Below are 72089 nucleotides of genomic sequence, written 5' to 3'. Positions count from 1 at the left end.
TTTAAAAAAAATCCATAATGGAAAGTCATCACATTATTTTACTATGAGAAGATTAATCATTAGTATCTTGCAATTGATTTGCAAGCTACATTTATTTATGATGTGTTTGTACAGCACCATGCACACCCTTATCTATTATCCAGATCTCAAGGAGTTACTTAGTGCAAATAAATCAATACAATTTATCGATTAAATTATATAAATACTCTTGGAATTTGGACAAGTGAAAGATTCCATAGCCATTCTCAGGTCTCTCATTTATGGGCTGGGAGCTGGCAAATTATAGTCTAAAGCAAGCCAAGGAGGCTGGTGAGCTCAGCATGGGTTCTGTAGCTGGGCTCCTGTGGCTGCCTGTGCTTTCCTGCCTAATCCAGTCCTTGATTGTGTTACTGGTGCTTGCTGCAGTCCAGGTAGAGAAGGAGAGGGGTGAATTTCTGCTCTTTGGACCAGGCTGCAGGGTGTTTCTACAGCCACCAGAAAGGAGATCCCTTCTCCCAGGCAACAAGTTAACAGGACAAGAGAAAATGGCCTCAAGTTGCACCAGGAGAGGTTTAGATTGGATATCAGGAATGCTTTCTTCATGGGAAGAGTTGTCATGCGTTGAAAAAGGATGCCCAGGGAAATGGTGAGATCACCATCTCTGGAAGTACTCCAAAAAAACATGTGGATGTGGCGCTTGAAGTCCTGGTTTACTGGAGAACACAGGGGTGTCAGCTTGAGGGTTGGACTTGATGATCTTGGAGGTCTTTTCCAACCTTAATGATTCTGTGATTCTGTGATACATGCACAGGGTGCTGGACTCCTGCAGTGCTGGATGTGATGCCCAGTGACAGGCTGCAATCTGAGCTGCAGCCTGAACAGTCAGAGAGCAAACAGAAGGGGAGAAAAGTGCCCACAAAGTCACTGCACTGCCTTCCTTCAGCTCCTTGCTTTAAAATTCCCCTTGTGAGCCTGACCAAGAAGACATTGCATTTATCCTGCCATCCTCACCAGAGCAGCTGTGGCTGCCCCATCCCTGGCAGGTCCAGGGCCAGGTTGGATGGGGCTTGGAGCACCCTGGGATAGTGGGAGATGTCCCTGCTCAGGGCAGGAGCCCTGGGACTTGATCTTTAAAGCCCCTTCCAAGCCAAACCATTCTCGGATTCTGTGATTTCCTACACTTCCATCTGGCTGCTGTTTCTGGTCTCATGCGCTGGGAAGTGCTTTGGGCCACCTCTGTGGCCAGGCAGCCGCTACGCACTGCAGTCCTGCCCTGACAGTGCCCATGGCATCACCAAAGCCAGCAAATAAATCCCACGTGCACAGGGATTATCAGCTCTTGAGCATCTGAAGTTGAACATCCCAAATTAATTGACATTCTTGACTGAATCTTTCTGTGCCTCTGTTCCTTATCTATAAAGTGATAATGTTTCTTCCCTGCCTTACTGGGCTTCACAAAGACAAATTAATTCATAGTTTGTGTGCAGAATAAACAAACATGACTGGAGTAATGAGTGTCATGGGAAAAAACCAAAAACCAAGTGGAAAGAGTATTTCATCTTTACAGCAAGGATGAGCAGAATACAGTAAACAAGGGCTGGGGCCACACACTCAAGGACGTGAAGAAAACAGATTTTTGAATTGCTGCCCACTGATTTGCATCAGGCAGGCTGCTCCACCACGGAGACATGGCCCCCATGGGAAAAAGAGCATTTGATCCTATAACGAGCCACCCCTGTAAACCCAGGAATGGTGCTACATTTCAGGATAAGACTTCCTACTCCTTGCATGCTTGGCTGTGGAGTTTGAACACTGTCATATAAGCTTGTCTGTTAGCTTATATAATTTACTAGAAATCTAATAAAGTTTATGGAGTTTATCTGTATTATCACAGTTGTGTGCAGGACCAGGTCCTTTGGAAGTGCATTTGTTAAACGTGCAGTAGTTCAAATTATCCTGACAAATGCAAAACAAAGATCTTACATTATTCACTGCATCTGGCAAAGAGAAAATTTTACACGTATCAAAAGAATTATGTAAAGCTCATCCGTAATTTAAAATGTCACTGGAATTACTCCATAATTAGGGCAAGGTCTTTACAAGGCTCCTCATGGAAGCTGGAACCTCTGTGCCAGAGACTCAGCTGAATGCATACAGGTGAAATACGAGTGTGGGGAACTGGGCTGGCGTTGTGGCAGCGCTGGGCGCTCCCGTGGCCTCGGCACAGCCTCTGTGCTCAGCAGCTGGACGTGGCCCCCACACTCTGCAGAGATGCTCCTGCTCAACACCTGGGCGTGCCCCACAGATTGTGGCTGCTTTGATAGGCAGAGGGTTGTCAAGTTTGAATTTTGTGCACTGAAACTGCAGCTTAAAGAGAAGCTTTGGGTACCACGACTTCCCAGGGACATCAGGGCCCTTCCAGCCTGTGTCCCGTGCCAGGCCACTGTAGTGGGTCACACTGGCAGCCAGGGAGAGACCACGTGCCGCAAAAATTGGTGGGACCTGGCAATGTCTTATCCTTCCTTAACTTGTGTGTTCAGCAGAGTTTTGCAGGAATTGAAGAGAAGAAAAGTGGATGGCAGGGAACAACTTTGTGACATCTACCATCAAAGAGAGGAGAGATAAGAGTTATTATTTAGACTTGTCAAGTCTCCACTGTTCCCAAAGGGAGACAGCAGGCATGACCTACTTGAAGAATTAAGAATTCACCAGGACATGGGATTTAGGATTCAGGAGACAGTCCATCCTCTAAATCCAAACCTCTACTGTGAGAACCCAGCACTGGCTTGTGACTAGGCTTGAAATGCTTCTCCATTATTTGAGTTAAAAACACTCTCCTCCTGCCCTGACTTCTGGCATCTCTCTGGTTCTTGGTGTGTTGCAGATGATGCTGAGCTACAGCAAAAGGCCCTTGCTCAAGCAGGGGCTCTGGCCCCAGAACAGCAGCTCACAAGTGGCTCAGTGCACCTTTCCAGGAAACTGGAGGGGAAAACTGCTCTCCAAAGCACAGTGAGCAGGAGTATGTTGTTGTAAACACACTAAAAAATGGGGCTAAGATATGGGTCTTTGGAAGGAAGGAGTCAGGGATGGGACTGTGAAGCTAGGGGGTTGTTGGAGCTGCCAGGAACTGCAGGGATGTGCCTGCCCCATGCTCCCCCACAGCTTCCTGAACAGGACTTGGCAAGGATCAGCAAAGAGACAGAAGCCCTCAACTTGCAGGTGCAAAAATCCAATTTAATCTTGCAGGTGAAAAATTTAGACCTGCAGAGTAAAATTTTTTGCTCTGCTTATGTGGGTGGATTTCTGTTTTCCCCAGAGGGATTCTCCTTCCACATCAAACCTGTGAAATGCAACATCCCTGTAGGACCTCATTGCAGCCTCCCAGTGCTTAAAGGGGGCTTATAAAAAAGGGGAGAGCAACTTTTTACCACAGGCAGATAATGACAGGACAAGGGGAAATGGTTTTAAGCTAGAAAAAGAGAGATTTAGATTATATGTAAGGAATAAATTCTTTGCTGTGAGGGTGGGCAGGCCCTGGCACAGGGTGCCCAGAGCAGCTGTAGCTGCTCCTGGATCCCTGGAAGTGTCAAAGGCCAGGCTGGATGGGGCTTGGAGCAGCCTGGGACAGTGGAAGGTGTCCCTGCCACGGCAGGGGAGTTGAAACGAGGATCTCCGAAGTCCCTTCTAACACAAGCTATTCTAGGGTTCTGTGGTCATCCCATGACCACCCCAGCTTCCAGGCAGCAGCTCTGCAGTGGGTGTGGAGAAGCATGAGTTACACACAGGGACAGCCAGTGGTGAGCCTTTGAGGGATTTCTCTGAGCATAGCTCCAACGCTGGGCTGATACCACAACTCCCTTTCATTATATTCTTTCCCCTGTGTGCAAAGGAACAAGGGAATATTTGTCTGACTACAAAGAGTGCCAGACCCTGGGCGCTCCTATGGGGTGGACAAAAGATGAAGAGCTCAGCCCACAGCCCTGCTTTCTCCCTCTCCTCTTGGGAAAGCACAGATTCACAGGAACAGGCCCTCTCTGGGCTGGAGAACAAAGCGAGGCAGCGACCCTGACAGCATCAAACCCAGAGGAATTCCTGCAGAAACAGCGAGCTTGGAGGAGGAGAAGGGAACAAAAGGGTAATGTTTCACTGCAGAGGGGCACTGGGACTAACCATGGCCCATGCAGAGATGTCTGGAGAGAAAAGACTGCTCTGGTGATGCTGAGGGAGTGGCATTTCAGGTACTAAAAAGGGTTTGGAAAGATTTCTCAGGTGTGGTGTGTGGGGCAGAGAGGGAAGGATTTTTAACTGATCCATCTGGCCACACGTATTTGGGCTTTGGTAACTAAAGAGACACCAAGTTTGGGGACTTTTCCAAATCAGAATTTTTTTGTTTCAGATGATAGGTTACCAATCTGAAGAAGTGTGTGGTACCTCGGTGTTGGGAAGGAAAAGGAGGGGATAAGCTGCTACGGTTTGTATTTGAAAAACCTGGACGTGTACAGCTGGTAGTGTCTGTCTCAAACCTCAGCAACTGCAACATCAGGGCTCTGCTCTCAGATGCAGATGTTAGAAACATTTGTGCATCACAGGCTGCCCACAAACCTGAGCAGGGAAGATTTCCAGACAGTTTCCCAAAGCTTGCCAAGATCAGGAGCCAAACCAGCCTAATGGCACCCTGCTACGCTTGATTTCTGGCTGCTGCCAGTCCTGCTGTGTTCAGTGCTCTCCTGCAGTCTCATCACATTTCCTGCATCCCCCCTTCCCAAAACTGTGGCACTGGATAAAAAAAAAAAAGCATGAAAACCAGAAGCACCAAAGTAGCTGCTGAAATTCTAGTTCTCCAAACAGAGGAGAAAAACTGAACAAAACTGTAGTAAATGCTTTACTATACCCAAGTAGATCCTAATTTTCCTATTTTTCAGCTTCTGATCTTTTAGTGTATTTGTCGGACCTTATGGTTTGGGATTTATAAACTCAGGTGTATTAGTGCCTGGATTTGTGCTAACAGAACACTACATTTGGCCATGGAAAACCATCTTCTAACTACAGGCACCATGGACATAACAAAAAATAAACATATGCTCATTGCAGTTCCAGAGCTCACAACTGGACAGAACTGATCTCCGCTCCAAAAGATGCAAACAGGGGGATGAGGGAGCAGGGTAAGAGGACTCATTAGTCCCTGTGAATGTTTATGGACAAGTAGGAAGTTGGTAAGCCCAAATGACAGTGGTAGGGGTTTTCTCCATCAGCCTCAGCAAACTTTGTAGCTTTGGGATTCCCTGTGGATTCACCCTCCTGCTGCTCTGCTGGGCTTGGGCTTCTGCTGCTCCGGGCAGCACTGCCTCCCTCTTCCCCGGGCACTGAAAGCCTGTCCCACGCCTCTTCCCAGCCTCTGGAGAGCACTTAGAGCCAGCTGTCACCAGCCGTGTCCTGGAGGCAGCGGAGAGGCCCTGGGGTGTGTTTGGGGCTGGGCTCTGCGCTTCCTTTGGGGCTGCGGTGCGCTCCGCGCTGGGTGAGTCAGCTCCGAGCGCCGCGCTGCGGTTTCCCCAGCAACGGGAGACGGGAGAAGAGGGAGAAAACACCCTTCGGAAGTGCTTCTTCCCTGTAAACATGTTTTCACTCTTGCTCTGCTCAGCAGCCCGAGTGCAAATCTGCAGACATACACCTGCCCTACGAAAGAAAGGTTTGGTTTGCATATCTGTTTGTTGCTTTGCTTCAGTTTTGAAGACGAAATGAAAAGCAGGAGTTGGTATGATCAAACCTGAGCGATCTGAGACCTCCACATATGTGTTTTAAGCAGGGAAAGTGAGAGATGTTACAATTATTTTAAAATCAAAGGGTAGCTATTAGCAATCCCTTATAAACATATCCACTGTGCCACAAAGATTAATTTAACTGCAGGTCCTGGCTCTGGGCTGTAGCAGAGTGGTGAGTTACACAAAAGCCAACAAGGAGAATCACCAGCTATCTGTGAATTTTGTATTTGGGGAACATCCCTCTCTAGCCTCGGGGGCCTAGCGACCTATCTCTGTCTGCACCAGAAGGTTGAGAAATGCTGCTGGAGATTGCCTTGTTTTCCTCCTTCTGCTCTTCTCTTCTGCCCCTGGAGAAAAACTGCATCTGAAACTGCTTTCCGTCTGCATTAGAATCGACATCCCTCGGTTATCCTCACTGCATCTAAAAATAGCACGGGGAAATCCGCCTGAGATCAAAGCGATTCATTTACAAAGCGCTGGGTGAGGACAGAGCTCTGCGATTCGCATTCCCGTCACATCCGCGCCAGGCGGATGGCAGGGATCGCACCAGTGATTTGAAAACGCAGAGATGTTTCCCTCCTCTCCCCCGCCTCGCCCTGCAGGCTCCGAGGGAAAACAAGTGGGAGGGAAATGATTTGGTTGGTGCCTGGGGGCTGGTGGGGACAAGGAGAAGTGGGGTTTCTCTGCACTCTGAAGTGATGCTCCCCTTCACTCGGGGCTCCAGCAGCCCTGGGCAAGGTGGAATATGAGTGCAAAAAGCAGAGAAAGAGGCACAGCCTCAGCACCCAGACAAAGGAGCATCCCAACACCTCAAAACATGCCAAAGGAGCCCAGATCACTGAGTGCATGGAATCAGAAATAAGGGATGAGCCCCCTCCTCCTCTGGCAGCCAGTCTGCCCTGGGAACCAACCCCACTGCAGGAGGAGGCTGCAGAGCTTTCCCTGGAGGCCTTCATGAAAACCCCCACTCTGAAAGCTTAATTATGGTTGCTGGTTAATTGAGCTACACAAGCATCAGAGTTACAGTATTATGCATTTGGGATACCTAAACAAGTGCTTTTTAATGCAAACCTTAGGATAATTTGGCAATTTACACAATAGAACCTGATACTGGGATATGCCCCAAGAATATTCTTGCTTTTTCTTTCTTTTACATAAAAATATTTATTATTAATTAAGTTCTGCAGAAGAAAATAATTAATTGTAGTACGACGAAGTAGAACAGCTGCCTTTCCTTCTCACATTAAAAAGTAAAGGCATCATTTTTAGCCAGTTCCATGATTTCTGAACACTCAGGGGCAGCATTACCTGAAGGTCTGGTCTGTAATTCCCACAAAGTGAATTTCAGGGCTTTCATCCATGCAGGGCTTCTTCTTCTGAGGAGCAGCAGAGCTGGCTTCACGCAGCTGTGGCTCAGGGCACGGGGACAGCGGCACCACTGCCCTCCCTGCCTCCTGCTGCTGCCTGGGCTCGCAGGCGTGCGCAGCATCCCTGTCCTCTGGCAGCATTTCCTCTTGGCTGGTGGCAGGCAAGGCCTGGTGCTTCAGCCACAGCATCTTGCCAAAATCAAAACAGTCCCAAACAGCTGGATTTCAGGCAGCTGGACTGGACACGCATTAATTAGAGACAGACAATCTTTGTCATTAGTGACTTACACGGGTCTCTCTCAATTTTTGACTGTCAAATACAATTACTGGGATAGTTCATAATAAAGCTGAAACAAGAATTACCTGACATTTTCCAGTTTTGCCAGCAACATAAAATATAGAATAACCTAAACTGGAAGGGACCCACAAGGATCATTGAATCCAGTATCTTTCAGCTGGGCAAAATATTCAGTGAACTCCTTGCTTATCAAATATAGCCCCTTTATTTATTTAATTTTTTTTGCCTGTGATTTACATCCTGAAATTCCACTATCCATAAATACGAGAAATCACTTCCCAGTTCACATTAAAATAGTGCAGTGAAGAAGTATCCTTGCAAATCCTTCAGATATTGACCCTGGTGTTTGCTGAGCCCAATAAGCTCCGTGTGGCCCTCCAGCCTTCAGCTCCTTGGCTGGACAGCCCCAGCCCCAGCAAGGAGTTCAAGACAATCAAGGAAGCACTTCTCAGACACATCCACTGATCCATGTGGCTCCGCATGTTCTCCCCTGCCTAATATCCCCAAGAAATGCATTTTACTTGCATTGTTTCAATGTTTCCCTTTCACAAGGGGTGGAAAGACAAATATTCATGAGTGGTTTTGCAGTATTCGCTCAAATGCCTGCAAATCACTGCTCCTAACACACACAAAACCCCCATCTTCAAAAGTATATGTTTCTGCATTAAAAAAAACCCATCATCATCCCAATTTTCATTTTTTTGTCAGACACTTGAGGGGCATAATGTTTTGTTGAGAAAGCTGCTACTCATTGGAAGAATATTTCAGTGTAATGGCAAGAGCATTGCAATGCCCAGCACCCCAGGACATTAACCCACAATATTATTTACACGCCATCATAGAGAAAGAAATGACAGCAGATTGACCGGGACACAGGTCTGAGCTGCTGATTGCAAATGCCAGTCCTTCCCTGCGAACAGCAAAGCTGCAGCCATAGTGAGGGGATTTGGGGAAGAAATGCCTGGACACAGGAGAAGGGGCTGAGCTGGTTGAAGGCTCTGCCGCAGCTCAGCCCTTGCAGCTCCTGCCCGCACGGGAACCCCTCAGCCTCCTGGAGCTGCACAGGCTGGGCAGAGGCCTCGCTTCCTGCACTCCCTTTCCGCTTCAAAACACGAGAGGAGGGGATCTGCTGCCTGCCCACCACCCTGGGGCTGGCTCTGGTCACAGGCTGAATGCAAACACTGTCATAGCCACTGTCTTGTTTTACGGGAGCTTTGCCAAGGGCAGGCTGGCCAAGAAAAGGGAGAGCCACTGCCTAAGGGCTGGATGTGCACAGGCTGTGTCACCAGTGAGGCAGGGCTCCGAGCTCCAGAGCTTCACACAGCTCTCCCGGCCCCAAACTCCCTCTCACATTGTCCTTTATAGTTTAACATATTTCTGTGTAGATTTATTACCTACCTGTTAGGGATAGCTGAGAGATCATACTTAGGAAAACTCTGTAAGTAAATATTTTCTGCTATATAATTTTCATGGCAATGAGGCAGACAGTCCAACTAATTAAATGGAAATGTGAAGTTTATTTTTAGACAGCCTAAGCTGGTATTGGTCTGCAATTAGAACAACAGTGAAGAACTGTGGGAAGGGCTGGTGACTGAGTCACTGCTTAAAAGAGATGAAGAAAGTTAGAAAGTTTAGACTTTTTTTTTTTTTTTTTTTTTTTTTTTTTTGATCCTTCTCTATTAGCACTGCAAATGCCACATGCTTTCATAGCTTTGGCAGAGAGATTTTGGCATGCCTCAGAGCAGACCTTAGGTGCACTGGCTGCAAACTGCATTTCAATTGCAAAGAGTGTGTGCAAACAAACTGTAATTGAGAATGTCAGAGACTCCCAGCTGGCTTAAATATAAACATCGTCTGACTGGAAACTTAGCACATCCCTCATCTGCCATAAAAACTGCCAGTGTGGCACAGGATCCTGCACAAACTGCAATCACAAGGTCAGGCATATGCCAGGAATTGGGAGGAGCAGGGGGCATGGAGGGGATGCTCTGCCTGGCTGCTGGCAGCCTGGCTGGAGAGGGATTTGTGTCTGCTCCTGCAGATGTGGTTATTCCACATACCAGGTGATTTCTGACTTCTCTTGACCTGCACAGGGGTGGAGAGGGAGGCACAGGAAGTTTGCCCTGTGACTGCAGAGGAAATGTGAGCCATTGCTGAGCCCAATAAGCTCCGTGTGGCCCTCCAGCCTTCAGCTCCTTGGCTGGACAGCCCCAGCCCCAGCAAGGAGTTCAAGACAATCAAGGAAGCACTTCTCAGACACATCCACTGATCCATGTGGCTCCGCATGTTCTCCCCTGCCTAATATCCCCAAGAAATGCATTTTACTTGCATTGTTTCAATGTTTCACAAGGAGTGGAAAGGCATATATTCATGAGTGGGCCCTTCCAGACATGCAGTAGGAGTTCTACACTGTCATAAAAGTGAGTGGAAGAATGGTCTGTTTTGTTGTTCCAATATTCTTGTTTATTGCTAAAATTCACTATGCTGCCTTTCATAAATCAGATGCTAAAGATTTGGGGAAAATCGATGCTAATAAGAACTAAACTATGTGAACATTCAACTGCAGCAAAGAGGTATTTTTGCCTTTGATTAAGTCATTACCAACTCCCCTGCAGTATCAAATATTTCTCTTTTAAATTGCTCATAAACAGTAGTGTGCCTTGAAATGCATGGACAAAAAACATTCTTCCCTCAAAAAAGAAAAACAATCCATAATCCACCTTTGTGATTGCACTTTTGTTTGCTTTGGCATTTTTGTATGTAATCAGAACAGGATTGTTCCTTTGCTAAATTGTGCCTGGGACAGAGCAGCAAAACACAGCAAAGCAGGGAATCGATAGCAGGCTTGGGATTTAGGATCAGTCAAGAGAAAAGCCCCTTGATGAGTGTCCTCTTGAGAGTTTAGAATCAAATGCATCTAAACCATTCCTGAATTTTCTAATCTGCATTAAAATTTAAAAAAAACCCCAAAACTAAACAAAAATAAAATGTGAAGAAAATCAAATTTTGCAACCTGAGCCTGGCAGTTCCAACTGTGCTGTCCCTATGTGACCCTGAGTTGCTGGAGACAAATCATGGGCCCTTTTACTGTGCACCCACAGGGCACGGACAGAGACGAGCTCCTGCCTCACATTGTTGCTGGAAGACTAAAGGAGTTCGGGTCTGTTTCTGTTTCTGTCAGGACTATGCCTTCTTTTGCTTTCAAGAATTAATGTATCAATAAATAAAGGAATTGGGTCTTGGCCCTGGCAGCACTCTGTGGTGCCAAAGAGAACCTTTATGCTGGCATAGCTTTCATCCAGCATTTGAACCAAAGCTCTGCTGCCCCTCCTCTGCCTGGGCACGAACCACTTGGACTGTCAGCAGAGTGGCCACACTTCAGACCTGTCAGAAATACAAGGAAAAAACTGCCCCATTCTGCATTCTTAAAGCAGCTCTCTCCAGTATTAAATGAAGATGAGCCAGGCATGCCATATTAAAAACTCATTTCCTCCAAACCTACTACAAATGCCAGAGCTACACTGCCACTCACCTTTCCAGATGGAACAGGCACACCCAGAATCTGAGGGGAAAGCCTGCCCACGCTGCAGCCATGCTGCTGTCCTGCCATGGCACCACAACCCCTAACCCACCATTTGCCACTTGCAGCCAGCCAGCTCCTTGCACTTTCCCATGTGACTATTTGGAATGAGAGAGGGAAATTGCCCATGGAAAATTGGGATCTTCTTCAAAGCCTCAGACCACAGAGTCTGTTAGAGCCAGAGGGTCCCCCAGGCAGCCTCTGTTCCAAGCTTAAAACTTCACCTGTGCACGGTGGAAAAGGGCTGCAAAGATCTGGGTCCAGAGACATCACAGCAGGGAACTCCCCTGGAAATTTCGGTCTGGGATGTTTCACAGTTGCTTCTTGTCCCTGTGCAAGCGGCACAAGAAGAGAGGACTCAGCTGCTGCCACCTCTCCCCCCACAGTGGCATCCCCTCTGCTGGCTCCTGCTGCTCCCAGCCACCCTCCACACAAACAGAGGGATGAGAGAGGACCCAGTGCACGCTGTGCAAAATCCCCAGGGGTCTGGCAGCCCCTCCAGGGCTTTGGAGCAGCATTTTGACAAGTTCTGTTCCTTTATAGCCTTTAATGTGAAGCACAAATTCAAGCTTCTGTGCACCCCTTGTCCTTCCTCTCCGTCCACCCACACATTCCCATGACAGATCCATTACACGCTCCTGCTCACACCTGTGTTTTGCAGAGCTCCCTGAAAAAGCAGCAGCTTTCAGCAGGACTGTTTGCTGTCACTACTGTTATATACCAAGAGGATAAACACCACATGTAGAAGTTCTGTGGGTAAACTGCAGAACAAGATTATCAGTATTATCTTCACATAATTGTGATTCCTGAATGTACTGATCTCCAGTTTAAAAATAAACCACAGGATCAAAATAGAATTTGGCAACAAGTTTTAGCTAAAAAAATGATATTTTGAAATGGGAAAAAAGAAGCTGTGAAAACTTTTTTTTCTTTACTAAGAAAAGAACTCAAATTACAGGAGATGTGGCTTGAACACCAGTGGGCTGCAGAGAACAGTGAACAGCACATTAACACTCCAGTGATGACGCTGTGCCTGCCGAGACAGGACACTCTGCTGCCTGTGTTTTCCAGGATGAATTGTAATCAAATGAAGTGACTGAAAGGACCTCCACTGACACCACTCCACTGGTCACCTCATCCTAACAGCAGTCAGACCTCAATTATGAGCACCAATATGTCTATAAAAATAAAAAATAATATATAAATGTATATAATATATAAATAATATAAAATGATACATGTTATTTTAATACGGAAAAAAATCTTCCTTAACTCTCAACACAAAACGTGTGCAGTCTAAGCAGGATCTAACCTAAGCAGTATCTTTATTAACCATTTCTATCCCTGGTCACTCAGTGATCCCCAATGGGGCTGTTGGGCTGGCAGCCAAGGGAACGCTCCCAGTCCTAAGTGCTCTGTCCCACTTACAATTGCCTGGTGGCAACGCCAGCGAGTCCCTGTAGGTGTCAAACCGCAGGTCCAATTAGAACTCCCCAGAATCACGGCGAGGAGCTGGCAGATGGCTCTCAAATGCTTAAAGCATCATTTCTCCAGTAAAACACCATTTGTTTGCCCTGTCGAATTAAATATTTTCCTGTTTGATTTTCGCGTGTAAGAGCGAATCAGGAGAACCTGCGGGTGCTGCAGGAGCGCTCTGCGGTGCCTGGCAGGGTCCCAATGCAGCCGGGTGCCGCTGCCCGGGTGGCCCCTTGGCCAGCCCGCGGGGCAGGGCTGCTGCTGGGCAGCCACGGGCACTGCTGGGCACCCACGGGCACTGCTGGGCAGCCACGGGCACTGCGGGGCAGCCACGGGCACTGCTGGGGCACCCACGGGCACTGCTGGGCACCCACGGGCACTGCTGGGCAGCCACGGGCACTGCGGGGCAGCCACGGGCACTGCTGGGGCAGCCACGGGCACTGCTGGGCACCCTCGGGCACTGCTGGGGCAGCCACGGGCACTGCTGGGCACCCACGGGCACTGCTGGGGCACCCACGGGCACTGCTGGGCAGCCACGGGCACTGCGGGGCAGCCACGGGCACTGCTGGGCAGCCACGGGCACTGCTGGGCACCCTCGGGCACTGCTGGGGCACCCACGGGCACTGCTGGGGCAGCCACGGGCACTGCTGGGCAGCCACGGGCACTGCTGGGCACCCACGGGCACTGCTGGGCAGCCACGGGCACTGCGGGGCACCCACGGGCACTGCTGGGGCACCCACGGGCACTGCTGGGCAGCCACGGGCACTGCGGGGCAGCCACGGGCACTGCCCGCGCCTCCTGCGGGACACCTCCGGCTGACCGAGCTGCGCCAGGGGCGCTTCTCCTCTCCAGTCTCCTCACGTGGGCTCAGTCTGCCACCTCCACAAAGGGGGCTTAAAATAAAACCGCCGTAGATATTCCTTTATGATTAAACTGTGAGCGCAGATTGAAGCGGGCTTGCCTGGGAATTCAGAACCGTTCTTCCTTCCTCTCAATCCCTTGACAGCAAAAACCTCATAATTAGACATAGAGGGGAGGAAAAAATTCAAAATCTGAAATATTTCTGCGGGGCCTGAACACAGCTGGAATAAGTAGCTGTGGCCAAATCCTGGCCAAGAAGTATCTTGTTTATGATTCCTAAATCCACTGCCCCAACAACTCTGTGTATTCAGTGGATAATGCAGTTACAACACTGAGCACCGTGTGCTTGTTGCTCTCCAGAAGCTCTGGCTGGAGCCTCCCTGCTGGTGGGGAATGAGAGGCTGAGGTCTGTGTAGCTCCAAGAGAAGGAGAATTGGAGGAGGCAAAGCTCATCCCTCCCAGCTGGAGCCAATGGAAGCAGCTGCACTGTTCAACCAATGCGTTAAATACTGCAATGATGGTACTCCCAGTCCTCTGTTTTAAACACCTACATAGAATACTGCAATTACAATGAGCCACGGAAAAATCTGTGATGTCAAAAAAAAAAAAAAAATCTATGTCCCGTCTCTTAGGAATGCAGTACATGATTAGAAGAAGTTATGCCTACAAAGTTGATCAAATAAGTAAACATATATTGGAAAATTTTTTTAAAGTTTCTAGGTAGAGAGATTTATTTATAAGAAACAACTTAATCACTTTACCTTTCACACATCTGCTAAATTGGCAATGTAGTCCAAACAGAAATCACTTTGCTGTAGTTCAGAGTTACTTGGTTTTAATGAGTTTCTGGAGGAATAGGGACGGATTTTGCTGCCAACCACCGTTCAGCCTAATACCGCAGTGGAAACATCAAACTGAGGGACTCAGCGTGTCCCTGCTGTCAGACTGCTCTGTGGAAAAGTTAGCACTCACAAAAGGGAACAAGAGGCATCCAGGATAGACAGGGAAGGAAATCCAGCACTGAGATCCAGACCTACTTTCTCAGCTGAGTTAACGGAATACTTTTGTTGCTTATTTGAGAACACGAACATGCAGTAATGTGCTCTGCTGACGATTAAAGGAAATAACACACTCTGTTCAGACTAGAATAAAAGCCAAAGATTCTTTTCAACCCATATTATTCTTTGATCCTAAGAAATTAAAGAATTAAATTGTAAGTAACTACTGTTACTTAGGGGGAAGAAGACCCAACTGGACTGCAATTTTTTAGGACAAAATACCCAGCTCTTAACAGACAAAATCTGGTGCACACACAGTGGGTGGCTGCCCCAGTAACACTGTACCATGAGAGCCATCATGGGCACAATAGCAATGACCCTCTCTGTGAAAAATAAAATGTCTTAAAACTATTTTGGGAACCTTAAAAAGCCACAGGAAAGATTTCTCCTCATCTATTGGAAAGACAAGATACGGCAGCAAAAGCTCTGCAATGGTGGCTGGTCCATGACTGAAGGCAGTAGTAGGCAGGGCTGCGAGATGCTGGCAGCCTCATAAAACCACAACGTGGGCTCTTCATGTCCTCACATATTAATGGTCTCTTTATAATCAGCTGAACAGTTGATAAGTGTTAAAAAAAGATCCAGAGCAGCTAAGTGTGGGATATGATCAGTCTTATCAGTGTAACTCCACTTGAACAAGAACTCATCCTTGTGAGGATGAGATGCAGAGACAATCTCAAAACCTAATCAAGAGAAACAAAATTGCTTAATCAGTGGTGAATTTTCAATCAAAAATCAGGGTTCCCCTTAGTCAGTGATATTTTTGCATTCAAACCACAACCACACTTTAATGGAGATTTTTTACGTCCCTCTTTCAAAAGCTCATATTTAAGCACAAGCTTATCCTTGAAAAATGGGAAGAGAAATCAACAAGATGCAGTAATTATGAGAGAATTGCAGGCTTGCATTTCAAACATCTAACAGGAAATAGAAGAGTAAAGACAAAATTAACAGAATCATTTCCCAAGCTCAATAGTCATTAGATAATTATATCTAATAGAGAGGGTTATCCACGGATTTTTGTGCAACATCAATAAACTGGAAAGTCATTAGAGAGACCAGACTTGAGATAATCAACTAAAAGCCTTTAGCTGGATTTTGAAAGCTCAGAGGAGAAAGCATGTTAATTTTTTGAACCTCCAGATGGACTTCAGAGTCCTCGCCTATCAGTGAAAGCCACAAAACAAAGGTAGAAAACCCCACATGTAAACTCGAGAGTGAAGAGATGCTCAGTTCCTTCTGTGATGGCTGAAAACCAGAGCTGCCTTGTCTCAGGCTGGGAACACAAAGCTCCCGTGGTGCCTCCCCCGTACCTTCCCCTCCAGAGCCTGTGCTGGTGCCAGCCTGGGGCACGTCCACTGCAGGAACAGGGAGGTGCTGAGTGGTGCCTCAGGCAGGAGAATTCTCCACGTGCAGAGATGCACTGAGGAGTCACCAGCCTCAGGGAACAGTGCCTGGAACAAGGAGCATTTTCCAGGTGTGGTCCTGTCTCCAGACCTGAGACCAAACCTTCCCAAGGATCTCCTGTTTCAGCCATGAGAACGACACAGCCGTGCCCCAGACGTGAGACCTGAGACCCCATGACTGCAGAATGTTTGGCACCTTCCCATCCAAGGTTTGAAATCTGCCCTTTCTCCAGGGGAGCCCCTCCCGGGGGTGGATCAAAAGCACTTCTCTGGCAGAGGACAGTGACACCAGCACAGCTCAGCCTTACAAAACACGCTTGCAAGAGATGAAGGAGAGCATCAAGCACCGTGATAAACCTCATTAATTCCAGTCACTCGGTCGAATGTGTTTAAAGAATAGTATTGGGTTAACAAGGAATACCAGATTTGGTCAGCTGCTGTCCATTGGGGAGGCAAATGCAAAATTTACTGCTGCTTAAGTCACCTTTCATTAAGGAACTCAATTAGCTGATTTGTGAGAACAATTACAGTACAACTGCTGAAATCAATAAGCACATTTCAGAGCAGACAGATTGTATTTTCTTGTCCAGCTTCCATTTACAGAGGCCAAATGAGGCTATTGCTGGAAAATCTTACAAAGCCTCGGAGCTCCGTAGTTAGAATCCAGTTAGAAGCTAAAATTCTTCCCTTCATTTAGCCTCTTGCCTTGCCAGGGCAAGACATGTTTGTTTCTTAGCACCTTATAAAGGGCTGCCATTGAATGAAGTGGGTTTAAGAGATTCTGATTAAACCCATTCATCTCAGATGAGATGGAACAGAATCAAAATCAAATCCTGGGAACAACATTGTTGTGGAAGGTAATGTGTATCAGGCAAAAATTAGGATCCCTATGCAGCAGCCTGAAAAGTCTAAAGTCATGCCTGGCAAGTGACCACTTCTGTAAGGTTTAATTCATTACAGCAAGGAGAAGAAAAGGAAGGAAACCATAAGCAAACTGAACAAGACCTCAAAACCTTCCTCATCATCTTCGAACCATGAGGAATACACCCTAATTCAGGCATTAATCTCATGCTCTTCATGAGTGCAATTTTTCCCTTGCAAAGAGAAGTCCTGGGACTTCTTCTGGCTGACTGTGGCTAAGCTACGCCTCGGTAACTCGAATTTGCAGCGCCAGAATGGAGGAAGCAGCCAGCTGCTGCAGGGGGGGAAGATGTGCACAGCTTGGGTTGTACTTCTGAAACTTCATATTCACAATGAACAATGTTAATGTAGTATTTGGATAGTCCACCAGGGAGTGGGTCCTTGCTAGTCAGTTCCTGTGTGAATATAGGATCTATACAGGGAATCACCATGATTTTCCCTGACTCCCTTTAATTCCCTATTTACGTGTGAAGTAATATACCTGTAAATATAATCCCTTACATTTTATATAGCAATTCTAGACACCCATTTGGGGTGGGGATACTTGCAGTTGGCAGCTCTGAAGTCACTGCAACACTGCTTCAAGCTGAGCCTTTTGCAGCCCAAGTAAATTGTTGAATGGCACTTTACCTGGAACAGCTGCCTTGGCTTCTGCATCGTCAAAAAATGGTGAAAGTGGAACAGGAACAGGCTTTCAATGCATAAAGATCATTCCCAGCTATAAATGTTCAGCAACCACAAGATGAATTCATGAATGAAATGACATTTCTGTATCCAGGGCTGTATTTCTAGGAAAGTACCACTCAGCATGGGGTGTGTTCAGGCAGGCAGCCAGCTTCCAGGGCAAACCCCTCCCTCCAGGTTTGCGAACCCTTGGCACACGTCATGGGCTTCATTTGAGAGCAGCCTTACACAATCTGGACTTCAAAGAGTGAGTGAAACCATACCTGAAGAACCTGAGGTTGTGTTATGAGCTGGAAATGACACAGGAGGAAAAAACCTGGGTGCAGTCTCTGAATAATGGATGATTAAAAGCCAGGAGTGTAATTTGAACACATCAAGCACAGTCATCTAATCATCCTTCTCCACACTGGGTGGCAGAGCCCTGGAAAGCCTCGCAGCCCTCCAGCCCTCCTCTGCCAGGCTCTGACTGCTGAGCCCTGCAGCAACGTGTGGGTGCGTGGTGCACCTTGATCATCATTTGTGCCAAACTGAGCTAACTGCTCAGAGAATGGGTTTGCCTGGCTTTTATGAGGCCTTCTGGGTCACTCCTCAAGCATCTGGAGGAGCAGTGCAGTCCACCTTGCCCACCTCCCAGGTCAGAAATGTCGGAATCCAGTCAAAGCTGAGTTTGCGGATGCCAAGCAAACCAGAGAGTCACACTGGCCAGCAGTTCACCACAGGGTGACCTCTGCTCACACTTCTGCCTGCCTCAGCAGGAGCAGTCAAGCATGGATTAGATCCAGCCTAACTGTTAAAGGGAAGTGAATAATTCACCTGCTCAACTCTGCCCAGCCGAGCAAAGCCTGAATCTGCCTTCATGCAAGACAACCCCTGCAAGCTGAGCCATGATATTTATGTAAAAGAGCCATAAATAAGTGTTTCTCAATTTTGTTATTAAAAAAGGGGAAAAAATTCACGAAGCACTGATCTGATATGGTGATAAAATCTGGAGAACTACAAGGTCAATTACAGCAACGCAAACTCAGGAGCTTGTGAGCCAGTCAGTGCAGTGGAACAGGGACAGCTACAAAATAATTTCTGCTCGAGTTGCACTGCCCACCCTAACACCTACCAGCATGTAGCCCTGCTCTGCACAGAGAGTGCAGTTATACAGCATGGAGTGATCAGCTTTAATCTGTCAGTTAAAGCATGAGGGTACCAGCCAAACTAAGGCTTTTCTAAGTCTGAACTGGAAAAAAAAATGCTTGTTTCTTAATACATGCCAAGAAAAAAGAAGGCATTTCAATCATTAACATAGACACATCCATTTCTTCATACTCAGACAGGACTCCTCTAGTTTTGTTCTAGACCTAATTAGATTTTAAATGAGATTCCAGCACCTCTAATAGCTTATTCTGATTGTTCTTTTTATATCATGCAGGCACTGAATATTCATTGTGTTCATATGATTAAGTACCAAATCAATAGATATGACTAGTAGACCTGTTAGAATTCATGCTTTGCTTTATAAATAAAAAGAAAGAAGTCCTATCTGATGTAGAGTTCAGCCTCCCTCTTTGAAGAGTCGCTGTGACTGACATGGCTGGTGATCACAAAGAAAATGGGGGAGAATGAGTAATTTAATGAAACTGCTGAATTTAGGATTAAAGTAACCAAAAGGGACTGTTACAATATGGGATGAGTTTCCAAGGCTTTATCATGGAAAAAGAACAGTGTGACTTGAAACAAATGCAAAGGGTCACTGCTCCTAAAGCAGCAAATTCTGGAATCTGTGGCCTGGTAATGGGTGCCTGGGTAGCAGGAAGAAAAGAAGCACAGCTGATAGGGCTCCAAGTCAGCCATGCTTTTGGAAAACAAGTCAATAGAGAAATGAGAAAAAGTATTTTTTCCAAGTGCAAATCACACTAAGGCAAAGAAAAACTCACTATGTCTTCCTAGGGACAAGAGTCTCTCAACACAGCAAGATGAAAGAAGGGAAACCTTTGGTGATATTTCTATTTAAGTGCACTGCAAAGAGAGATGTTCTTCATTCCTGTGGCTCAGACGAGTCGCTGCTCTCACCAGCAGACCCTTCCCACCAGGAGCACAAGCAACCCCTGTGAGCCAGTGCCACTCACTGCTCCTTGCCTGGCCTGCAGGTCTCCACCACTGATACTGCTCCTTTTGTCCATCACCAAAATCCCAGCACAAGAAGAGGACACACACGTGACAAAATATTTCCAACCTTACACTGGGACCAAACAACTTCCTGAAGCCACTGCCGGTGTGTGAACATTGCTCATAAGGGAGCAGCAGATCCTCAGCACGTTGGTTTTACTGTCAGGGACTTTGTTCCCAATTTCAATAACCTGAAAGGCAGAAATTTCAACCACACCAAATGGTTTGGACATGAAAAAAGCTCATAGTGAGCCAACACCACTGAGGAGGCAGGAGGCAAGAAGCCATGCATGGATGGTGTCTGTGCACAGGGCACGAGGCATCAGCCAGCACAGGCAGCACAAAGCCAGGCGCTCCATGGCCTGCAGGCAGCAGGACACCACTGTGGCACCAAAGTGGTCCTGAAAGACTCTTCAGTCTCCTTCCTCCATGGCCCACATGTGATGTGCAGCTCCCGTGCCATTGCCAGCCTCTCCTTCACTGAGGCAGCAGATCCTCCGTGGTTAGGAAACGCCGCCGGAGCTAACGAGGCTGTCTTGTGGCAGAGTTAATTAGCTGGGGTTTAGCACTGCTGGCTGTGTTGCCTCCAGCCTCCAATCTAGTCATTTGATTTACACTTTAGATGTGCACTTGTGGTCAGGACCAAAATGTCAATAACAATAATGAACAACTGGAATTTCTGCTCTTGTTCCCAGTCGGGCGGCATCAGCTGAAGGACTGTGCCGAACCAACACCGGCAGATTTCCTGTTAAACCTGGAGAAGGTACGTGGGGCAGGAAGGAAGTACAAGTGTTATGTCCATAGTAAACCAGACATGATGTAGTTTCCCTGGATTGGTTTTCAGTACATGCTTTTCCTTGTCCACAGACCATGGCTACAACTTCTGCCATCTCTACTCCCACCATGGCTTCAGCACTGTGAGACCTTTACTTTTTTCACCCATTTGGGATCAGAGATTTCACCTGGCAATTTCTTATGCCTGTTTTACTTTGACTAAAATACTGTAAATTTTATTTTAAATAATTGGAAGCTTTGGCTTCCACTGGGAGCAAGCAAAAATGTGTTAATTTCTTTCATTACTGTGGAACTGAAAGTGCCCTCCAAGATTTGTGAGAAGGAAATTGTCTCATGTTTGCACAATACCCCGCAGAACCTGGACCCGATCTACAAATCAGATCATTACAGCATGACTCACCACACAGGAATAAATGCAATTTAAGGTGGCTTGATTGCAAAAATCAAATTAACATAAGCACTCTGAGTTTTTATTGAATGCCAAAGGACATTCCAGCATCAAGGGAAACATGGCACAGGGAATCTTGACAGACACACACTTTAAATCACCTGCAAAAAGTTAACCAAAGTCTTACTGCAAACCTGTGAGGAGGATTTATGCAGCCTAAAATGAGAAAGGTACCTCAGAGGGAAAGTTCTGGAATATTTTTCATTACTGCACCAACACTGATTGCCACTGAGAGCAATGCTAAGTGCTGTGAGTCAACACTCCCCAGAGCCCCTCTGTCTTGCACTGCTTGGCACACACAGCCTGTGGTGGATCTCCTTCTCAGGCTTCCAAACCTTTCTGCAATGTGAGCGAAGGAAAGCGTTGCCCTTGATTTCAGACATTTCTCCTGTCCTAAAGTCAAGGTGCTGCGAGAAGACCCATCGTTCCTCAGAACACTTGAGTGAGACTGGCATCTCAAGCAAGCTGCGAGATCCACTGGACACAGCAGTGAACCAGTCTCACTCTGTGATTCTGGGAGTATCATGTGCAGAATTAATCAGCTTTCTTTAAAATCAAGAGCAGAATTTAAAGGCAAGCAACAAATGAGTCATCCATACCTATAGTGGAGCTTATTAACTGAGCTGACGTGGCTGCCTGCCTTATTGAAACCCACCAAGGCATCTATACGTGCTACAAAAGCCTCTTCAAGCCCCATGGCCAAGCCTCCTGGTTCCACTTCCTCATGCCCATGCAGAGAGCTCTGTGTGCAGGGGCTGCAGCTGCTCAGCAGCACGTTCCCCTGCAGTTCACTCACAGATTCATGGAGCCCAGAACTGCCTCCGCATTGGTTCAGCTCTTCCCTTTCCACAGCCCTAAAGAACCACTGTGGAACTAATAAGATGGGGGGGAAAAAGGGATTTCTCCGCAAGAAGAAAAGAACCAAAATCAGATTCCGAAGGAGGCGTAAATATCTGAAACACAAAAATCACAGGTTTTCTGGGGGGAAATCAACACCTCTTCCAAAGGGCAGAACTAGAAAACTGCCCAAAAAACACAGCCAGTCCTGCAAGATCTGAAACACCTCATTAAACCAAGGATTCCCAAATATACTGTACTCCCATAGGGCGGCTCCCACCAGCAGCAGCCTCACACGTGCTCTGGATGCCAAGGCACTGGGTGTCTGTGGTGCTGGGGCAGGCAGATCACTGCCAAAAGAGACAGCCCTCATTTAAGCAGTGGTGTCAGCAATGTCACTCGCAGCAGCACCCAGACATGTGCTCATCACCCAGCACATCAGGGCCCATCTGCACTCAGCTTTCCCCAGGGCACAGAAAGATGAGGGGAAAACGTGCACCTCCTTAATGCCTGGTAGCCTGTGGACTCCATTACTCCCTGGAGTGTGGCTCTCTGTAATTACAGTGTAATAACGATGACACCCCGAACTCCAGCTCCTAAATATTACAGCACTGCTCTATGGCATTACTGCTCTCTGCAAAATCTGTGGGAAGTGTCCTTGTCCTGCAGAAAGCCTAGGGGATCTGTCTGGCTCCTGCCCTGAGTCCTGACTAACATGCCTGCAAGTTGCCATTCTCTCATTTTGCAGGCCCCCATTCCTAGAAATTTTTCTTTGATTTTTCCATGGTTTCTAGGGGATTTTCACAGCACATTCGGTCCTGCTGTCTCTTCTGACAGCCCAATCCCATTTCTGGACTGCTCCTCAAATGCACTGCCTCTTCCAAATGGAGTTTTGATTAACCTGGGACAGAGCAGCCCTGGCCATCTGCTGCCAGCAGAAAAGGGATGAGGCACCCCAGCACCAGTGATCATTTCTCGGTGCCCCCAAGGAGAGGCGAGGGGCCAAACCACACAGTCCTTACCCAGACCTGCCCTGCAGGTTTCCCCCCTCCATCTGCACACTTTTCACAACTCCAGGATTTCTGCAAGATGTTTGGCTCAGCCAATTAGTGCCAAATGTGGGGTCTGCTCTGATTTGTGTGTTCCAGTACAATAGAAAAGCTTTGCTGTTATTGATGAACCTGACACCCCAGGCAGAATAGTAATTACATTAAAAACCCTGTTGCAACTCCCACTGATGCCTCTATTTCTGGAAAATGCTCAGCCTTGTTGCTTAATTCCCTGTCTTCCAGACAACTTGGAGTGTGAAATTATAACTACACAAGGTACTTTTAACTAGAGATCTACACTGTGCCTTGCTTTAGATAGTGAAGACCAGTGCAATTTCATTTTCTCCTCAATTTGTATCAGTGGAGAATCTAGCCTATTAATATTATGTTAAATTATGCTTCCATCAGCTATTAACTTTCATGCCATATTCAAGTTGTTCCTGATGTTAGACACTTTGGAGATGCTGATACAACTAGGATCCTGTGAGTCACCTCTTCTTCAAGGAATGAAAATTGGAAATCAGCTGGGGAAGAATATGCAAGAAAAGAGTGAGGGGTGCAAAAGGACAGGGGAGAGATGACAACTTTGTTGGGACAAAATACCAAACAAAAAAGAAAAGTGCTGCCTGCTCCCCTAAGAAGAGTTAAGCAAGAGAGACTGAGGTGGGATTAGATACTGTTAATTTTTCTTCTGACTTCTGTGGTCCCATGTTAAATTCAACAGGGTCTGATTATCACTTTAAGCAACAAAACTACTAAATGCATTGAACCTTAGGGCAATAGGAGCACTTGGATGCACTTATGCACTTGGATCTTTGTGGGTGAAAAAATGTCCTTTTAAGTCTGTCAGGGTTTTCTAATTATACCTCCCAAACCTGTCACTTGAATGTTTGGGGAAATTTTCACTTTAAGGCAGGGGTTTGTATTTCCAGAAAAGGCTGAATTTGTTTCCAGCAACTCTGATATTTGCCAGGGTACAGTTTAATGACATTAGGTCTTGTACAAGGAACACCTTCCTGTCTTTTGCGTGTGCTGATTATAAATGGGATGTCTCAAGTGCTGTTTGCCTCTGTTGTTTTATTTCACAGAGAATTTTCCTGCAAAGCTGCCTCCTGTTCCCAGCTCTGCTGCTGATGGCAGCTCCTCACCCACCCGTGGTGCATCTCTAGTCCCTGCTGTCTTTGGGACAAGCAGCTCCACCTCCAGGGGTTTGCAGGCTCCGTCCAGGCTGGAGCCCCTGCCGTGGGCAGTGTTGGTCCATAACACCCATTACACACTGCCTGTCCATCCTCTCCCAACAGAGAGCACAGCCTAAAAAAAGCCAACACTGGTGTAGCTGGAGTGAGCAGGAACTTCAGGACAAGCAGGGAATCACTGACAGCATCCCCAAAACAGCCCCAGAGCCTGCTGGAGCTGTGTGCAGGTGCTGCTGTGCTTGCACCCATGTCCCAGCACAGCACCCAGGGCCCGAGGTCGCCTTTCTGCAAGGACCAGTGTGCAGGAGCAAGCTCCAGTCCCACCTGCAGCCAGTGTGGCCAGAGTGCAGCACCAGAGCTTTGGGGTCAGCAAAGCTGCTCAGGCTCCCTTGAAAGCCAAGAAGGGTGAAGGTGTGGGCTGAATGGCCCTCTAGAATTGCTGATTTATTCCTGCAGAAATAATAAATTCCCACCAGGGAAACTAGATTTTAACTGAAGCTGGACAAGATGAATCCCAGCCCAATTTCCCAATGCATCCCTGCTGGAGCAAGGCAACTTTTGAACTCAGGTTTGTTCTTGACCTGCATGTGAGTGTGAAGAGTGCAGTGGCAGCAAGCACATTGAAGAGAGTGACAGCTCCCAAATGGCCGCTTTATCCTCTCTGACCTTTCCTTCCTGGAAATCTTCTTTTGGGGCTGCAGAACAGCCTTGCTGCTGAGCCATGACCAGAAATAGGGCACTTATCTCTGCAGGGCTGCCCTCACTTTCTTCTGGAGGCGAGCTGTGGGGCCAGCGTGGCCTCTCCCTTTCAGTAGGCAAGTTTTCTTATCAAAATAATGCTTTGCCCTAAGAAGTCCTGGAAATTTAATTTCCATTTCATTTAGATATTGTGCTTTCTCCTTTTGGATTGTGAAAGGTTTGATGGGGGGCTTGCCATGGTGCCTCTTCCACAGGCCTGTGTTGTAGAGGAAAAATAAATAAGCCCCATCTACAAAGCCACGCTGCGCTCCCTTTCGTCCCCTGCGAGCTTTCAGCGAGCGCACGGAGCGGCGCAGGCGGAGCGCGGGGTGCGCCTGCTCCCTTCATCCACTTCGGTTCCCACATTTCCAGTCCTGCTCTCGTGCTAAATCCCCATGTTTCCTTTGCTTGCCTGAGTGCAGGGAGATAAGAGTATTGCTTCTCTCACTCTCCCTATGTCCTGAGTGTCGAGCAGCCCCTGCCTCCCGGCCGGCCCGAGCACTCAGTGCAGGACAAGGGGAAGGCAGAGGTGTTTGCAGGGCAGAGGGGCTGGGCGCTGCCTTCCCGCTCAACTCGCGTCTGTGCTTTTCCCAGTTATGAAAAATAGTTTGTTGGGGTTTTTCTCACTCTCAGTGGTTACCATGAAGTCTCACAAATCGAGCACTTTGCTCGTTTGGTAGATCTGTATCTGCGCTGGGTTACAAAGTCCCTGTTCTGTGAACCACACGTCACTACACAATAGCAATACAGTAACTGTACTGTGAAAGTGCTTTCCTCTGACATGTGAAATTAATTTATTTATTGGTAGAAATCAAAACAAACCACTTTGAAGTGGAAATATTATTGTACCTTTTAGATTTTGCTTTGATGAAGCCTACAATACTATTCCTGTTAACCATCTGTTTAAATCTTAAGTAAATGGTGTTGCCACATGAAAAACAATCACATCATCCTCTATAATACAAGGTTCTGTAATTGCTCCAAAACAGAAATACTAAGCTTTAAAAATTATGTCTCCTCTATCACCAGGATTTGCTGTGGTTGTAAATTATTTTTAGTTTTATTAGAGGAAGCACAAGTTGTAATGACTCTTCATGTGTTTGTTATAAAATATTTCTGTGCTGCAAAGAGATCTGACAATATTAATTGCTTTTTCTTTGATGAGTGGGTGATTTCAAATGTTTTTGGTTTTTTTTAAGTCTTAGCAGAAGTGGTACTCCACAACTGGACCAGTTCCTTCAGCTTTTCCCAAATGTCAGCATTCTTCACCTCATCCAGTGGCTATTAGAGAAAGAGCCTGGACATTTACATCCAAAGGAACAATGACTATTTCCAGTCCTCTTGCTTCACCTGCTTAAGCTTCTTCCTCCCACAAGGAGTCAGATATTTAGGCACTTCCCCAGCAGAGGTGCACAGGAAGTATTTTGGATAACTTAAAATAAACTTCAAATCTCTGTGGCTGGAAGTAATTTGATTCTCAGCCTCTTCTTCATAAACTACAGCACAGAAATCTGAAGGAAATGTTAAAGACAGGATTTACAGATTTAAATGTTTTTGACTTGAGGTTTTATCTGCGTTTCTAAAAGCACCCCCAGGCAGAAAGGTTATTCTTTTATTCCACAGTAGAAGAAACATATCATTACCCTTCCCTTCATTTGTTTCCTGGAAATAACTTATGCCAGTGAGTCACCACCTGTGAGCTTAATATAATCACACAATTTGCCAAATGGCCTTTTCCAAACAAAACTCAACTTTGTGCAACAACAAATCTGAAATGTATTCTTTTCTCTATAAAAAAGCCCCCAATTTTCTAAAGCAAAGCTAAAGTTATCTCTATTTGTCCTCCTCCAGGATTCTCATCTGAGGCTAACTTGAGAATTTTGAGTCAAACTTTGCTCTCACATACACCCACCTAGAAACACTCCACCAAGCCACAGCCTTGAGCTGTTCACCCAGACAAAGCAACAGGGTTCATGGAAAGGAAAACGTGATGAATTCTTGTTTTCGTGGACACCACTGTGTGTAAGCTTGCCCTGGGGTATCCTGGGGAGCAGGGAAGGAGAAAAGCACCTGAGAACAGAAATATCTCTCCCCACAGCACCTCTGTGTCTCCAGGTCGCAGGGGCCAATGTCCTGTTGGACAATCCCTGCTGCTCCTGACGAGGACCCAAACCCAAGGGTTTCTTTGGCTACACAGAAGCAATTCTCTGGCATTTGCCTGAGGGATGACGAGATAAAGCTATAAAACGCCTCCACCGAGAACACAGCTGGCAGGGAAATGTCCCTAACAGCTGGTTTTGTGCTGCCTTCTGAGGCAGTGAGTAATAAGGTGAGGAGACCTCTCCCCCTCAGCTGCACTGTGGTTGCTGTTTGCAGACCAGAACTCTCACAGCAGCATCAGAAGGGAGTAAAGCATGGCCACATCTCCGATTCCATCACCATTCAACATTCCTTTCCACATGCACAGGAAGCAATTCCTCCCTCTGCAAAGAATCATCAGAAAGTGATTGCCTCCGAGCCAGACTGGAAACAAAGGTCAGGCAAAGGAGACTGTCCCAGTCCCTGAGTGAACTCTCCAGGATCCTACAAAGCTGATTCTGGGAACTCCCCTCCCAGTTACAGGGTGGGTCCAGCCCTGCATGCACTCTGCCTTCTGCTGATCTGTCTAAAGTGGTACAGAGACAACCTGGGGAGAGCTGGAATGAGCTTTTGCTACATTAAGCTGTATATTAAAATGGAAGTTTGCACCCAGCATGACAATGTGCATGCTAAATTTCCCACACCAAAAAGTAGCTGTTTGATGAAAACTGGAACTGCTGACAACAGTGACAATATAAAGCCATCTTAGTCACTGAAATTACACAGTGGCAGGCTCAGATTCTCACACTGAGAAAAGCAACAGTGATGACTGGGAGCATACAATGAAAAGAACACTTTTCACTTTCTTGAAACGGATTAGTTTTCTTCCTGAGATTAAGTCAGTATCCCGAACATGTGCCAGTGTTGCAGGCAAAGTCCAGTTTATAACAACAAAGTGGTCACCTAGTAACACAGAATGTTACTGTGACCCTGCTTTAAAGTACTTGTCTAAATGTAACAGTTACAGTTCAGCCTTCAGAAAATGCAATTTTTTCTCACTACAATGCCCTGGAATTACTGAGTTGACTTCAGCTTTTATTGATATTCCAATCCCATGCACATCAGCATGTTTGAGCTGGACTGGCACAAATTTGGAAGCATCATGCCTGAGCCAGGCTAGGGAAAATCACCCACTCCCTCAGGAGCTGGTCTCACAGCCAGGCAGCCACAACGCTGTCTCAGCTCTCCCTGCTTGCAGTACTGATTTCTCAGCCTTGATGGTACCCGGAATATGACAAAAATAAAAGAAAAACACACTGGTGCTAACAGAAAACCCTCTCCTCAAGGCACTGCTGAAAGATTCAAACCTGAAGGACACTTTTAGGTCTAGGAAAAGTAGGGGAAAAAATGTGTTTAGCAGCATCTTTCACAAACTAGCCGCCAACCTCAAAAACACAACATTCAGCAAGTGACAGAGGCCTGCCACAGGCTGGGCTGATTCCTGGAACCTGCACCAGGGAAGGCAGGGTGCACACAGAGAGCCCCCGAATGTCTCGGTCCCGTCACTCCCCCGCCAGACTCGGCTCTCACTTCCCCAAATCGGCGGCAGCTCCTCACCCCTTGCTGGCAGCACTCTGCTCCAAGGGCAATCCGTGCTCACATTCCACAGTTGCCTCCCTTTCTGCGTAAGTTTTTTGGTTACAATAGCAACAACTGCAGTTGCATTCCAGAGCAGCTCTTAGTTTTGGGAAACCTTGGGATGCCGCAGAGGGAACTCCTCCTCGGGAATGTGCTGGTTATCACATTGCCATGGCAACCATTCCCACCGCTGCCTCTGTCCCCATGGGAAGTGCCTCATGCCGAGTCCAGGAACCTCCCTTTGCTCCAGCAACCTTGGCAGTCCTCACTGGAAAATCCTGGGCTGGATCTATCCGTTCTCATCACCAGCACAACTGCAAACGGAGCATCAAAAGCATTTGGGGCATTCCTCCCGCACCTGAAACACCTGCTGCCCCCAGAGATGCCTGTCCTGGCAGCAGGCTGAGAGCACAGCAAAGGAAATGGCATCTGGAAAAGCCTGTAATTAGTCATGGAACTTTTTGATACAGGATATTCTAACAGCCAGCCATATAAATAAACTCACAGAGAGCTTAGGGAAAATCACGGAGTGCATCTCCACTGCACCACCACATGCTGATCTAAGGGCAAAGGCCACCCCAGGAATACTTGAGCCAAAAGAGCTGGAAAGGGGAAAAGGGGAAGAGGAAAATGAAGAAGGGGAAAATGTAAATTTATAGACAAGCTAATTCTTTTAACCTTTTAAAGATATTCAGGTAGTGATTTGGAATTGCCTTTGCTCTAAATTTTTTTTTGTACGCTGACCCAGGACAGACATTGATTTGAACACACAGCTGAGTTGTAATGAGGATTTGTTTGAAGATACAAAACAAGAAATTCTCGTAATTGTGAAACTGCTTCCATTCTGACACACAGACAGCTAGCCTGAGGCTTACCTCATAGAAAATTTATCAGGTGGGTTTAATGTAGCATTTTCTCTTCTCATTACACACTGTAATCATGTGTGCAGATACAATTCTAGCTGTGACAAACACTACTCAATGCATAGCATGACTTGTTCTTACCGTCCAAATCAAAACATTTGGGATTTTGCCCTCCTATTGCAACACAGCACCTAAGGAAAGTCCCTTTTCCGTGCAGATCAATTGCTTTCATGAGGGCATGAACCAGACAGCAGCAACACAGCTGAAGGAAAATGCTTGCAAAAAACTACCTTCCCAACATTAAACTAGGTCTAGAACTGATTTATTCTTTTGTCAGATGTGCTACCCTTAACACTCCCTGCAGACCTGAGGAGGAACATTTCAAAGGCAATGAAAACCAGTGGCCCCAGCTACCTCTGAAGAAGTTTCACCTGCTTCAAGCTATAACCCAAAGCTCTTTCCTTGCTTCATATGGGGAATTAAAGAAGGGAAAGGTGACTTCTAACTTGATAATTGAAGAAACAATTTCTTCACCACAAATGTAAACTCCTGAAGCCAAAATCCATGAGAATAAGGAAACAATAAGAGGGCTCTTCCCAGCAGCTTTCTGGGTTACTCTGAGGCTGCCTGGGCCACTCTCTTGGCTCCTGCACCTTCTTCAAAGCTGTCTGATCACCAACACATCACTCCGTGTGCTTGGGGACTCCTCGTCCTTGAGAGCTTGTTCAGGAGCCTCAACAGTGAATAACCACGGCAGTGCCACATCTTTTCCATGGAGTTTGAGACCCCTCCTCTTGTTCTTCCACTTGTCTTTGCTGCACTATTTCTTGCCTCGCTATTTCTTTGTAGAGTTGTTGATAAGTGGATCTGGTGTGTAAATATGTCCACACATACATCACACTGTAATGAGTTGTCTCACACTGTACCTCCCATAGAGCTCCTAAAGGAAGGAGAGTTTTAAATAAACACTGAATGTAGACTTGAGAGTGAGGAAGAAGATTTTTGACTGGAAGGGAAGGGAAGGGAAGGGAAAAACAAATTAACTTGTGTTCACAAGGAAGTGCTGGCAGAGCACCATCCCCAAGGGTGAGATTAGACCTATTCTGAGAGGCTGTTTTCTGCTCACAAGGCAGACTTGGTCACTGCTGTGACAGAAGTCACCAGCTGGGGCTGGTGCCGAAATTATTTTAGGAAAAAAAATAGAAGGAAAAGGCCACAGCTAAGAGCTCTTAGCCATTAGGATAGTGGCCAGTGGAAAAGTCATCTCAGTAAAACAATTAGGCAATTAAAAAGGAAAATTTTCTAATAATTTTATCATGGTTTCTAAAAAGCAGGAAGCAACAGGGACACTGAGGGAGAGGCTGAGATAAGGATGGGAAGTCTGACTGGTCTCCAGGAAAGCATCCCAGTGTGTCTGTCTGTCACAGACCACACTGCACGTGCAGACAGACGAGGCTGCTGCCATCAGAGGGTTAAAAATCGGTGGTGCTGGCTAAACTGAAAAAAAAAACCAAACCAGAAACAAATAAAATTCAAGAGGAGAGCTGATTGTAAGCAGCCAGTGCCAGTAACTCAGGGACCCTGAGCAAGGGCTGCCCCTCCTGCTGCTGGAGGCTGAGGGGCCACGTGGAGAGGCCCTGCCGGGACTGGCACAGAGGGGAGATTCTGTCCAGTCAGCTGCTGGTGATCCTGAACTCGAGAAATCTATGCTGCAATAATCATTTGAACAAGGTGCTTACAGGCTCCACAGATGAGCAGCAGCATTCCTGGAAGTACCCGATGCTGCCCCTCCATCAGCAGTTACAAAGCCCAAACAGGATTTTGTGAAGAAACAAACTTCTATCGTTTTGATTTCCTATTTGCCTATAGCGGAGCAAAGACTTCTCTGTCCATGAGCCCTTGAGAAACAACTAGTATGAGAAAGGAAGAGAAGATGAAAGAGAAAAACTCAAAAAATTGCAGATTCCTTATTACAATCAAATTTATTTAGACTAGAAGTGAATCTGAGTCCTGAACTAGCACCTAGATATCCCCAAAGCATGGGTGCAAATATCAGCTTTGAAGGTACAAAGCTGAGGGCACTTGGATTTGGACTCTACAAGGGATTTAATTGTAAGTGGAAACTTGGCCGTTCAAGAGCTTTAATACCTGGTTCTTGTCTCTGCCTCTGTTTTCGTGGTTCTTCAGTTCCCTGAGAAAAAAACCTGGTCCCCAGGGTGCTACGAAGGGAAGTCTGGGGGGGTTCTAGTCCTGCTAGACAGGGTGTGTTGAGATCTGAATCTGTATTGATTTAGCTTTTAAGACCCATGAGGGAACAAACACTCAAGGAGACAAAATGTTCCCCAGCACAGGGTGGGCAGGGCAGAGGGAACTCAGCAGAGCAGTGTGTAGACTCTCAAGTCCATGTTCAGTGTTTATTTAAAACATTTCTTCTTTTAGCAGCTGTGTGGAAGCTCCAGCGTGAGACAACTCATTACAGCATGGTGGAGGGGTATGGAATGTATGCACAAACAAAATCAAAGCAGGGCTCCATTCACTACCAGCATGGGGCTCTCAAAGTTGGGGATGCTGCAGGGGGTTTAAGGGCACTTATCAGAACACAGCAAGAGGATAGGTCAATGCAGAGCTGGTCCACAGAGTCGTTTGTACTCATGGGAGAGATCCCCTCTGTCCTCCACACTGGAGCTGCTGAGGGCACACCTGTCTGCAGCTGCGCTGCACTGAATCCAAATGGTCTCCCCAGGGAACTGGGCTCCACTTGTGGAAGTGATCAGTGCCACAGATCCACCACTCCCATGGGGTTTTCTTCTAACTGAAATTTATAAATTGGGCACTTTCTGTCAATTCCCTGTTCCATGGAAAAGTAACTGAATTTCAAGTGGTTATGTATGCATCTGTGCTTTTACAGACACAGCAGAATGTGAACAGGACACATTTTTAAAAACAAAAAATTACATTTTTGGCCAGTGAGATAACTGAGCTCTCAAATAACAACTACCAATTGGGATATTTAACATCCTTCCTCCCTCATTTAAAATAAATAAATAAAGCAGATAAGCAAGCCTGCCATCCTGTCAAAGCCTCCAGGAAGCAGGGACAGGCAAGAGGAATGGTGGAAATCAATCTGCATTACATTATCTCACCAGGAAGACTTGAAGGGACTACAGAACATTTCCATTAATCTTGTATGGCACTGCTCCGAGTCATCCCAAATGGCATCCAGACAGGATGAATCCAGCGGCACACGGATCAGAGGGGACAGGGGAGATGGGCCAGAGCCCGCTCCACAGCCAGGTGGGGGCAGTGGGAAGGAGACAATTCCCACCCCAGGTTCTTCCAAGCATTTTGCTGTGAGCGATGAAGAGGGACTGATGAGAAAAGCACCTTTGGTTCCCCACCTTCCTGGAGGGCCAAGAGCAAGCACTGGGTTGGGCTGGTACTGCCTGTGCAAGCACAACATCTCCACCTTGCTGATTTATCTGAGGACCATTGTGAAGATGACCATAAACATGGGAATATTCCCATGTCCACATTAGGCTTTGTTTTACACCCACACTGAAGTCTAGATGCTGTCAGCCTCACACAACACACTCCTTAGTGGGCATGAATCTGTGAATGCATTAACCCTCAGCAGCACAAGCTGTCCCAATTAAAAAAAAATTCAATCTGTACACACAGCCCCCTAAAATGAACTAACTTTGCCCCCTGGGCTGCATCCTGGCTAAAACTGACATGCTTTCAAGTGTCCAGCTTTCAACACACAGCCTGCCTCTTTGTTTGCAGCTGCCACAGTGTGAACTGCTCCAGGTTTATGCCTCAAGTCTTGCTTCTATTCATGTGCCCTTGGCATTAGCACAGAGACATAGGAAAGGTAACTGTATTTGAGCTTTTTCAACCAGAAAATTTCTAGCTGTCCTAATTTGGGGCTGTGGGTAGTCAGCAGGAGGGGGTAAGAACAAAAAAAGAAAAGAAGAAAAAGCCCAAACAACCCAGTGCCAGAGTATTACCCCATAAAACAACTCCTGTGTGATGCTTTCAGTTCAAATCCAGTCTGACATTAATACTTGTCTTTACCTCCCTAGAGAAAAAAAACATGCTGAGACTCATTGTATAATACAAATTTGGAGGTTTGTTCATCAAGCTGGGTTAGACTTATAATGGGCCAAAAAATTGGCACAAGTACTGAGCTCTAAATCTTTAACTCCAATAACTGTCAGGCCAAAGTGGCAAATGCACCAAGAAGTCACCTGGCACAGAGACACCCACGCTGCCTGTACAGACACTCTTTGAAGAAAATAAGAGGAGTCAGAAACAAGCACAGAAGGAAAGTAGGTTCCAATACCTGGCATCATTTCACATCCCTTGCACAAGCAGCCTCAGAGCACTGCAGGCTGGGGCTCTCTCCAGAATTACTGTCATGTCCTTGCTGCTGGAAAACTGAGCAATATTTCATAAGCCACTTTTTCAGTTAATGTTGTCCTCTTTTGTTCATGCAAAAGTTCTAGAAGGGGAGTCTCAGCATCCTCCTACACACACGTACAAACCCTGGCATTCACTCTCCCCGTCTGTCCCTCCAGCCTATGCACAGGCAATTTTTGTCCCATCTTGACTATGAGGAACATGATGGACACACCCTAGAATCAGCCAGGCCCCAGCTGATCAGAGCCAGGTCATGTAGGATCTCAGCACATTCCTTTCCATGTGAATACACTGAAGGCATAAATTCATAGTTGTTTGTTACAACTTCGATTTTTCCTTTCTGGGGATTTTTTATCAGTAAAATCACAATTTTTAACATAGACATGAAATCCAGACACAAACCACAGTGAAGGCAAAAAGTCACAAGAATATGGCTTTCCTCATTCACTTGAAAGTAATAGAAAAGCACCAGTGGTAAAGTTTTCCACATCATTCCACTGGCACTATTAGCCAAAGTTTTAATGCTTCTCATTAACAGAAAACAACAAACAGCTCATATGGAAATTGTACTCTAAGAGCTACAAAAATAAGTTAAACCCAAATAACACTCTAACAAGCAACTTCAAAAATCATGTTCATCCTTGTCACTGAAATAATTACTGCACCCACCAATGGGAAACTCCTTCCCCTCAGTAACCATGGAAATATTTAAAGGTTGCCAAAGCCCTGCAATTATGGATTTCCCAATAGTTCCCACTGTGATGTGGGAACTCAGTGTATCACACACAGAAAATCAGGGCTTCCTGCCACAGAGTGAAAAAATGCACTTTAATTATCACAACAGAAAGTGATAGTTGGTCAAAAGACAGAAACCAGAATTACTCAAAATCAATATAAGACTGCCACCAGCTTGTAGGATGTGTGTTATCTCCCTTGTTAGAATCACACAGAGCCACATACTGTATCTATTAAAGGTTGTGAAGCCAGGCAATCCAATTTTTTGTGAGTGCAAAGCTATCATCATTATGAATATGGATGAGGCTGTTGGCAGCGGGGCCTCTGTGCAGCGCATCAAACCTCGCTGGAGCAAGTTCAACGGAAGAGACTCCATCAGAATTGCTTTGGCCCCTTCCCAGCTACTGGAGCTGCTCACCTGAGCAAGCAGAGCACAGCGGGAAGGGCCCTTCCCAGGGCGCTGGGAATGGGATGAGGCCGAGGCTGGGGAAAGCAGCTCCAGGTGACAAGAGGACACACCTACGACCAGGACAGAACCACCCTGCTCCTGGGTGCACTGGGCTCCACAGTCCCACACACGGGAGCACAGCCTGTCCTGGGCCCACTCTTCCTCCTCATTTCTCCCACTCTCTGGTGCTCCCCTTCCTTCTTTTGGTTGCAGATTGCCTCGAGGGATCTTCTATCACATTAACCTCTCTCCCCTCCTTCTTTCCTTCATGGTCCCTGGTGCCAGCACATCTCCACGCTGTCTGGGCCCTACAAGTGCCACAACACTGTCTCCTTTAGATTCAGACATTCACCCCCACATCAGTTTCTGTCATCAACAAGCCTGGAAAAAGTCACACAGGATCACATTACTCCATCTAGCGAGAGCCTTTAGAGGAAAACCCTGCCCTCCCTTTCAAGCTGCTTCCCTTCCGAAGCACAGAGAGTTCAGCCTAACAAAGGGAACCGTCCCCTCCCCTCCGGTTTGCTGCAGGAGCAGATTCCATTAATTCTTGCAAAGAGATGATGAAAACAGGACTAACACAGCAACCTGACAAAAGAGGGTGCTGAAGGAATCGGTTGTCATCAGAGGAGCAGCCCAGCCTCCTCCAGTGCTGTACAGAGGAGAGGAACTCCCCATCACCTCAGCTCTCCCTGGCGCAACTGACCTGACTCCAAATCCTCCATGGGGCACACGTGGTTTCTCAGCATTAAAATCTCCATCAGGCTCAGCAGTCGGCTTTGGAAAGCAATGCCAATCTATGTATTATTTATCTTTGACACTTCAGATCACTGAAGTTAAAAGCGCTTCCCTCAATTTCCTTTTTTTTGCTTGTGCTCATATCATTATCCTTGGATCACTTTGAGTCTAATGGACTCTGCCTGTGCCAAGTGAAAAAAAATCTCAAGCATGCTTGATATAAAAGTTGCCTCTCTGTCTTTATAGGAAACCATTGTTCCACAAATCCTTTAAGTGCTGGACTTTCTAGCTCTAGGAGTATTACTGGTGGTGATACTGCTGCATGTTAGTAAGTACACACAAGCAGCATCGATCCTTTAGCTGTCAGTACAATCTCTTTCTTAGCTTCCCTCCCCCCCAAAAGCTCCTCAAACATAACAGTCTTGAGCTACACAACAAAGGGAGAGAACACACCTCCCACAGAGGCATTTCTTCCCCTTTCCTGCACTGCTTCAAGAGCCTGAACCTTGCCTCTGATGGGTGTGAATCAGACTTAAGGGACCATTGCCCCTGCAGAGCCAGAGCACTTTGGTCACTGTTTCGGCCTTTTTTTCCCCACATCAGAACTACTGTTCGTGCACTTCAGACTTACACAGAAAAGCACACACCAAATCCTTTCTCTCCAAGAAGCTAATTCACTGTCTGGTGTTTTTCTGAAACTACAGAGGTGTATGATAAAGTCACTCTTGAGGGAATCTGCTTGTGAAATGACCTTGCTGGTCTTTCTACCTTTTGTTCAATCGTTCAGGAGATCACCTTGACCAACATCTGGATTCTGCCTATGCAGAACAGCAGCACAAAGCTCAGCAGTTCCCATTTGTTTCCCTGGGTCAGTGGCTGTAGAGACAAGAGACAAAAAAGGGTGAGCTGGTCAACAGCTCTTCTTGCCCCACGATGTCCCTGACCTCACAGTGAGGCTTCTCTTGGGGACAAATGACAAGGGAGCCATATGATTTGATATAGTAGCATATCCCCCAGAGCTTCCTAAGGACTAGAATTATTCCAGAAACTAAGTTCTGTTCAAATACACCTGGGCACCACCAAATACAGACCACCAGAGTTTGGAAACTTGGTGGATGCTGACTTATTTCCCCTACTGTCTGGTCAAATCTCTCTGGACATCAACAGACTGATAAGATGCTAGCTAGCAGTGTTATTCCATGAAATGTCTTGGAAACATGAAAATCCCAGGTTTCCTAATGAAATGAGATGGTCTCTGAATATGCAGTGCCCTACCACAGAGCAACTCAGCCCTGGCGCCTGCCTGCAGCTCCTCACACAGTTGTTTGTATTCATACTCCAGCAAATGAAAAGACTTTCGTGGTTGACAGGAAACAGTGATTAGAGAGATGAAAGCATCAGGGCTTGTAAATGTGGAATTAAACCTTTATTGAATTTGAGATTATTTTTCAGTAGCAAATCGGGTAGGTCTTTCATTTAATGTGCTGATTACAGGTGACTCACCTTTCCAGACAAATCAGGGTTTAATCAAATTATGACAGCCTAAAGCAACAGCATTGCTGAGCTGAAAATGTGGAAGAGGCTGCAAGGGACAGACCTAATGCAGCATCTCCCATAACACACAGTGACTTAACAGTGACCTGCCCCATCCACCCTCACAGGGTTATGGTCCAAAATCCAGATTAATTTAGAAATAACATAAATATGGCAAGTATTCCAACAGAATAAATAAATAAATATATAAACTGAAGATCATGTTAATACCACATCTACTGTCTGTCTCAAAGCTTCCTTTACACAAAGAGAGGAAAAGGGACCTTGATGGTTTAAGCATGGGCACCTATTGCATTAACATCATGATGCACGCTGACTCAGGTGGGTAAAGATACCCTGAGCATGGATAATTACATAAACTAACACATCACAATGTGAATATAAATTAATTCTCAAACTGGGTTGATACTGAAGATTGATACTGAAGAGTACAGATATTTTTGTACGAGTATGCCAAGACTTCCATTTGTTTCAGCGGGACAACTCGCAGGCTTTATATTAAGCCTGTTCTGAAGTGTTTGCTTGCTTTAGTCACACCAAGTATCACTTTACTGCTCAGATACCCTCAAGTGGCTCATGAATTCAGCAGCCCCTAGATTCCAGTGCTGCCATATCTATCACTAGCCCAGCATGACATTCAGTACTTATAGGCTGCTGTCAGACTGGTAACATCCTCACAAGTAGTGCTGAGTTCTTGAACATCAGCGTGCCAACCAGACAAATGCAGAGCTCCTCTAAACAGAGAGGCTGACTGAAAGAAAGCAGGCCAAATCCTGCTCTCATTTACCCCTCTTGGACAGGCTGTGTAGATTTGGCTACCAAGATCACTTGGCAAGTTGCACCCCTCCAGCAGCAGAGTCCGGCACAGCTCCTGTGAGCAGAATGCAAAGGCAGGAGCTGAGCTGGAGGGGCTGTGCCTGCTGGCTGCTGCTCCACTTGTGCAGCTCTGGTTTACTCGGGATCCCAATTTACACACATTTCTAAGTCAGATTTCCAGTTCTGATTGGCTAAAAATACTCCTCTCCCACCAAAGTCACACAGTACAACTCAAGATGGTGATTTTTTTTCTTAGTAAAAGAGTGAAATAGTTTTTCATCTTATATAAAAGAGAAAGAAAAGGAATTTTCCTCAAAAGCATTGAAGAGACTAAGCCTGATAGAATTGAATCTGGATGTAAACAAGTAAGTCAAGTCTTAGAAACCAGTTCCCTGAAGACAAGGTAATGGCACTGTGTAAATCTCATTCAAAGTGAATAAAAAATTGAAATAACATACTTTATTTAGTCTTGTATAGGAATACAGCCAAATGTCACCAGTTGCTGTGCCAATAAGTTCTTTGAGAGGGTACACTGTTACAGAGTCTACTTATTTTTCCCCTTTTCTTTTAATCGACAGGGATTCCAAGATTTAGGGGGCAACTCCCCAGCTGCAGAAGAGTAGACTTGGTGATAATGGGTCCAGTTTTGCTCTGACATCCAAGGCAGCTCTAGAGATTGAAGGGTGGTTGGGTCTCGTATGATCCTACCTTTGCAACCATACACTGGGACAGAGGAGCTCAGCTTTGGAAGTTCAAACGAAAGGAAGGAAACACCAGTGGAAACAACTTCAAGGGATTTTACTGCTCCACAAACAAGTTAGGAAAACACACAACTGGCTCTCTACATGAGCCTGGGTCCAGTAAGATCAGGCAGATTTCTCCACAGGACTGACCCCATTCAACCCACCAGAGCTAGAGCAGGAGCAGCCATGAGCTAGCAAAGGGATGACGAGGAAACATCTTCCTTGCAAAGAGGAACGAGGAGGAGAACAGAAGACCACTTTTTGCCCGATAAGATCAGCCTGAAGGTGCATGCATAGCTCAGCTAGCTGTACTCAATACTTTGGGCAGCAACCCACCTCTCTTCTAAGTGAGGTTACTTCTACTCAGGCTGGATGCCAGCACAGGCAGGATTCCCAGGCTTGTCCCACCAGCAAGTCCCCAAGGGACCTGGTCCAGGTCTCCAGCCAGCTGCTGATGCTGGGAAAGGAGAGGTGTCCCTGCAGCAACTGCCCTGGTTGTTTATGAAAAATCAAAATTGTCATCAAAGCAACACAAAAAACACCAGGGAATTTTTGAGACACTTAAAACAACAAAGCAGCTGCAGACAAGAGAAAAAAGAGGGTTTGTCTTTTCAGTTACTCTCAGCACTAGAACACTGAAGAATCACTAAAAGAGGTTGAAAACATATATTTGGGGTCTACCAGCTCTATGGAATAAGAAGGAAGAAGAGCTAGCAGGGGCCAGCACAAGGGACTCCCTCATGTCCAGGGTGCTGCCAGGGCTCCTCTCCACCAGCACCACTCGATCCTGAATACCAAATGAAGAGACACAAAACCACTGCAGACCTTCTCCTTATCTCCTCCCACCAGGTGACTCACACAGGGGTAAGTTCTGTCACATGACCTGCAAGCCCCAATTAGGAAAAACCTGTTATTATCCTGGTTCACATCAGGAGAGATGCTCCAGCTGGCCAGAGGGTAGGACAGTGTCAGGGACAGAAGAGCTTCTCCTGGTGTCTGCGCTGTAGAGACTTTGGGGAATGCACATCTCACTCCAAGCTAATTTAGCTACCTGCCACTTGGCATTTAGCCCATTTCTTGAGAAAATTTTACCTCTTGAAGTATTTGCTACCCTTGCTATTGTGAGAGTTGGTTCGGAGTCCACACAAGCTGCAGTGAGAGCACCCCACACCTACAGCCTCTGGGGGAGTATTTATCCCATCCCCCAAAAGGCCGGTTTGTTTGGTATCCCACAGCTGGCTGCTCGGGCCCGCAGTCACAGTTTGAAACACTACTGACTTCTGTGCTTGATTTGGGTGAGGCAGGCTTTTTTGTAGAGCCATACACCACAGAGTAGCTCTGCTTCTATTTATACAATTGTTTTATAGTGCCAAGGGTAATAACAAAAAGATGAAGTGATAAAAATAAGTCTAGTCAGGACATACATAACAAGGATTGGAGCTTATATGGGAGACAAGACAGAAGCTCTGTTGTTCTTAATTTTACACAAAGTTTTACTTCATGTGAATCAGGCACCAGACAACTCAAAGTAGAGCCTTAGAATTTATGAACTTAATCTTTTTCTATTCAGTACTTATTAGTCAGAGTTTTAAATTGGTGGTGATATTTATACACTTATGTTTTATGTAAATCTGTTTCTTGACTTAAAATAACTTTTGAATCTTTTTGTGTTTTATAATGATTGCTGAAGTTGTGGAGTTTGGGTTTACTGGCAGTTTTATATGCCTGTAGCAATATACAGTTTAAAGACCAAGCTGTAAAAAAATTTATAAAAAAAGCCCTCCTAGCATGTAAGGTAATTGGAAAGCAACGTTCTTCTTACCAGGAAATAATTTTACAAATGGAACCCATATTTCTGTAAATAAACATCTGCCTTCTCATTAGCTTCACATCAGCCTATACTGAAATATACATCAGAGAAGTCTGTCAAAGCAGTCACAAAGGAAAAGCAAGAGCAGAGTTTAAAAACAAAGCCTTCAAAAATCGTTATGCTTTTCAAGTCCAAGCAGTAAATAGGACAGGAGAATGACAGGAGAACTGGCAACAGAATCTCATCACTTAAAAAATGATTTTTTTTTTTTAAGACATAAAACTTCTGTTTGGCCAACTGTCCACAAGTGGTTTGCAGGGAAAAGAGATAGACATGAGATTCTGACATACTGTAAAATCACATCCCTAAAAAATGCAGTCAGGAGTCCCAAACCAACTGTCAGCCAGCAAACGAGCCCAGCAGACATGGTTGGGGGACCACAGAGCAGCTCAGGCTCCAAATGTTTTCTTTTCTGCTTCTTAAGAAGCAAAGGATGAATCTGGCTTCTAAAAGAGCACAGGATCAATATCAAAGAGAACATAATTAGAAGATATTAAAAAAAAAAAAAAAAAAAAGTGGTGTACTTAGAGAACAATCTGTCCTTCCTGAGCAGCCTCTCGTGTTGCCTTGCTGAGTCACTGCCGGGCTTGCACGGCAGCAGGTGACATTTCCGAGATCTGTGCCTTGCTTGATGAGGCTCTGGAAAACTAACAAGGCAGGGAAAGGGGCTCGTCTTTGATCCAGGCTGGAACTGAAGGAACACTCTTTTCTTACAGAGCTGATGTCCGTGCTCTGTAATATCCACATCTCTCCCAGGCAGCTCCCCGTCTCTGCTGGAGTTACCTCCTACCCAATATCCTATTTTCCCTCTCCCCCAAGAGCTGGATGTGGCTTGGGATTTCTGAAGCGGGATTGGATACACACTGGAATTTACACTAGGGGGAACTACTCCCCCTTAAGAATCAAATGGGATCATATGGGGGATGCTCTGCTTTACTTTCCAGGAAAAAAAGACATTTGGTGATCTGCCCCCACAGTGCCCCAAGCATTTCTCTCTGGGTGGAAAAGGAGCTTGCCAGAATAAACACAGAGTGCTCCAGTCTGATCCTAAAAAGTGACTGAGCACAAAATCTGTAGGACTGCTCTGATGCTCTGCAACATTCTTTGTGGCTTTGTTGGGAGAGACCAGAGAGCTCAGCACTGTGCAGAACTGAAAGGTCTGCCCTGGCTTAAAAACAAAACAAATTTTTAAAAGCACTGAAACCTTCCCTCTTTAGACACAGATATTCAGAAACTGTATTACTTTGAAAACACACTTCCTATTACTTTTATAAAAACATGTTATCAGTTTGTTTAAAAGTTTGATTTACAGTCCACAAAGAGTCTGTATTCTATTTTGAAGAACTGATATTTTGTATAACCTCTTTCCATGGCTTCCAGTCTCAGAAGAAACTATTAGCAAAACGCTTAAAATACTTTGAAGTGCCTTTCACAGAATTCTTGGTCTCTCACAGAAGGACTGATGGGGTGTCCCTGGCCTAGGCAGCTGCTGCACTGCTGGTGCTCAAGCCCAAGGGCATCTCATAGCCCAGGGAGTGACTCCAGGTTGTTTACTACTGAGAACAGCATTTTCAAAAGCCCTTTGTAAAGGTTGAAATCTGCCGCTGTGGCAGACAATGGCAGCCCCTCCTGCAGGCAGGGAGAAGGAGCATCAGACGGTGCTGACCTGGGTGGTGCAGCACATTTCATCTCCATCGGGCTGAAGAGAGAAGCAGGCGAGAGATCCACCCCCATAGCGACTGAGTGCTGGACTTGGGCTATTTAAAATTACTCGCTTTCTTCTTCTGAAACCTGCCAAATGCCTGACCTAATGCCTCAACAAGTTTTGAAATAATGAGGCAAAGCAGAAGTTTGGAAGCTCCAGACTTTGCACCTCCTGAGCCAACCATCAGTTCAGGTATAGCTTTTCCCTACTATTTCAGGCATGCTATGCTTCTTAAAATAAAAGTTTGATACTTGTTTGGCTGTGATATTTTTTCATTCTTATCAAATTTCCCTCCTGTATTTTCCCTTTCATATTCCTGTTGCTGTTAAAATGCATCATTTTCCAGCATGTCATTGCATTCTCCATTAAAAAATGTAACCAGAACAAACTGATCAGGTAGATCACTTTAAAACAATATGAATGATGTTTTTCAGGCCAGTCTAAATCCCTGCTTTGGGTGTCTCCCAGTAATTCCTAAGCAGCTTTCCTCATACAGTTCCACCCATGGTGCAAGGCATTTGGGAAGGAGACCCCAGGGCAGGAGGAGCTGCTCCAAACTGAGGTGGAAGCCAAGAGATGAGAGCTCGGTCCAGCCCCGTGCATCCTCCCTCGGGGCTGGAGAACAGCTCAGTCCACACCCACAGTGTCGCAGCTCACAGGCTTCTGGTTGTCCCCATAGTGTCACCTCTGCAGGATCAGACCTGGAGCACTCAGCACTTTGCAGGGCTGATTTTCTTCCCAGCACTGGAGGAGTTGGACACACACCAAGGCCAGCTGGCTGCGAGCTTCCCGAAGGTATAAAACATTAATGTCTTACGGTGGTTCATGAGATACTAGTCCAAGGACTGCACTGGAATTGGCAGTATCCCAATGCTTGGTAGAAACTTGTTCTGGAATCACATTTGCTTTGGAAGACTGGTAACTCCAGCACCTGACACTCTTTTGACAAATCAGTCTCCATTTAATAAAAAATTAAGATTGAATTTCATCCGAATTTCTGAATTTCATAAAAAAGTAAGAGTTAATCAGGGAATAAACCCAGTGAATTAGTCTGGAGAGGCATTTGTCCTTGGCCCATATGTTGAGGCAGTGGCCGAGGCCAGGAGTTTGTTTCTTAGGAAAGGAGCAGCAATCTTGGAGACCATGTCTCCACTTCATTTATGAAGTGAACTTCATTTATGTCTGAAAGCAACCTGCATGCACTCCTCAGAAGAGAAGTTGGGATTTTTCCTTGCAGCTGGCTGAGTTTGGGGCTTTCACCTTGCTTTGGCACTAGTACTGGGTTCCACGAGCAAAGCACACACTGTGTGAAGAAGCATCTTCTGGAAATCTAAATTTCAGTTTCACCAAAGTCCTCTCAAACCCTGTGTCCAGAAATCCCTGAATTCAGCCTTTGTGAACCAGCAAGCATTTTGACTACCTGAAACTGGTACCTGTCAGGGAGCAAACCCAGCGAAGTTTCATTCAAAGCAAAGTTAATTCCTGCTCAGGCACTGCTGCTCAATTTCCCAAGCAGCCTGGAAGAGAAAAACACAGGGTAAAGTTTCAGTGCAAACATGACAAGACTTTATTGGGTGCTGGAAGTTATTTAGGTTGCCCACCATTAGCTATTATTGTGATGTATTTTTGCATATATTTGAGTTAAACTCTTCAAAAAACATACCCAAGAGGTACAGTTAGCTGGTATTTTGCTTGTTGACGCTGTTAATAAGCAATATGTTAAAATTATTCCCAAAGACAAGTGTTTGAGCAAGCAGGCTCTGTCACTAGTCTGGGGCAGGACGGCTGCACAGCACATTCCCTCCCACACTGCTCGTGAGAAAGCAGGGCAATGACTTCTCAAAGTTTAATACATCCCCACGCTGATGGAAAGCTGTTCTAGGTAGTGGTCTGAAGAAACTCTGAGAACACATTAGTCATTATATGTTGACTAAAGAATGCATTCTAATACTGCCTTAATAAAACCAAAAGCTGCCAGGTTATGAAGGATCAAAAATAATTGTAGAGATGGGAAACAATGAAGAATGTCCCCAGTAGAATCCAGGGGAGAGACACCTCATGGTTTTGCAACTCGCTTCTGCTCTGTTTCCTGTTTATACCTTGTAAAACCAGCTTTCTTTTCTAAACAAATGTGCAATAAACACCATTTTTTCCCCCTATATTTTCCCCCCTATTTGGAAGAAGCAGAAAGGCTTTTGCAACAGAAAGAATTCCTTCCTATTTTAGCAGCCAAAATTTTTTTTGAGAATGTTTCATGCCTTTTTACCATTTGGGTAATCCTCTAGCAACTACTCTTGTCTGTCCCTTGCTGTACACACAGATCCCCTTTCATGAGTCCTACTACTTAATTTTTAGCTAGTGAGCTGAAATAATTTTCCAATACCATACATTTTTGCCTTATTTTAATACCGTATTTACTTTCTTTGATTGCCACTGCTCACATTCTTTAAATCATCATTTTTTCATGAGCTCTATGCTGGCTCACAAAGGCTGAAACTCTACTTGGGGATGCGCCGTTTGAGACGAAGACCAAACTTCAGCCCCACAGAATGTCAGGAGGGGATAAATCTTTGCACATACCAAAAATCAAAAACACAGCACACATAAGACTCACAAGTTATGCATAAAAGATAGAGTTCAAACCCAAAATTGACTAAGTAATTTGTATTGATACAGTGTAGTGAGACCAATCTGTTGCAGAGAAATAAAGAAGCAAAGCTCACAGAGTACTGGGGTGGTCTGACCCAGGAGGGAAATGAGCTGGCCACCCAAAGATCATCATTAATGCCCATCTCCTAGACCACCACCAAGGGCTAAATTTATTCCTGTCAGCAGAAGCTTAGGAAATAACCAGCTGTTGGGAGACACTCGATGTGCAGCATGACCAATTACCTTGGGAATTCAGCACGACACAGGATCAAGGCCAGCTGTGCTGCTTAATCCTCTCTGCTGAATATTTTAAAAATTTAAGCTGACTGGAGAGTAAAAGCAGAAAGCAGCAAACCACTGAGCTTTTCTTCCTTAGGCCTAAACAAGGAATGAACAATATTTTTACCTCACCCAGAAGACTGAGAACAGGAAGCATGAGAGTCCTGGTGGCAACTGGAACCCATGAGGTTGTCTCAGGAAGAAACTGGCCCTGGGGTCTGTGCTTTAGCCTTCAGAGGATGGCACAGATCGTCCAGATGAAGCTGATGTCTCCCTACCAGATGGTTTTATCAGTCCAGGCAGACTTAAGCATGGTTTTACAGAGCTACAACAACAGGGGAACTTGCAACTTTTCCAGGATAAAATGTCACAGCAATCACTGCAGATGCACATTATAGTGAAAGCTGTTCCTGGTAACGAGGTGATGGAAAAAGTAAAAAGTGAAACCTCTGGTGCTGCTCATGGTCACCAATGCATTTCTGTTGAGACAGTAAGCGTTTGCTTTACATTTTCTAATTGTTTTATAGATTACATGTCAAAGCAGCTGAACTGGAGGGATATTGCAGCAGGTAACTGCAGAAAGATCTGGGTCAGAAAGAAGAATGCTTCTATGTAAAAAGTTTCAAATATTAGACTGGACTTGTGGAGGTCTAAAATCTCAACCACTTCCCTGGAGAAAGACCAGACCTTCCTGTAAAATAACTCTGATAGCACAGAGCTAAATTAGAAGAAATGCCACAGTTGGAAGAGCAATATAAAAGTGCAGGAAATATTAGCAGCCAGCTGCCTTGTAACTGGCATTCCCAGAGGGAAGGGAAGGAACTGATGTCCCAGGGAGGAGGGAGGCAGAAAGGCAGAGAGCTGCACTGTCACACTGCCCTTGTGAGCATGTCTGTAGCATGTCTGTATAAATTCCATATTATGCACTGATTAGATACAAGAGGGTTTGGTTTGGAAGTGAAAGGCATGGAAGGATTTTGATACATACATGGAAGGATTTTGACATTGTAAAATATTAGCGATATTAGTGCTATTTGTTGTCAGTATAAAGTACACGGCTTCTTTACGTAACTACATAAATTACTCCATTATTCATATTTTTAAAGCTAGATAAATATTTTAATCCCTGTTTACTGCCAGTAGCTTTAACTAACTGCTTTCTGTAATCCTGTTATAAATCTCACTCATAATACATTATATCTGATGTAAATTCTGAGCTTTCCACTAGTACTTTCAGTAATTTAGATTCCAGCTGCCTGCCATGTTCTGCAGGCCAGATCAGTCCTGTTGCTGGTCTTCTGAAGCCCCACTTGAAGTGACATTGTAGCCTGGGACTACACAAGGATTTCAGGCAGAAATATTGCCAAGAACAGGTAACAAGCAGCCTGCAGAGCTGACTGCACATCAACAAAACACACACAGCTCTTTGAAAGGTGTTTTTGTCAACCAAAAGTGCATAAATGAGTCTAAGAGTTGGCAGTTACCTAAAGAACTTTCTGCAGAATTTTTCAGTGGAATTTGAATGACTTCAAAAGACACTAATATACAAATATGGTATATTTACATTCTTTGAGCAAACAAATTCATTTCTTCAAGCAGCTGCGGCTCCAGCACCAGCTCAGGATAACAGCAATAAGTGGCACCTGGGGTTATTATCATAGAGTTTCACGTCCCAGGACTGTCAGGACAAGCCTGTACATCCCCCCATTACAGCACAGGAACTGAAGAGCTTCAGTGTTTTTCACAGCATGCTCAAATCATACCGAATAATGAGGATCTGCAAGGAGATAAATGTTCCAGAACTGGTTTACTCACCCTGAATGGGAGCAACTGCTCTGCAACATGCAGGATAAGACTTACACAGCTGGGAAAACCAACAGGTTCTTCCACAGGCACAGACCAGCTGAAAGGAGCAAATTTCAGAGCTCCAAACAACATCATGTCCTCAGGTCCAAAGGCCTTTTTTCCTGGGAGGAGCAATTTTCCTTAAAAGCCTCCAGCAGATACTCAGAGGGGCTGCTGTGTTTTTAGGGAGCCGTTTGTGCCCTTCCCACATGGAAGTTGAGCTGGTCCCCTCTCACTTCTGACACCTTTTCCACTCCCAAGCCCATGTTCCTGTAGGCATCTGAGACCATAAGGACCTTGGGAAAGAATGGAATTCCTTGGGCTCTTCACAAGTTACCCAGAACGTCCCACACTGCTCACGCAACGTAGTCAGCAGCTCCCTTGGCATGTCCTTCAACACACCCCTCTGTGGCAAACTCGTGACAACAGATCTTGGTTGTGAAGCCACTCTATACTCAGGACAGCATTTGTCTCAGGATCAAACTTCAGTTTGTCTCATCTGGAAGGAACAGGACTGGCAAGTCACTGACGTGGGAAATCTGCTGCAGGCTCAGGTCATGAGTTCGTGGTACCTCAGCTCTCCCGTGGAATGGCAAAGGACAGCACAAGCATCTGCTGCTTTGACTTACATAACAAGGAAAAAAGTGCATGAGCTTTCTTTGCAGGTTTTATTTGGGACTGGCTGCTGCTGTCAGTGAACAGAGAACTATTAAAGCCCTTGAAGCAAAGTGGCTGAGCATATGTAATATATTCATTATCTAATTTGTTACCCTGAGTACATTTAGACCTTCATCTTTTAGTTTGTCAAAGTAAGATGGACCCAACTCTAGAACCGGTTCTTTTGAGCCAACAGGAGTTTTCCCTGTGATGCCAGTAAGAACATTTGCACCCTAATGCTCCAGTCAGGTGTCTCAAAGGCCGCAGGTGCTGCTGGAAGGATCCCCATGGCACAGATACCCCATGGATCAGAGACTGTGAAAATGTCAAAAACCTGTAAAACTAGCACTGAACCAACAAACCATTTGCAATACCTGTCAAGAGCAGAATATCAATCTATAACATAACTGCCTCTAAAGATGAAATATTTCAGTTACATAAGAAACAGGAAAATATGAGAATTTTCTGTCACACTTTGATGCTTCACTTACCACAGTGATGAATCAAAATAATTGCCTGGTCCAGCACTTAGTATGACACTAAATGCAGTGCTGGATCTATTGATCCTTTACATGAACAGCTCTTTGAACCTCAAGTGAGTGCCTTCTTGCATCCCCTCACTTCTTGCATTTTAAATCGAAGGAGGGAAACACATTTAAATGTCATGTTCTGCCAGGGGGGCTGCTTCTTCGTGCAATTTTTGTATTCATCTTTGCCATAGCATAGTGTAAACTCAGGCCGGGTTTCTCTCATCATTTCAGCTACTGGTGGTGGTCTGGAGAATTTTTTAGTACATGAGAAAATTTTCCATGAGTCTGGATGGAAAGACTACTGAATTATTTAATGCCCCCAGCTACAGGAAGCCTTTAGAGGGTTGATAACCTCTGGCTGCTGGCAACCCAGCTCTGAATCCTCTCAACTCAGGGTTTTTCCTGTGGAAAATGTGCTCCTATAGGACCTTTTCTGTCCAGTTTCAATCAAGCCCTGGCATGCTTCTGCTCTGCTCAGTCCCAGCAGTGGTGCCCACAGACAGGCAGTGCTCCAGCCAAGCATCTTGAGTTTTGACATGATTTGGGTCCTCATCCCAAGCTCCAGTGAGTGCTGGGGTGTGATGATTCTGGTTGCACTCTTTCCGTACCATGAGGGCCTCCTGGAATTTTAAATGTTTGAGCAGAGACGGATGTCTCTGAGTGTGGATTTTTGATGTGCTGGGACCTCAACAAAAACAACAGATGAAATTAAAATGACCTCTGAAAGCTTTGATTTTCCAAGTGCAATTTTCATAGCAGTCACAGAGGGGAAAAACTGCTGTATTTGAAAATCTGATTTTGAGATAACTAAAATACTTGTCAAATAAACACAGTGAGAAATAGGCAAACTTTTGCAAACAATATTTCAGAATTCATTGGCCAGAACCAGAGAAATGTGCCTGTAACAACAAGAGGAGGGTATTGATTGCATTAACAGGGAATGATGTTGTGCAGCTGTACTGATTTCACTCTGAATATCTTATAAATGACTTACAATCCAATCAGATAATGTTCATGCTTTAATTTTTATCCAGCTCTGACTTTAAAATAGCTTTCCCTCAGAAAGAAAAGTAAAAGATTTCAGAAACACGGTTTGATTCACAGAAATCATAAGACAAAACTCCTGCTGGAGTTAAAAAACCCCAATGTACTAAAACCACGGGGAAATTTCCTTTGAAGGATTTGATATCAAGTCAAGTGTTGACCCTCCTGTGAACCTCCCAGATTGGAGACATCTCAGTCAGAGGTATTGGCTTGCTCTAAACACTTGGGTGCAGCTGGGTCAGGAGGGAAGATCTGCAGATTACAGCAAAGGGAAGAGCCATCATCCAGGCTAAGTGAGAGCACATTTCTTGCAAATTGCTTCAGGAGTCAAAGGGACATCTTGCTGCTGTGTTTCCTGTTGGTCCTGACACTAAATCCTCCCAAAAATGCTATTTTTCTCTTCCTGTACATCCTCTGACACCTCTGGTGCTGCTCTTCCTCCTCATTTCCTACCTTCAAATACACCTTCACTCACCTGGAATCAGCCACCTGAGCAGCACCACAAGAGGTGGGTGGGTCACCTGGAGCTCCCAGGAACACGGTGGCATCTGTGCGCTCCCGAGCCATCGGTTCCAGACGGGAGGAGTCACCCGGCCCCTGCCAACACAGCTGCTTCAGAAAAACGGGGACAGCATTTAATGCCACAGACCATAAGAGAAAGAAACAAACCCAAACCTTTAGATATTTGAAGGCCAGGCACAAGGGAGAGGGTGAAAGATGATGCATCTGGAAAGAAAATCATTAAGCATGAGGGATTCTCAGCAATATCCATTCTGCCCCTTGCGACACCCCGCTCCTTTCCCATTACAACAGCATAACATCAATTTCTGGGCATTACTCCATGGGATGAGAAAGCTGTGAAAGACTGTGCATCATGCAGGAAAAATATGGGGTTTTAAACACACTGTGCTAATCACATCCATCCATCGTACTTCCATCTCCTCAGTGAGGTGGCAGGAGGATGTTTAGCTCTGGGCTCCTTGCTAGAACTCTCCAGCACAGACTCATCCTCAGCCCTTCAGGTGGTCGGTAGGAACCCACCCAGAATCCCCTCTGGCAGCAGATCTCAATCACCTTAACAAGCAAGTGACCCCAGCAGCCTTCCTTAACAGCACCTGGGAAGCTGTGACCAACCCTTCCATGACTTTGGTGTGTGGCTTGGGACCTCCCAGTGCTGCCATGGGCAAGGGGAAGGATCCTGGCAGTGATAAAATATTCTTACCGTAACAGCAACCAGGATGCCCAGTTTCCACAACACCCCAGTGCTCCAGAGGCAGCAGGTTCAATAAATAACCCCTGCAAAAAATAATAATGAAAGTTCTTTCTTTTCAATGACACAATGGAAAGTGAGGAGACTTTTCAATAAAGTAACAGAGCCCTTAGGTTAACAGAGATTAACAGCAAAGAGGTTTATTAAGCGTGAATCATTTCCTCCTTATTGTCCCCAAACGCATTAGAGTGTGCTTTTCTTTTTTGTAAGCCAAATGTGTAACTGGCATTATGAGTTTCCTCCTCCTCTCTCCCTCTCATCTGGTTTTTAATTAGAGCATAGAGGGGGGAAATGCATATTTGATAGGAAGAAGAACTGGGGAGGGAGAATAATAATTCTGACTGTTTCAATTATTTCTATCCAAGATGAGCCAGATTCCTGTGAGAGCTCAGCCTCCACAGTGGGCACCAGTTCTGAGGCACGGCCAGGACTCGCCGTGCCCGGCGGAGATCCGGCCACCCCCAGGCGTGGGGCTCTGCCTTGGCTTTATTCCGGCCGTGAAGCCTCTTCCAAACCATCGGCCTCACCTGGGCACCGTGGCTCTTGGAAACTTGTCATCAGCAAAGTGCTGCTTCAGGGTGAACATCCCCTTCAAGGCAACTCCTTATTGTCAGGGAACCTTCATGTGCTGAGGGGAACCATCCTCCAGCCTCACACATCTGTGACTTGATGTGGATGGATCTGTTTGCTCATCTTAGTTGCTCTCTCCTGAACTTTTGTTTTCCTCCTTCCCAGTACTCTTTCAAGGCTGTATCTTCCCAGCCACTCTGTCATTCCCTTACTCAACTTGGGTACAACCAGCCCTGCTGCTGGCAGGACATGCACACACCCCAGCCTCTTTCCCCAGGCTGAGCTGCACTCACTGGACCATATCACAAAACTACAGGCACAGGCCCTGGGCCAGGGGCTTTCTCTGCCTCCTTTCCACCTTTACTTTGGGAAAAATTTAAGATTAGAACTGATAAAGCTGCAATGACCTTTGAAAACCTGTTTAGTTTCCATCACTCAACAAATACTTCAGGAGGGGTTTCGTGCAGAACACGCTTAAATGCAATTATTATTCCTGAATAATATATTTCAGGTGGTGTATAGTGTTTGCAAAATGCTGTCACATGTATCTATGGAAACCACGAGATATAAATGCCATATCACCAGGGCTCCATCAGTTAATTCCATATTGTTTTGCCAATATATTTACTCCAGTAATTCAAATATTTAATTCCAGCTTGGTTTCATTCATAAACATGACTTTATTACAAAAGCATTTTTACAAAGTGGGTGTTACACCAACAATCACTTCCAACACGATCTCTTAACCAGCACGTTTTTCAGGAACTGCATTTGCAAAGGCTGTGAGGAGCAAGCAGGGAAGGGGTTTGGAGCGCTCTGATCCTCACTGTAACGCAGGAGGTGAGGGGGCTGATGCTCCCAGAACTGCACAAGGAAGTTGTGGGTGCAAAGCATTAATCCAGCTCCATCCCTGGCACAGCAGGGCCAGCCCTGCTGCCACCCCAGAGAGCAGCCAGCAGAGCATGCAGAGACAGCACAGAGCTCCCACTGCTCCCAGCCTGCTGCATTCCGGAGCGAGGGGGTCAGAATTACACGTGACAAATGAATTTGTCTCAGCTGTGGATTCAGCATGCACACAGCCCACTAAGTCATTTCAGGGCCTGTCTCTAATTAAATGTAAGCAAATACAGACATGGATTAGAGAAATCCAGACTGCCACAAAAGATGAGAGCTTGTAGTTCCTTCCCATGTTTAAATCTCTCCCTATTTTGTAGAAGCCTGAACACTTTGTCAATCCTCTTAAATACAAGCTATACAAGTTCTGAGGCAACACACTTGCAGGAGGTAATTTATCTCAAGCACACAATTCATTTTAAATGGTATTAATATTTTTCCCCACAGAGAATGGTGCAGCTGTTCCCACCTAGCAATACCTGTGTGCTCCACACCTCACCAGGGAAGAGAGGGATGTTACCTGGAGATGTGCTGCCAGCTGTGTCCCAGACCCCAGCGCTGCACTCCTTCCCTACCATTCCACATGGACAGCTAAAGCTTTGCTGGCAAAGCCCCAGGGAAACAGGCTTACACCAGGGTGATTTTAAACTGGGAGGACTTGCAAAATATCTCATTGAATTTCAGAAAAAAAGTAGCAAAGGGCTCAGGATTACAAAGAACAAGTTTGGTTATGTCAACCAGAAAATTGGAAAACTTTTCCCTTGGTTGGTCCCCTGTTACCTGCAACAGTGCCACCTCCAGCTGGGGAGCAGCAGGGACAGCTTTTCCCTATTTAGGGAGAGTCAAGCACACAGTTATAGAGTAGGAACTTTGTTAGTATCCCTATTCCCTGTTTGCAGGTGGAGAGGGAAAACGTGGCAAAGACTATGCAAACTTGCTCACTTTCCTTTCTGCCAGAGTAATGGAGACTTCTGACTGAAAAAATAATAATAAAAAGGAAAAAAAACAAAGAGTACAATATTCCCTGGAAACAGTAACTTGCATCCTCTATTATATGCAAGCTCCACATGACAGACAAGCTTAATGTCAGGGCTTTAGAAAAGACCTTTTCCCCAACGCAGATGCAAAAAGCAGAGAAGCAGGATTTCTGTTAACTCCAACCAGACTTGAAAGAGTCCCCAAGTTCCTGATGGCTCTCAGGAAGTCAGAAGGAAGAGCTGGGTTTAACATTTTAGGAGCAGGACTGTGAAACCTGACTTGTGCTTTCATCACCCTCAAACACAGCTGGATCATGTATAAGCAAAGGTGTCCTTGATGTTTTGGGAGGTGGCACCAGCACAGATCTGTCAAGTACTTCAAACACAGCCAAAACATTTTGTGTGCAGAGGAGGAGCATGCAAAGAGAAAAAGCACAGACCTGATAACATCTCCTTACTCTGCTTGGTGCTGCAGGGAAGCAGGGAAAAGGGATTGGAATGTCCTGCCCTTCATCTCCATCTCCTCCATTCTCACCTTACATCCAAGATTTACTTTGGAAGAGTTTCATTTTAAAGCTGAATAGCTGCCCAAATCAGAAATCTGTTACCTCCCCTAAAACCAGCTAAGGACTGAACCTGGTGGGCCTGTGGGTGGCTCACATGCTTCACTGCAACAGCATTCAGGGATGTGGCACAGCAAACACTGGGAGCACTTTGGCAAACAGAGCTGATTTGTTGCATTGCATGGGTGCAGCTAAGCCAGATGAAGGCTACACTTCAAAAGATGGTATTTTCCACCATCCCGTGTATGTTTATTGTCCCAATCCAATTTAATTTATCCTTTGATTTGTAAATAAACAAAGCCTGCAGAATCTGTAAATTAGAGTTTGCCCAGCAATAGTCCTCGTTTTCTATAATAAAAGGCTTACAAGCATGCAAGCAAAATGTAATGCATTGGGGAAGACTACAAAACCCAGATATTACTGATGTGCAAGTGCAAAGGGAGAAGTTTCTGCAGCATTTGATAGACAGAAGGTCACTCGTATCATTAAAGTCTAATGAATATGAAGGCAACTTCAGAAATGCCAGAGCATGTATGTGGTCTCGATGCATTGCTCTTTGAAGGTAGACTTGATGCTTTTCTAAACAGAATATTTTTTCCACATATTATTTGATAACCATTTGAGAACTGTGACACTAAGAGCTGAGTCTCAGCATTGAGAATTCCTCCTACCTGTGACCTTCTGATACTCTGTAGGTGATGGAAGAATACAAAAAAAAATCAGAAAACTCTCACCACCCCATCCTTTAGCCACAGACCCTCTCTTAAAACTCAATCCCTAATCCCATATATTCAACTTCTAGTCCACCCCAGTGGAGCATACACTTAAATATTGATTACTTTACTGCTCTTGTTCCAGAAGGGTCCACTCATTATAGCACCACTACAAAATGGAGAGACATGCATTCAAGGCCCTACCCTGCAGATCTCCTGTGCGTCTGAGTTTTCCTCTCAGACACATCCCCAAGCCTCAGTTATACAGGCACAGCAGAGACTGGCTCGAGTTTCATAGAATGGTTGTTATTTGGTTTATAAGCATTTTTTTTACCCAATGTGAGCTGGAGGGGGAAGGGGGAGAAGGGGCTGCCAATGCATCTGCTGGCTGCATCCCATTGGGAAAAGCTGCATATGGCACATTCTGATTGGAATAACTTAATCACGAAATAGATTTCTTTTCTAGTTGCAGGATGGGCTGTTCAAGACAACTGGTTTTGTCTTAAGGCTCCCAAGTCTTCTTTGGAGAAACAGGGAATCACAGCCAGGAGCCTCAATCCCCAAAGCATGTAATTAGGCGCTGGGAAGGGGCTGCTCCAAGGCAGAATTGCATGCGGGCTCACAGTCGCTCTCCTGAGCATCCCAGCACAGTTTGGTTTGCAGACTGGTGCCAGCCCACTCATCCCATCTTTGAGTGCCCCCAGACCACCTGGATGGGAAAACACACTGCTCTGGGCTCATCTCATACTCAGCTGCCTCTGCACTGACAGCCTCTTTCTCCTTCATTAGCTCCTTCTTGATCAGAGTTTTCTCTTTCATGCTTTTGATTGTGCCTGTGCCACACCACTGTCCCCTCTGCAGCGCTTGCCTGCCCCTCTCCCAGCCCACAGGACGGCCCAGGCTGCACATCTGCAGCCAGGTCTGAGCCCAGCGCTCGGAGCGCAGCCTCGTCCCGCGGGACCGGGCCAGCATTCCCTGCCGAGCGTCGCCACCTGCAGCCCAGCCCCGCCGAGGGCTCAGGAGCCGGGGCGTTTGATGGATGGCCCTGCTCGCTGCTTTGGCCCCTGCAGCCTCAGCCTGCGGACAGAGCGGTGATGTCCCAGCACAGACACGGTGACTCAACTGCTGAAGCTAACCCAGCCCCGCGGCGCCAGAGCCGCAGTTAAACATCTTCGCTGTAATTCACGGTGGTGATGCTGCATCTGTGTCCTGCAGCACCACAGAGGCAATGTGAGAACCCAGCTCTGAGAAACTGCATTTGAGTAGTGCTTGCACAGCAGAGTTTAAAGCTAAGTCCTGACTGTCTGTGTTCGAGTGATATTTTTACGGACTTCTGCAAAACAAAACCAGAGTGCTATTCCAAGGAAACAGGAAAGTTACCTGGCATCACATGCTGACTACATCATTTACTAAGGGATGGTAAGGAATAAAGCTCCTGTGGGCTGCTAAACCTAGTTTAGAGCTCCAGTTTTTATTTAATCACCCTGTCAAAAGGCAGAAGCACTAAGGACTGACCTCTTCTAGTGACTCTTTCCTCTGACCACCATCTCCTCCAGTCGTCCAGTGAGGTCAGCCCTCTCCTGGAGTGGGTGACAGAGGCAAACTCGGTGGCTTATTGGAGCAAAGCCTCCTTCATGCACAGTTTGAGCTGATCTGGTGCACTACAAACACAGCCACGTGGCTCCCCAGCTTCTGTGTCTGTGGGAGAGGTGGCTGTGGGAGTTAACACTGCAACTATCATAACAGAAATGTTCAAAACTAGCAGATAATTTTAGCACCAGCATTAAAAAAAACCAACAGTCTATCTTTCCTCTCTAGAGGTCACATGATGAGAAAATATCATAGTTGCATGTATTAATACTCAAGACAAGTTCAAATGCAATCTGGTCTAAACTTGTATTTGAATTACTTTTGCTCACCTTGAGCTGGTTCAGAAATGGATTGGTTTGGGGATTCTTAATTGGGAGGAAAGGAGAAACTGATTTCATTAAAAGCTACAGATCTGCATTCTATTTAAACTTTCCATGCCTTCATTTTTAAAATAACATTCCCAAAAATTACTTTTCCCTAAATAAAGTGTTGGGGTTTTTTGCTTGATATCAATCACTGTCTTGTTGTATCACTAGGACCAAAATCTAGTGTTTCATTTTTGGTTTGAGACAGTGGTCTGATATCTGGAGAAATGTTCTCTTTATGGAAAGAGCCCTCTGATAACAGGTCAGCAAAAGGCAGTTGGTACCTACCTGGCTGCACATGGAATAATACCACCACATCCCCGAGAGCACAGCAGATGACTTTCCTGGCCATCAGCAGCTCCTGGGAATTTTTCCTAAACCACATTATTGTGGCAGAGAAAAATTTTGAGAGGAAAAGTTTAAGCACCGCAATATGTGAATAAACACACTGTTGACAGAGGTACACAACACCTTGTTCTAAACCAGTGACCCTGTGGTGACAGTGCTCCACCCTGACTGCCAAACCCCTCTGCAGAGTGAGCAGCTTGTCTCAGTCACCTACACACATCATATCAACATCTCTATCATCTATGGACATCTAGCCCCTAGCAAAGACTATTTAAGATGCTAAAATTTGATTGGGGTGGGGGGGAAGATGCAGAGCACTCAGACATCAAGGAGCAGAATTCTAAACTAAGAATTTTTCCCGGAGAGAGGAGCCTCAAGGATCCCTACAAGAAATCTCTGCTGTTGTGTTTCCTGAGGGGTTGGAAGAAGAGAGCAAGGAGCTGCAAGGCAGCCACACTCACAGGGGACACCGGTGTTCAGATGAATCCAGATCCCTGCTTTGCTTGAGGCAGTTTGGTCTGCCAGACTAAAACTGGTTATCCAAAACTACAGCCACTTCCCTGCCACTGCCTGTGAAGCCCATTTCTGAGAGCCTTACACCATTCCTCTCAGGGGACAGGGAAAGCACAGCAGGGCTGAGAGTGTGGAGCATAAAACCAGGGACCAAAACTTCAACCCCACGGATTTTAGTACTCAATACTTACAAAATGGTAAGCTCTTTTCTTTAAGAAAAAGAACTCCTAGGAGAAGGATTCCTCTACCTCTCCCATATGTTATCTTATGAAACACTACAGACATTCACACAAATTTATTTCTCTACATTAAGCTCCTCAAGACATTGCTTAAGAGGAAAAAATCCACACAAGTAAAATAGTTACATTCATACATTAAACATAATGAAACAAAATGCACGTATGAGATGCCTGTGAAATATTTATGTGCACATTTATTTCCTTGTAAATACCTTCTCCATTAAGATTCTGGCTTGATCCTTTGTATAAGATGCCATTTTCCTGTGAAGTGCAGCCACTGGAGAATGGCAAATATAATTTTTCTCTCAGTTAAGAGGATGACGATGATGCCCAATACATCAATGAAATTCCAGTCTGTGTTAGCATCACTGATGGAAAAGGAAATTGGATTCTACTGGCTAATCCATTGTTAATGATTTCACTTCATAAATACACTTAGGCTTCAGTACAACTTCTTGCTATTGGAAATGGTTTAAGCTTTGGGAAATATATTCTTGGAAGAATCAATTATCAACATGGCACCTTCTAATATTTTGACTTATTTATTTTTCACAGGTAAGAGACCTCAAACCCAGGCTTGGCTGGAGGAGATCAAACAAGTGCCATTGCCTCACCCTCCCTGCAGCAAACAGGGCAAATTTTCATAGACTTAAATCCCATCTATGGGAAAGGCTCAGTGCACTGTAATTTCACAGAACGGAAACTCTTGGTTATCTTCATTAGTCCTGAACAGTGTGAGCTTGGGCTGCACCACAGGCTCCTCATAACAATGTTTTGAAGCACAACCCTCATGCCAGGGACCTGTGCCCACAGGACACAGGTGGCAATTTGATACCAAAGTAGAGATGTTTCTAGACATGAGTTATTAATCTTCTCTGGTATTCTTCCCTGGCTCTGACTTGAAAGCCTCCATTGCCGTTCTTCCTCTCAAACACTGTCCAGGCTGATTTGTGGCAGCAGCAAGTTCTGTACATGTGCTTAGAGCTACATTTTAGACATATGTTAAATAGGAGGAGATAAATACGAGGGTGGCTGAGCAGTGAGTCAGGACCTCACCACACCTCCCACCAAACATTACACCATGATAAAGGTCCTACTCCTCCCTGCTGTACTTCTCTGCTCAACAGTCTGCCAGATGTGCACAGCAGTAAAGCACCAGCTCCTCTAAGTCATAGGGGGAAGGTCCTTAGAGGGCTGATATCTCCCTGGAAGAGTTATCCACTCAGAACACAAGCCTGGGAGGAGTGTAAGCTCCTGCAGTCAACTGGAAAATACTAAATAACCAGACGAGACATTAAGGTAAACTCAGTACTAGGTGGAAAATGGAATTGCCCAGGAATATGGTTTATAAACAAATATTGACCCCTAAGGCTTTGCTCTGGTCAGAGCCTCTTGAGATTCCTTGGGGTTTGCACCAGAGCCTGGCAAGGGTAAGGCTCCATGCTGGAAGCGCTTGCGGGGAAAAGTAGGTAATATGTAGTGCAGAATTTCCCAGCACAAAATAAAGTTTCATGTTTTCTACCCAGCTCCACAGGAGATTTTTCAGTATTATGCATTAGTTGAATTTTAGAATGGTTCAAGTAAATAGCAAAGGAAATGTGTTTCAATAACACAGGTGTCCACATGAATATATGCATGAATCCTGGCACATATTTTTATTTTGCTAAGAATTGAAAAGTTGCCCTCTGGCATCTCTCGTTGTTTGCTGTAAATCTCAGATGAAAATGCAAACAGGAAAGGACACAAAACTCATTGGTAATCCTGAGGAAACACTGCCTCAGCCCAAAAGGCTGAGATTACCCAGGTCTGCCTGAAGTATTCTTATGCCAATAATTATGCAGCAGCTGGACAGCTCAAAATTATGGAGAGACATCCCAGATAGAGACAACTCACAGAGTCCAAGTAAATGTACTTTAATTTTTGAGTTGAATCCACATGTGCTTCCCCATCACCACCTGACTTAGCCTCTCTCTTCTTTCCCCATCACCTTGCTCATCTCCTGCCTTCTCAGCCTCTCAACCTAGCAGAGAGAGCTGCAAGGTTTATAGGCCATGTCCATATGATATGTTCATTTTTGTCATACTTTGCTCTAGATAATCTCCAACCTGCTTCTTTTGACATTCCCTGCATTGTGTCTGCATTTATTAAACAGAATATGGCACCAGAGAAAGGGAAAAAGATGCTGTTTTAAAAAATAACTTAATGACTAAACTATTTCTTTGACAATTCAGAAAAAAAGAGAGTTCTAAGTTTTCCCAAAGAATATCAAATGCTTTGATTATAAAACAACATTTGTATTCCCCACGAAAACATTGATCTGATGGGAATGTCAGATGCAAAGAGAGTGCCAAATACACACAACTCTGCAGTCAGTCCAATTCAGCCCCTTGGAGATGGGGAATCCTGGATGCTAAATCACTCTGCCAGAACACTGATCCATCAGACAAATGGCTTTACTTGGTCACAATTTAGTCTTGTTTGGAAATTCACTGCTCAGCATAACTTGCAAAGCTGCCAGTGGCACAAGAAATCCTGTATTGGTTTTAGCAATGGTCAAGAATCTTACCTGCACTGGAACAGAATTCTGGGATACAGTCAGGGAATTGGCTTTAACTCACAGGCATTTCCAGACACACTGATGTTTGTTCTACCTGCACTCCTTGCCTGCAGTGTGCACCTCAGGGGGAGTTTCCACTGATGTCACCAGAGATCAGGTGGTAGAAAAAGAGGGTAACTTACTCAGTATCACATTCTACACCCTTCCTGAACTGCAGTGGAGATGCAGTGCAAGTAGTATGGATGATGAGACAAAAAGAAATTTGAAATGCTTTAAAGTAAACACAATTTTAACTATGAACCACTTATTTTGGCCATAAACAGCACTGAAATACCTTGTTCCTTGAGGTATCAGACCACAGCTAAAATTCTCTGATGATGTATGTGCAAAATAGCCTCACTACCTGCATTTTGCTTTCTTGTCTGTTTTACAACTATTAATTCCTCTGACAGTGATACTTGCTGAGATTAATTTTCAAGCAACAAAGAGCTAATGTGCTCTCTCCTCTCCTCAGCTGGGCAACCACAGCTCCCAGGTCACAATGCCTCTTTCCTCTTCTTCAGGGAACCGTGCTATAATGAAGAAAAGTCCTTCTCTGCAAAACTACAGCAAAGGAAGCACTCAAGGAGCTTTACCAAATCAAACCAACTTCAATTTCTGCTCTTAAAAAGCTTGTCTCCTACAAGGCTGCTGTTTATTAAATAACTTGCTCTGCTTGTTCCACAAGGTAGATGCTCCTTTTCAAACACTGCATTTCTTGAAGATGGAAACACCCACACCTCTTACCCACCTTAACTTCCAGTAACTTCCAGAGTTACTCAGGAAGCAGAATTATCCCAGACAGGCTTCCCATAACCGTCAAGGTCCTGATACCTCTCCAAGCTGATTACAAACTGGATTGAGCCACTGAGCTCCTGCAGCTGATGGTACAGGCAGACTGACCCCACTCACTACAGCTCTGCTGAGGGTAATGCTCCTACTTCTGCCTACATATATCCCTTATCCCATTTTGGCCTGAATGAGCTCATCAGCTTTATCAACTGCCTCTGCTAATCCAGCCCATTTTAACTGAAAAAGGACTGAAAGTTGATAACAAGTGCAGAGTGTGACAGCTGCTGTGGGGAGAACGTTGTGAGAGGCTGGAACAGGAGGAGTTAAGTAGATCTAAGTGAAAAGCTTGTGGACATGGGCAAAGTGGAGAGAACTACCCGGGACATGAACACCATGGGGCAGCACTGCTGCTGTGCAGTACCCTTCGACCAACACCAACAAAACATCCTGCCAGATTACAATGGCAAGAACTCTTTTTTTTTACTTTTTCTTTTGGTAAGTGAACTTTCTCCCCTGCAGAGGAGTGGGTCTCTATGAAAATTCTGTGTGGCCACCTCTCCCAGCACACACAGCATCAGCAACCCAGTAATGACCAGCCCTTTAATCCCAGCATGGGCAAGGGCCGTGAGGGCGGCTGCAGAGGGTGTCTGTGGGAAGGAAGCCCAGAGACAATGTCAAACAGCTAAGATCTGCACAAGTAATTTAGCAGTAGTTCAAACATCTCATTAATTTAATTTATAGGGAAAAGCTGTCAGCCTTAATTTTAGTTAAACACTGAACCACAGGTGAACCTTGTGCCTGTGGAAACTGTGAAGAGAAAAGCTACGCGTTTTCTCATCCAGCACCCTGTGGCCTTATTAACCCACGCCAGGAAGGTGGGAAAAAGCCAGCACAATAACTTTCTGGGAAGCCCAGGACTTTTCTAGGCGGTAGCACATCTGCAAGCTCTGTGTTTGCAGCAGAAACATAACAGCTCTGTTTCCAGAATGTCATCGCTGAAAAAGCAAAGCGGTCGTGCCGAGGGGTGGAAGCTGCTCTCCCTGTGCTGTCTGGAGCAGCTCCTGCTGCAGATGGCACTTGCACTTTGCAGGTTTTCCAGTTCCTCCTTCATGCCTGAGATTCCTCAGTTTGTACCTGCAGCACAGGTGGGATTACAGGATCCCTGACCCTCCTGTACTGCCCTGTTGAACCCCTCTCATCTGTATGTAGTTTGATGGGCTTGGAGCAAGGGCTGAACTTTTATTTGTCCCCTTGCTAAATGAGAGACAAGGCATTGCACAAGAAGGCTCCCAGGCTGTGTTTGGCTGGGGCAAGGCTAACAAGCACATCCCAGAGACAGACACAGGTTCTCACTGGAGAGCTACCTGTGGCCTTGACTGGGAGAAATGGGGACTCGAGTACTCCTCTCTCCAACCAGCTCTTGCTCAAACTCCCAGCGGTCTGGGTACATCCCCTGAAGGCAAATTTAGTTTCCTCAAGTCTCCCACTGAAAAAGAAAGTGAACCTGACCAGGAGGGATGAACAATAAATATACAGTAAAAAAAACCACTTCTCCAGTGCCAAGCTCCTTTCCCAAGGCTGGGTCAGCAGGCAAACACCCTCCAGGATAAAACCCGGAAGGATGATCCTGCCTGTGTGGGCTGTTAGCACTAAGGTGCTGCCAGTGCAGTGATTTCTGTGGCTGCCTGCACTCCCCAGTCCTTTTTGGGCAAACCAGCTGGAACACGACACCATCTGCAAACAGCCATACAGGAGCCAGGTAGGTGTTTGTGCCCCTGCAATGTGACACAAATGTATTCCTCCAAGATTTTGAGAAGGCGTGGCCTTTTGTCTTGGTGTTTGTAAGCCTCTGCTTTAGAAGCAAGGAAAAATCAAATACATTTCTCAAAAGCTCCTGTTATTCCCTGTCAGGTCAGGTCCAGCCAGCTGCTTCCATTACACGACCAGCCTCGTGCAGGGAAGAAACGAGCCCCCGGCACTGGCAGTGGGGCACAGCATCCCCTCCCTGCCCATTCGTGCTTCTCCCCTGCCAGGGTCCTGCCAGCTTACACACCAAGCATTCGATGCAATATTCCCCCCACACTGGTACATGAAATGTCTTTCTGCATTTCAGCTGTACGTGTTTTTCCCATCCTCCTTACTCGGTGCTTTGTTTTAAGAGCTCATCCTCCACAGTAATTTCATAGGTTTCTATTTCTAGCATCAGGAGAGGGAAAGGAGAATCTAATAATATTGATGAATAACCAAGCTCTGCTAAGAAGTCTGCCTTTAATTTAAAAAATACCTGCTAGAAAAAGTAAAGAGGGCGTGTCAGTGCAGACTGCAACAAACGCGGGAAGTGACAGATATGGGACCATGTTCCCAGGCACTGTCGACATCAGGGGAAAAAACACAGTATTGTAGCTTCAAAGAGCAGGGGCAGTCTACAGAACAGATCACAGAAGCTGACACTCTGAAAGGTGAGCCCTGCTGAAGAGCACATTTGGCCTTTACTTTCCTTTGAACAAACACCCACCCATTTCCTGGGCTTGTCTCACGTGTTGAGATCCACTCACCAAAGCGTATGGGAATAAGCAGCACTGGCAGGATGAGGCTTGCAATGACTTTTGGGCTGGTTGTCACATGCCTTTTCCATGTGATTCATGCTGGCGACTGAGTCTTCCCATTGGAAAACAGTTCAATCCCTGCCCAAACAGCACAGCAATAAGCACAGGCAGACCCAGGAGCAAACAATTGCTCTGAAGCAAGAGGGGACCTGATAAAAGGGTGATGGAAGGAAACAGATGCTCAAAGGGATTTCAGCAGAGTTCATGTGGAAAGGGGAGAAAAAAAGCAATAAGGGAAAAATAATATTAAACTGCAACTGATACCTTTTGAGGTGAATGTAGAGCTGGTTCTTTATTATCTCCAGGAGCAACATTCAATGCTTAGACTACAGCGGGGAGATAAAGGCAACAAAACAGGTCACTGCAGTTTTGACAAAATACACTGACCACTCTGTAAGTGCAGGGAACAGAGCAATTTGAAGAAGGGGTCCCTGGTGTTCCACTCGCTCAGCTGAGCCCCACAGCACTGCTGGGACTCCCCAGCACAAAGCAGTAGTGCTGTGGCTCTTCTGCATGAGCTCTTGCCCTAAAGGAGCTATCTTGTGTTTGGGATGAGCAGCACTAATAACTTCCATGAATTTAATCAGGCACAAGGCAGCTGATGCAGGAGCTGACAGACTGGTTTCTCCTACAACTGCATGCCAGGAGACATAATTAACAAGGAGAATGAAGAAATAAGAGACAGATTTTTTTTTTTTTAATTATTTCTATATTTCTATTAAATATTCCTCCTCCATCCTAAGTGAAGGGAAATTGTTCGCCCACAAGCCCCCCACAAACCCCCTCCTCAATATCTGGGACTGTTGCAGCATCATCACCAGGAGTTTGCTGCACATGTGTGTAGCAGATGGGTGTTTATTGCCCTGGGCTAATGGGAGTTCCTTTGGCCCTCACAGCTGATGCTGCTGGGCCAGAAGTGCTGGTTTCATGCTCTGTTGTCCAGCCAGGGAAGAAGCCTGCTGCTGCCTTTCCCTGCTTCCACACCGACTTTGAGTCCTTCTCACAAACCATGAGAAATTTTCTGGGTGAGGAGGAGGGCAGCTTTCCTAAGGTGGAGGAAATGCTAAAGGGAAAAAAGAAATTAACACAAGGTGAACAGCAGCAATAAAGCTTGAAAAATGACTGGGAAAAATCCAGGTGCTGTAACAAAGGCATGGCTTCCCAAGGAAGAGCTGACAGAACCACCTACAACTGATGGGGCAGGGCGGCACAGCTGCCACGGACCAGCCTGGCACTGCCCCTTGGACCCGACTGCCTGCACAGCCCAGCCTGCAAACACCCTCCTCATGCAAATTACAGTAGGCCTATTATTTGCTAACATCAAGGAGAGAGATTGAAAAAAAAAATAAATCTGTGGCGTAAAGGAAAGAGTAAGAGACTGATAAATAATACATAAAACAAGAAGCAGATAGTTCTTGTAGCCTTTTAAAATAACTCTTACGTGGGTATAATATACCATAAATATCAAAGCTGCAGTGCAGCCCTTATATGACAAGTCACAGACTAGTCAGAAAACACTTTCTGAAACCTGAATCATGACTACTTATATATTCACTTTTATTAGGAAAAAAAAAGAGAGAAAAATTAATAGCATCTCTCAGCAGAAAGTTATTTCTAGTCTTCTACTTTGCAAAGGGAACTGTCATTTCATTATTTTGGTGGGTGTAATGGCACATGCTGTACCGACCATATGTAATCAGAGAATAAAATGCTGGCTCAGATATGAAGACATAATGAGATACACACATTTTTTTAATGAGAAAAATGATTGAAAATAAAACCCAGTACAGTGAAAAACACAGATGTCCCTGGCACGATAAAACTTTCTGGAAATGTAGATCCTAAGTTGCCATTGTTGCAATTACTTAAGACTCTTTTAACTCCAAGTTGCTACTTTTAACTTTTTCCCAAAGAAAGGTCTGTACGAGGCACACAGCACACGGTCAGCCAGCCAAGCCACGGCCAGCGGTGAACTGGTGAGGCTGGCCCGGGACAACCCGCCTGTGACACTGGGGACTTGTGCACAGGTTGGTTCGGGGCACATCCCCCGGCAGAGAGGGATCTGAGACCCTGAAGAGATTAGAGTTCTGTCTTATCAAGGAAGGTCTTACTGATGCAGAGTGCTCCTGACTGGTTACGTCGATCCAAATTCAACCACGGAGCCACATTAGACACAGACCCAACTTCCCTGCAGGAAACCTCCTGGGATTGCTGGAGCTGTACCCTTGGATTTCACAGTGCCACCACCCTTCTCTGCCTCACCACCCCCACGCAAAAAACGGGCACAGCTGCAGCAATCCCACACTGCGGGTGCAAAGCTCTGCCAGAGTGGTGGGTGCTGGAAACAATCTCTGCAGCTGATTCCGTTCAGTGGACAGGCCACTCAGACCCTCTTCTGTGGTATTTAACTTCTTCTTCCTCTCCTCTGTCCCTTCAGTGCCCTCTGTCCTGTTCGGTCTTCCAGCTGCCTCTCATTATTCTCTGGGAAGTTCCTGCCCACGGGTCACCTCCGTGGCTCCCACCCTACACAGCCATCGGACCACCCCTGGAGCTCCGAATGCCGAGATGGGACGAGGTAAGTGAAGAGTTAGGGAGGAGCAGCAGTGACGAGCAGGCGCTGCTCCGCAGCCCTGGCAGCAGCACAGCTCATAAAGGCCGAGGAGAGGACGCGCTGCGCTCGCAGCGCCCGCAGCAGCGATCCCGCGGGACCCGCACCCAGCGGCGATCCCGCGGAACCCGCACCCAGCGGCGATCCCGCGGGACCCGCACCCAGCGGCGATCCCGCGGAACCCGCACCCAGCAGCGATCCCGCGGAACCCGCACCCAGCGGCGATCCCGCGGAACCCGCACCCAGCGGCGATCCCGCGGAACCCGCACCCAGCGGCGATCCCGCGGGACCCGCACCCAGCGGCGGCTGCTCCGGCCCGGGCGGCACCGCCAGGAGCTGCTGCAAGGAGCTTCCTCCAGACCCACTGCTCTAAGATCAGCTCCCAAGGCTTCCTTTCTTCATGAACACTTCCCTGGTCATTTTTCTCCCCAAATCATGTTATCTTACCTTCATTTTGGAGAAGGAGGGTACTAAAAATACACATTATGGCGATTTCAATAGGGCAGAAAGGAAATACAACAGCACTTATTTTTGGCTGCAGAACTTTGATTTTTTTAGATAATCATAAAATTTTACCACTTCAAAGTGATCCCTGGAGGGGTGTTTATTAGAGGAGCCTGAACTCATGGCTGAAGCTGCCTCTGTCTAGCTATCACAAGCCACATGTGGCTTCAAAGTGCCTCTGATAGCAGTCTCCAGAACAATGCAATCCATAAATTTACATTAAATATTTATATGACACTACTTTGTGCTCTTTTTGGTTTAATTTGTCTTTAAAACTTATCCCAATGTATTAGCAAAGTTCATTACTTAACGGTGCTGTACCATTTAGTATGAACCCTGACTAAACAAACAAACCTGTCTGCACAGGCCACTTTATGGGAGCAAAACGGCAAAATCCTGCCTTGACCCTTGCCAGGAGTACTGGGAGCATAAGTGCACCTTGGAGCTGTGATCAACTCAGCACACTGATTCCAGGCAGGAGTAGAGTTTTTCAGAAATTTGATATCGAGAAGGGCAAATGCAGTTTCCAAAAAAGAGAGAGTCTGTTTTTACAGACTGAAGTGTAATGTTGGGGTCTTTTACCAGAACACCTATGATGTTTCAAATTGAATAACAGCTTCTTAAAGCTATAGCATTAAATTTCCCAATTAAAATGGGAGGAAATTATTAGAAATTAAAACATCACCATCCAGTCAGGTCTGGCATTTGGGTTTGTTAGTCTGAGCTGAAATGAAAAGCAGCACAAGACATTTTGGCAATTGCAAACCATTTTGCAGATTTATAGTTTCAATAAAAACACAGTTGTATAAGGCAGAAACTTCTACTTCAGTTTAGAGTAATCTCATTGTCTCTCACAGGCACAAGCACCACGGGGAACAGGAGATGGACACAATCTCCCACACCCAACAGCGTCATTTATGACTGGGAAATTCATCAGGTGGGGAAAGACACAAGCAGACTCCAGTGCTGCTGCTGGAGTGAGAAAAAGCCCTGCACCAGTACAGATAGAGCCATTGGGAAAAGTGAAGCCATCTACCAAGTTTAAGCACCATTTTTTTCCAAAGAAGGTTCTCTTTTCCTGTAGCATCAGACTGAAAATTCCTGAAAAGGAACTCTGAAGTGACAGAGGACTGCACAAAAAGCCAAACTAAATCCAGGAAAAAGAGATCTTTGTGCAAAAAAACAGTACGAATTTACCAATGAATGAACTCAGTGTGTAAATCTGGAACACTCAGTGCAAGGCAAGGACTGACTCAGCTACAGCTGCCTTTCAGGAAGCAGCAGCAGATGCCAAACAGTTGGACCAAACAGCACGGAAATGATGCTGGGACATTGCATGAAGGGCCAGGAGCCAGAGGTAGGGCTGTAACCTGGCTTGGAAGAGGCTAGGACTGCCAAGAAGAGAAACTGCTTGTCCCTGTGTAACTCCCTGTGAGTGTGAAGAAAACAAATTTTGGAGTTTCAGCTGCAAATGCCCACCTTCAGCCTCTGATCCCCCAAAAGGGAAAAACAAGTCATTTGGAAAAAAATTTCTGTGGATGAAAATCTGAAATTTAGAGGTAGTTTTATGTAGACTAGCCAGTTAAGATAGGTTCAGTAGAGTCCCTTGTCTCTTCTACACCTTGTGTCATTTGGTCTAGCATAGATATTTTATCATCTGTATCTGAAGATGAACCTGTGTTGTTGAATTAATTACTCCAACTTAGTTTATCATTTCTAGGGTTCCCAAAGAACAGTCCCCATCACCCTAGGCTGCTCTCTGTTCTGTCACGGAGTCAGCAGCAACTCTCTGCTGAGGTTTTCCTGATGGAGGTTGAGTTGGAATAATTCCCCATCACTCTGGATTTTTATATGTTCCTGTAATCACACACATTTAATGATGTTGAATATTAAAACAGGAAGTTAACACGCTTGGAAGTTTTTTAAAATCCAATTATATGCCATTAAAATATTTATGCATTGGGTGCAAGTTTTCTTTCCCAAAGGGGTCTCTTTGACAAATAACTATAACACTAGGTGTGGGTCACAGCAGAGTCTATTGCATTAATTGCTTTCAAGGCTTTTTAGCATTACCAAATTTCCAAATTAACAGCAAATTAAAATAGAAAATTATTAACTCAGAATGAAACAAGTAAGACCCACGCATCCAGACTGTTACCGTTTACAGCAGCTAACCAGTTGGAGCAGGGGAAAAAGCAAATTCAGAGTAATACGAGGAGCAAGTGCCATCTCGTGGTACCACAGGTACTGCACAGGCACGGCACTGCTACGGACAGGATTCGGGAGTCTTCAGATGCAGGGTGGATTTGTATGCTGTGGGCATCGTGACTGGTATTTAAAGAAAGCACGTCACTGAAATCCCTCACATGCTCTCCCTTTGGAAGGCCACAGACACTGCCTCCAAGATTTACGGCTTCCCTGGAACTCTGGCTCCCACAAGAAGTCCATAAAACTTTTACCACCCAGTTCTTGCATCACAGCCATAAATTCTGACTGTTTTATCACAGACAGCACAATCTGGGCACTGACGGCTAAGCCAGGCAGAAGCTACTGGTGTGAGCAGGGCCCGTTCACACTGCCAGGGTTACTCAGAGCCAGTGCCACAGTCCAGGGCTGTCATCTCCACCAAGTCTCTCTGACAAGAAATCAGAGTTTCTCCCCCTGCACTGCTCCCCAGCCTAAGCTGTTATTGCACAAGTGGCCCTTCTGCTCCATCTTACCATTTTAAAAACCTGGGGTGCAGTGCTGAGCAGAGGGGTAACACCAGATCCCCACCCTGATTTTTTGTAGTAGTCAGAGGATGGCACAAAATTCCTCAGGAGCTGGTTAAGAAAAAAATCACACAGCAGCTACTCCAGCTGAGGAGAGGAGAATTTAGGAGCAGGTAAAGTCCTATTCTCATGCTGCCCTAGGAGGAAAGGCCAGATCAGATATCCCTCATGGCTTGAAATCTTTATTAACAGCCTTGTGGCAATTGCCTGAGTGTACAGAGACATGATTCAATCCATTTTTCTGATAGAGCTTCCAAGAAGAGGCTCTGTTAAGAGCAATGAAAACAAAGTCTGAGCTGCCTCCCCGGCTGCCTCCCCTCACACACCACAGGAGCCACACACTTAACAAAGCAGCCCTGTGGTTCCCCTCCCTGCAGGGCAGGACTGGCTCCTCTGCTGTGCCACACACACACCACTCATGCATCCCTGCCCAAAGCCTTGCCCTCGTGAAGTGGATTAAAGCTTAGTTCTTAAAGCCGTGGGTATCTTAAACTTGAGACATCACAAAGGAATAAATATTTTAAAACTTGGGGAAAGTGTCCATTTAGATTAATGCTGTGCTGAAAATAGCACTTCTCTGCAACTCACTAGATGGCTGTTACAACATTCAGTGCAGTTTAATGGAGTGATACTCCAGTTACACAAAGTTTCTCAGAAAGAAACATACTATCCATCACCTACTTTCTACTCTGTTTATCTGCAATGGAGGTGATTACTTTAAAAATATCTTTATTTGGTGGACTCACATGCAAGTCATCTCTCTTGGCTAAGACTTTTGAGAGATGTATTGGGATGATAAACATAAAGCCATCGGCTTTGAGAGCCAAGAAAGGTGACCTGCCTATTGATACAGACCAATCAGATTGGGAAAGAGTCCAAGGAGAAGCAGAAGGGCTTTTAACCCAGATCAGAAACCCCTCCCATTTCTTGCTTCAGAGACAGAGGTCAGACCAGACAGTCCAGACTTGAGAGGTGATCCAGCAGAGGGAGGGATAAGCTCAAATGCCCCAAAGGTGTGAGGGCTCCTGCAGGGAGGCGTGGGCAGGGACAGGCACTGTTCCCCCCTCCCACGGCCAAGGGTTTATGTGGCATCCCTGCCAGACCACACATCTGCTCTTCCTGCCCACTCTTCTACTCAAAGCATTTCAGCACTGCCATTTAGGGAGCTCTGCTTCAGCCTGGTGCCCCAAGCGCACTTCTGTGTGTGTGCATATCCTTGCCCCACAGACCCCCAGCACCACCAGCTCCAAAGACACTTCAGAAGGTTTCACACCTCTCTGGATGGACATTTGAGTCCCTGCTAAACAGCTCATCTTTCTTTCAGGAAAGTAGCAGCAGAACTGTCTCCCCGGCTGGCTGTTCTCCCTTCCCTACCACAAGACCTCTTTCAAGGGAAAGATGCTCTGGCACCACTGTGCTCAGTTTTCAGAGCAGCCCAAGGGCTAAGGCCACAGTTCCACTGCCACATAACGCAGAATCATCCTTCATTTTTTTACAGGCAAGAGGCGGACTCAGGGTCAGAACCAGCAAGGTGCTTATAGGAAGGGTTCAGATGGAGTAATTTCAACTAAAAATCACCACTTACACCTTAACCCTGGTGATGTCATCTCTCTGTGTGACTTCCAATTTCACCAGGTCCCTTAAAAACCCATTAGGGATGCCCAGAGCTGTCCCGGTTTGAGCCACTCACAGCTCAGGACTCTCAAAGCAGGGCAGTGTGTTCAGATATCCCCCTGCATGGAAGGAAGGAAGGAAAACTTCACTGTTTCAAAACTTGATCAAGACTGCCACCTACTAACATGCAGCTGAAATGACTAAAATTGTGTCATGTTTCCAGGCAGAAACTAAAAGAACAGAAAACAAAACCCCCCTAGAATTACACTTGTAAAGTTTTTTAACATGAAAAGCATCTTTCCTTGTCTCTCAGTTTTGGATACTTGCTGATACAGTACCCTGCTATATATATCCTAATAGTCCCCTTAAGGATGAAGAAATTCCTCTTTTTTCCCTCACAGCTAGGACCCAGCTATGCATTAACCACTTACATAGTCATTCTTCGAATCTAAAAACAAGCATTTTTTGTAACTGAAAGATTTGGGGTTACCTGGAAAGGAGTTTTCCCACAGGATAAATCAGTGCAGACCTCTGGAGACAAAGTGGATGCCCTGAGCAGAAAACTGTCCTTATTTCATCTTGTGACCAACTGGAAATACAAGATGCAGCTTTTGCATTTGGTGTTCAGCTGATGATCTTTTTGCTCAGACTGTTGAGCAATTTCTCTGTAAATACAACACATTCATCCTATAGCAACACACACAGTTGTACATTATATACACAGAGAGTTGGAGCCAGGTATCATTAGCCTTTGATATTTACATCTTCCTGACAGCTGCTAAGCTACTGGTAAACTGTCTTAAGTATTTTCCCCCTTTCTTTTGGCAGCATGCCCCTGGCTTGGTTTCAGCTACACACTGCAGAGGCCATCCAGAATAACTCCAGGCTGGCTCATAAAGTGAACTGGGGAGAGAATTCCCTCCTCCAATCCCACCTGCAGCTCATTAACAATAATGTGCCTTGCCCACATTTACATGGATAGGGGAAATTAGCTCCTCTATGAATCAAGTGACTTTCCTGTCCTTGCTCAAGACTCTCCTCACACCAGCTGGACCAGTGAAAACTCAGATTTGCAGACTGGTATTTGGGTAATGTCTGGAATCACTAAGAGCTTACAGGAGAGAAAACTCAGGTCTTGTGTGCACTTCTGTACAGTCCAGATATGGAGCTGCTGGAGCAGGTCCAGAGAAGGCCACGGAGCTGCTCCCAGGGCTGGAGCCCCTCTGCTCTGGACCCAGGCTGGGAGAGCTGGGGGTGTCCACCTGGAGAAGAGAAGGCTCCGGGGAAACCTCAGAGCCCCTTGCAGGGCCTAAAGGGGCTCCAGGAGAGCTGGAG

At 45.8% G+C, this 72089-nt stretch overlaps 1 long non-coding RNA gene across 1 annotated transcript; it reads right to left on the bottom strand.

The window, feature by feature from the left end:
• Positions 1-36966: 36966 nt before the first annotated feature.
• Positions 36967-50520, bottom strand: LOC116451169. The gene is made up of 3 exons (XR_004243116.1): positions 50444-50520; positions 49697-49830; positions 36967-47614 (listed from the first exon to the last, which is right to left on the bottom strand). It is a non-coding gene; the product is annotated as an uncharacterized LOC116451169 (long non-coding RNA).
• Positions 50521-72089: the final 21569 nt, after the last annotated feature.

The sequence above is a fragment of the Corvus moneduloides genome, chromosome 14 (assembly GCF_009650955.1).
Source record: "Corvus moneduloides isolate bCorMon1 chromosome 14, bCorMon1.pri, whole genome shotgun sequence".
NCBI classification, from domain to species: domain Eukaryota; kingdom Metazoa; phylum Chordata; class Aves; order Passeriformes; family Corvidae; genus Corvus; species Corvus moneduloides.
The sequence above is the reverse complement of the archived record's forward strand: the minus strand, read 5'-3'. Positions and strand labels throughout refer to the sequence as shown.